The sequence below is a fragment of the Lepeophtheirus salmonis genome, chromosome 5, assembly GCF_016086655.4.
Source record: "Lepeophtheirus salmonis chromosome 5, UVic_Lsal_1.4, whole genome shotgun sequence".
NCBI classification, from domain to species: Eukaryota; Metazoa; Arthropoda; class Copepoda; order Siphonostomatoida; family Caligidae; genus Lepeophtheirus; species Lepeophtheirus salmonis.
Window position 1 is genome coordinate 30,282,749 of NC_052135.2, and position 72,089 is coordinate 30,354,837.

General features: G+C 31.7%; 1 protein-coding gene across 1 annotated transcript; it reads right to left on the minus strand.

The window, feature by feature from the left end:
* Window positions 1-1,604: 1,604 nt before the first annotated feature.
* Window positions 1,605-34,164, minus strand: LOC121118796 (ionotropic receptor 21a). The gene is made up of 11 exons (XM_040713380.2): window positions 33,999-34,164; window positions 17,449-17,614; window positions 17,227-17,327; window positions 17,001-17,167; window positions 16,754-16,943; window positions 16,510-16,701; window positions 15,476-15,631; window positions 15,119-15,423; window positions 14,902-15,067; window positions 14,559-14,840; window positions 1,605-2,150 (listed from the first exon to the last, which is right to left on the minus strand). Exons 1-11 carry the CDS (start codon window positions 34,065-34,067, stop codon window positions 1,914-1,916), a joined length of 2,031 nt encoding a protein of 676 aa, XP_040569314.2. The 5' UTR covers window positions 34,068-34,164; the 3' UTR covers window positions 1,605-1,913.
* Between the last annotated feature and the right edge of the window lie 37,925 nt (window positions 34,165-72,089).

The following is a 72,089-nucleotide window of genomic DNA, read 5'->3' on the forward strand; positions in this document are numbered from 1 at the left end:
TTAATATGAATGGAAAAAGGGTTTTTATTTTTATAAAAGGTGATTACAAATTGAGTTCAAGAGAACAATTTCTCCATAGCTGTTGTCCATTGAGCTACGTCGTTCCATCGTGCAAACTGAATAGATAATTTTCTTTTCCTAAGCTGTTGTCATTATTATTTAATTCCTGAGGAGTGAACTTCCTTTTCTCCTACGTATAAAATATCACTGATATATTTATATAGATACCGGATTGAACATTTAAGTGTGCTCCTAAACGACAAAGAGTAACCCTGAGGAGTTGTAGCGGAATTAAAATTGTAAGTCCTTGTTGGACTCGGAGTAGAATTGGGGATCAAAAACAAAGTAATTATTTCCAATGTCCAATGACCTTCTCCCTTTTTCAAAACTAATTGAGCTGATCCATTGAAACGTCATGACATCTAAGCTGCTCTCCTCCAAAACATTCTTCAAATTGTCAGGGTGACAAGTTAATTTTCAATTAGCACACTACCAATAATGCTGACATTACAATGAAAATATATATGCACAACATTTTGGAATTTTTATCAAATACATCAATAAAAAGAAAGATATCGTTCTTGGGAGAGGTTTTTAATAAAAAATAAAGATGAGCTTAGAACAAATGAGACTTAGGAAAGAGAAAGAGTTTTAAGAAAATTGTTTTTCAACATTGAAGCCCGACAATACATATACCGGGTGATTAAAAAACAAATTCTTAATCACCCGGTGTAGGTGGGTGAGTTTATGTGTTCAAATTAATAAAAGAACAATTCAGTTAGACTTGAATCGTTTTATTGTCGACAAAATCAAAAACAAAAATGTTATTATCTTTTACACATTCTTCCTGCAACCCTAAATTATGTAACCAACATATATCAAGGCTTATCAAGAGGCAAATGCTCACGAGCCTCATTTTGTTTCGCAAATTCGTTGCTCATCTTTTCTATCTTATTAGCCTGAATAAAATTAGTAGTTTCACGTTCATTGTTCTAAATTACAAGTCCTGTGAGACGATTTTCACTGAATCGGTTGTTACTCAGTAAGGTTTTTTTTAGAACGAATGGCTGAGAATGATTGTTCTTTCTTCTCCCCCACTACCCCTTTTGAAAATGAGCCATACACCCGGAACGGCATGCAAGGTATGTCTATGGTTGACTTTATTAATAACCTAAGGTTAGTCATTTGGTAACGACTCTGTACTTTAAACAAAATAATAAATAGCTATTACTTTTACATCGCTCAAGTCAAGAGGAAATAAATTATTTATAGATTTAGAGACACAAGTACTCCATGGCCTAAGGATCTTATTGTAATATTGTAAAATATTGTATCTAGAATTGCCCAAGAATTAAAATTAATGTAAAATTAAGATAATAAGTTGAAATATAATGTACCCAGGTACAAAAATAAACAAAAAACAATGCTCACATCACATGAAAACACTCTACAATATCCTACTTACAAATACCATAAATTGTGACAGGAGTTTCTCAATTTATTGCAGTTCATACACTATTTTTCTCTATCAAATCTTAACTTCTTAATGATCAAACATATTTTAAAGAATACAATAAAATGATTGACCTTTAATCCAAGAAGAATGAATAGTAGGTTAAGATCTATATTTTCGATAAGTGTTTGATTCGTGTGTTACAATATATTTTTTCATATAATGAAGCAAAAATTTTAAATGCATTTTCAGAGAGAAAAATTGAGATATCTTGTGATGTGACAGTTATGAGACATAATTATTTTTTAATCGAAAAATATTTATATGTATTTTTGTAACTATAATACATGATAATTAGACACAAGAATTAACATTCAAGAAAACACAATATTTATATATAAATTGCAAAACTGATAATAAGTTAGTGGTGTATAGTGAATGGCTCCAAAATTCCCTTGAGTCAATTGTATCTCCTAATGAACTCCGCCCCAAACGCAAGGAAAGGAAAGGAAAGGACAAAAATAAAGAGGAAAAATATTCCTTGTGTATCGTTGAATGTGAGGGGTGACACAGGAGGTCGTTCATCCAGTTCCTTTTTCTTAGGCTTTCCTGTTTGTAGAAATTCGTCATTCATTCGAGAAAAGGTTAATTCTATCCATTTTTTGATGAGTCCCATTTCTTTACATTGGAGAATAAACTGCAATAATTATAATGAATGAAATGCAGTTTTTATTTTATTTCATTCTTAGTTATGACACACAAATAACTAATGGCTGAAAAGTCCCGGGCTTAACATATATAAAATACGGGTTTTGTTTTTTTGTTCAAAAGGTATTTTTATTATTCTCTTTATAGAAGAGAGTCCCCAGAATTTTTTTTAAATTTAAGCCATAACTCAGCTTGAACGGTATTTTTGACTATCAAAAGTATATAAAATTAAAAGACAAAGTTTTTTTTGATCCATTGTTTTTTGGAAATAAGAAAAGGTAGGTATCACTTAGCACAATAACTCACAAACTAACGAACAAATTGTTTTAAAATTTTGACAGCTGTCTTTTGAAGGCCTCTGAATAAAAAACAAACATTTCAACTTTAACCAAAGATAACTTAGATTATATACATGTGAATAAAGGTGTTAAAATAGTTTTAGAGTTTTTTAGGCACTGTAATATAGCACTATAAACCCCGAATTTATTATTATTATAAAACCAATAGAATATGAAAATTAACTTTAATATTTTCAATTGCAGAAGGTTTGGCATTTAAAGTCTTTTTTAATCGCGCTTTTATAGTAAAATTTTAATTCAGAATCATATTTTAATATGATTTACATACTATATAGATAAAAATCAAAAAAAAAAAAAAATTTAAATCACTCCAGCATTTGAAGGAAAAGGTTTTATTCAAATATTAAGTTATCCTAAAAAGTATTATAATACAAAAGTAAAAGGTTTTATTTGGAAAATTATATTATCTCTGCTCCCATCTATTCTCCACCTGTATATTTTCTTCTGTCTTCAATCTTTGTTTCTATTTCCCTTTATTCAGCTCTGCAAATTATATAACTAAGTAAAAATATTATAGTATGTTTGTATTATTTTTCATTACAATGTAAACATGATTATTTTGTGCAAGAACTGTGCAATGCTCTGAATATATATCTCATTATGTGTTATTTGACTTATTAAAACATCGACATTTAATAAATATTCCAAGGATCGACAGATTACGGACCCATCCCAAGGAATGACAGTCCTATTAACCGATTCTAAGATTGGACTGCAACAAGTACATACGGACCTACAATATACTCCTTATAAGGAAATGTATCTTATCCGGATTTGATTTGTACTCAATGTTAAAACATGAGTGAATCCCACGTATTATATATGAAGTTGAATGATTTTTGAATGATGTACAAATTACATCTACATACATAGATAATGAATATTAAATATTACTCAAATACAGTGTGACTTTAAAATTTATAATAATACCTATTCGGGGGTTTAATGATCTGATAAATGATTCATCTTAGAGGAACTTGCGCCAATATTCTTATTATTTGACTCATATATATGTATCTTGAGAGATGTGGGTGGAAGGACAAGTTCTTGGTAGTGTGTGTGTGTATGATGTACAACAATTATAAAAATAACCAGAGCAGCTGTTGAGAGCCAAGGGGTTTGTTGGTAAGGAAAGTACTCCCCAACACGCCTACCAATAAACATACATTAAATTAATGGAAGATATTATGTATGTTAGGTACTAGTGTTGGGCTTAGGTTTGAAAATCCCACAGACTTCATTGAGGGGTGTTTTGCTTTTTTGTTAAATTATTTTCTTATATAATATAACAAATGATATAATTAAGTAAAAATATAATGTTAACATAATTATTTTTTGCTAAGTATGTGCAAATATCTCATACATCTTATTTAGCTTAATAGACCATCAAATTTGTAGGGAAAACTCAAATGACCAACAGTTCAGGACTGGTCCCAAGGAATGATTGTCCTCAGGGCCAACAGGACCGGTCTTAAAAACTAGACTGAATAAATAAAGGCCAGTAAAATACTAGTAACGACGTAAGTTTTGTTTCAACATGGTGAACATCTCTCCATATGAAGTTAAATGACTTGCTTAAGTCATATTCGTACAGCTCATATATCTATAGCGGGATAAAAATCGGACCATTGATTGAGACAGAAAAAAAATTGTTTACAATTTGAAAACGATTAAATTTCAGTTTATTGTTAGGACCAAAATATAAGTCCAAATCGGACTAGGAATAGATAGATAAATAGAGGTCCATAGGCTTTATCAATTTGTTTTATTAGCAAGTGAATTCAAATGAATGTATTACCCATAGGGATGCTGAAAATCATTTATCTTGTTATACTTGTTTTTCATTTATGAATATTAAAATCTTTTTAATAACAAAGGTATAATTGTAGGAATAATATCAGGTTACTTGCTATTTTTTCATTCAGATGTTCATTGCTCTAATTGATGGTTCTTACCCAGGGCTCCTCGGTGCATATTCAAGGGCTCCGCGAAAGATTATATATACATTACTATAGCAAAGTTTCTCTTTATGTATGTTTAATTTTTATACAGTCAGTTTTTATTTAAGAAAATGCATCGAGCGTGCATAAAGGTCCACTGTATAAAGTGCTCCCTTATGGATATAATAAACATATTTTTGATAAAAGAAATAACAATATAGTTGTATTCATGAAATAGCGTAGGTGTTTTGTATATAGCATAGAGCGTGTAAACAGGGAGCACTATTTGTGTTTGTTTTGTTATATAAGATAAAAATGTGAAAGGTAATAAATTTTAGCAGTGGGTGTGGGTAGTTAAAGCACAGCGAGTGAGCTCTCTAGAGACTAAAGTACTCCCTGGGTGATCCCATCATATCATTTTTTCTTCTCAAACTCTTATTATTATTCTATCATTCTTGAGGAGAGAACATATATGTATTTTTTTAAGTATTGAGTAGCTACGTGTGATTCTGCTCATGAAAAACCAAGAGTAACAATGATGATTTGTTGAGGAATTACCTTCCATATTATTAAAGCAAAATTTGTCTTTAAGCTGATGCCCTATTACTCCCGGCAATGCTGAGTACTTACGCTATTATATAATAAATATAACATCTCGATCAAGTTTAATAATAATACAAGGCTACACTATTATATTATCGGGCTTGCTAGAATTTTCAATTTGATATACCATATTGACTGCTAGGCAAGATAGACGGATTATGACGTCATAGAGTATAACAGTAGTACTCTAATAGTAGCAGTCAAGGAAGGTAATATATGGCTACTCCTGGTAAGAGTTATACTTTATCACGTCATTATTAAAAAGCGAGGTGGAAGTTAAACATCAGTCGGAAAAGCGTTATGCTATAACCTTGTATTTCTATTAATCTTGAATTGGAGGACCCTATTTTATGTGTCACAAGATGTTAAGAAATACTATATGCCTGATTTGATTTAACTTTGCATAATTATCAACATGTTTTGGAAAAGTAAAACTAAAAACAAAACGACAGGTTATCAGATAAAGAAGAGAGGATCTCGAGATAAAAGGCCCAATATTAGTTGTTGTTAGCCTATTCTTCCGAAACATAGATTTTGAGGACGTCGGCAGTGAGAGGGCTGGGGCGACTGTAACCCCCCCTCCCTCCAATTAAAGGATTTCTGCTTTTTACAAGAAACTTTTTTCAAAAAAAAAAAACCGTAAAAAATTTAAATCCTGTGGACGCCCTTGGATGAAGTTGCACGGATTAAACACTATAATATTACAATTACTCCATCTAGGGTTTGTCTTTAAAGCGTATAACATATTTTCTTCTCGAGAAACGACCGAGACATGAATCTACTGTAATTGAGTTCAAGAGATTAATTTCTTCCGAGCCCATTGTCTATTGAGCTACGTTGTTTCATATATGAAATTATTGTTCAATGACTGCTGGGAATTGTTCACAATGAAGAAATCCTAATTCAACCAATCAAAGTTCAGAATACTGATTCGATGAAAAGAAGCAGAAAGCTCGACAGCTGACAGCAAACATTCGGGATAACACCGAAGGAAGTAATAAAAAAACCCAAAATATATTTAGTTACGACGAGGGATCAACAAGAAATTACAATCCTGTTTTTTTTTAAACAGAGCATAAGTATCGTTTAAAATCAAACAGAATAAATCTTGAAATGACGTATATAGTGAGACAGCTGACATCAAAATACATTGGATATTTTGATGTTAGCGAGGTAACGCCGTGAAGAATGTGAAACTGTTCGATCAAAACCATCAGTAAAAATCTTTTAAAAAGTCCCTCAATAAGTCTAAATAACTAAACTCCAAAGTTAACTTATTTAAGAAAGAATCATTCATTCATTCATTGTACATATCAAATAATTAATATCAAAGATCGTAGGAGTTTTTATGAATTCGTTGCTCCAATTCAATATATTTTTTTAGCTTATGTGAAGGAACTATATAGTGTATATTTAAGATAAATATATGTATAAGGTATATATATATATATGCACCAGGTGCTTAGTTGAAATTTGGACACTTATAAAAGAGAGAAATAAAAATAACACACTGCTTTATCATAACCATTAAAAAAACTTTCTTGTTATGTTTAAATAACTTAAGTTCAAAGTTAACACATTTTTGAAGGAATCATTCATTAATACATTTTATAATTTATTTTCATACACTCATAATTCCTCTGTCGTATGTATGTATGTATTGACACCCCCTCCAAAAAGTTAACAAAATCATTCGAAAAATTGCCTCTTAAAGAGACAAAAAAAAAAAACACTGTTAGCTCTACTTCGCGCGGAACACAGCAACAGAGATTCGAAACCTGACTTAGGCAAGCAGGCAGACTATTTATAACGTCAATAAGGCCATAAATGACGATATTGATATAGAGAGGAAGTCCATCAGCTTGATGACTACAAGCATTGGTAATGAACTTGGGATTTATTGCATCCAACGCCACTCAACGGTTTCAAATAAGGGTAAAGCCTCAACGCTACTGACTACGTCTCATATTGAGGACGAAGTTGATTCCCTGTATACAGACCGGATCCTGACGATCATGTGGTCCTTTAACAAGATGGTGCTTATATCAAAGGTCCTTTTTGGAGACCAACATTCCATTTTGGCGGGAAGCGATGTTACTTGTCCTTCTCGACACATGTCGAGGACAGAGCCACTGTACAAGGGTACCATAGATCTCGAGGCTTCCGTTGATGAGCATTGGAACTCCATGAGAACCTATTACATTTTTACCGCCTGCCAGTGCTTCCAGAGGTGTATCAAGGCAAATATCAAAGTTGATGGAGGCTACATTTAAGATTAGAAATGAGTTCAACATTTGTACAAAGTTTAGTTCATTGAGCAGAGTTAGCTCCCGAAATTATACTTCTTAAAATTACAGATTCAAAGTGTTTAGTTTTCAATTACACCCTCAGTACCAACAAATATTTGAAATAAAAAATAAATTTGAAAAAAATAACGTTCTTTTGAATAGTACTATATAAATTTAGAACACACAATTTTTGGCAAATAGTTCATGATCGAAAATTTCCTCCTTGTTCTACTAATTTTTGTGTTCATAATAATTTAAAACTATAGCTAATCCATTCTAGAAGGTGCTACATGAAGCGCATAATAAATAATTGAAAACAGGTTAATCCGTTTTCTAACATCAATTTTTTACCCAAATCTTGCATTTTTTATATAAAAAATTCAAAAATATACTAGTCTGGGTTATAAAATATAATAGAACAAGAATAGACATTTGGTAGAGAGCGCATCTTGACCTCTCAAAGTTTAATTTGTGTTATGTATCTTAATTTGTTCAGAAGTTATGGTCTATTTTACGTTATTAACATTCCTTGTGACCTAAACTTCTCAAAATCTAATGGATTCTTACTGTTAAATATACAATTAATCTTCCTACAAAGTTTTAGCAAAATTGAACTGTTACTTTTTCCGTAATCCTGCGTAAAAACAAACCCAGAAGAAGACGTAACTTCGTGGCAGAGATAACAAAGCAAATATAAGTAAAGATATCCTGCCATTTTCCGACAAACTCTAAAAGAAAGGCAAGGGGGCTTGGGATTCAATCGCACCTAAATTTTGAATATTATGTATTAATGTAGATTTTAGATATTTCCCTTGATTCATTATAAATCCTCATCCTAAAATTATAACTATTCCAAATTGAGTTTTTTGTTTATCTCACTAATTGAAAGAAAAATGCCACCCACAGTTCAAACCATTTTCCGTGCACACCCTTGAATCTTTCTCTTTCTTTCTGTAAAGGGAGAATAGAAGGTGTAACAAAAACCTAGTTTTTAATGGTTGTACCTTGGATAAAAATAATAATCTTATTAAAAGGAGTTGTTTAATAAGGAAAGTAATATATATTACGTATTCCGTAAATAGGGAAAAAACCTTTTCCGATGCAAAGAACTATTCAAGTCTTGTGTCTTTATGCTTCTTCCAGTGGCAACAGAACCATAGGGGCTCTTGTCCCCCACTTTTTTAGATAAAGTGTAATATTTATATGATGAAATATTGTGGGGGTGTATGACTATGACATTGAGAGAAAAATCCCAACGAAGTATATACTACAATGTGCGAGGTAAAATTTTGGACTTTTTGATCACGAACAAATACATTAAACTTTTAAAGGAATGAAAAGGAGATCAACATTGAGGCTTTATCACATACTTCTGAATTGATATATATATTTCCATTTTTCAAAATGATTTCTTTGACTACCACCATGACCTCCAACCTAGGATTAAAAGCTCTGCAGCGCTTCTTGATGAAGGCATCACACATAGCCTCCCACTGTTGCTCAACGGAGGCCTTGAGCTCATCAAAATTTCGGTAAGGGGTACCACAGGTTCTCTTCACAACTACACCCGAAATGATAAAGTCGAGGGGAGAACAGTCTGGGAGAAGGGTGGCCAAGTAAAGAATTTCGGGCCTCTCTTGACCCAGTTAGCCTTGCCTACTATTAAAAGTAGTTACCAATGTCGTCGTACAAAAGAGGTCTTCCCTAAATCCTTCACATTTCGTTTCATAGTCCACTCACTGACGTGAAAAGCCTTGGTATGGTACTTCATCGACTTACCCTGACTTCTGTTGATTGCAGTAACTACATTCAACATGATCCCGATTTTACGTCGTTTTTAAAGTTTGACAACTTTTATATGAAAGACATAACGTAAATGGTTAATAGGGACTGTTTAACGCCAGAAACAACTTGTCTGTAGATGCATGGTGCTAGTATTGCTGCAAAACTCAAGTGGGTTTTAAAGGATAATTAATTAAGTATGAAAATATTAGGAAATGGGAAAAATCCAAGCTCTAAGCCAAGTTTTATAAAACAAGAAAATGATGCCGCAATGTAATTTGAATTTGTCGACAAAATTTGACTTCCTCTTAGTATTTAAAATTTGAGGTCTTGTTAGGTTTCGAATGTATGGAGGGGTCTTGGAGGCTATTTTCTTCATTAAACAGTTTTTATTAACGTTACCTAACAAATCTGATCGTAATACTATCAACTAAAAATGTTTATAGATAAAAGATACTTAAGTGGAAGTGATATAGGGTTGAGTCTATAGAAATTATAAGGGATTCTTATTACAACGACAAATCTGTGTAGACTATATGTAGGAATTATATAAAAATACTTTATGCTTTTGGTTGTACCTTAAGAGACTTTAAGGAAAGAGGAGATAAGACAATTGAAATAATAATGAAACAAAAACATGAATCTTAAAAATCTTCACTTTTGATTAAAAAAATGACAAGAGGTGTGACTTTTTATTTACTAAAATTCCAATTATATTAATAACGTGAGTCAAATGATGAAGATAGCGCAAGTAGAAAGTTTTAAACGGATTTCAAAAGTCACAACCCTGAACATTTTTAAGATTCATCTCTTTTGTTTCATTATTATTTCAATTGTCTTGTCTCCTTAAAAACCCACTTGAGTTTTGCAGCAATACTAGCGTCATGCATCTGCAGACAAGTTGTTTCTGGAGTTAAACAGTCCCTATTAACCATTTACACGTTATGTCTTTCATATAAAAGTTGTCAAACTTTAAAAATTTTAAATAATATTTGTGATACTTGGAGATGTTGATTATTTCTCATGTAATATGTAACCAAAAAAAAAATTGTGAAACACTGTACTGGAGCGCCTGATTTAACAGTAGGATGTCCTTCATCGACATCCAGGGAAAATAATTTTTAAATATTGTGAAATTTAAACCTATGACAATGCAAAGGGATATTTTTTTGCTCCATTGGTATGTTTGTCCCCTCTTTAGGGCTTTTGGTATATTATGGTGATTGAGTATTTACCCTATTTGTTGAGCATTCATATCCTCCGCCTCCCTCCACTTTTCAAGATAAAAGGTGGCTTTAAAAGGAACAAAGGAGTCATTTTTACATAAAATCTTAATGATCGGGAGTTCCTCTGAAATCTGAACACTTACTAATTTAAAAATTAATTAAAACTGAGCGATTGAAATTAATTCATATTTCGACATATTAAAGCAATTAGTTACAAAACAATACAAACGAGGTCTCTAGCTTACGTACAAGTCAAGAAAATAACACAGAAACGAAATCGAATGGAAGAAATCCATCTTCTGGTTTGCAACACACTTTTGAATGAGTTTGAGTGAATAATTTGAGTTCTTTTTAACTCCTTTTTTTTAAAATTTTGGTCCCCTTCAGCTCTGATGTCCACACACTCGACTTTATCTTTTGGGTGCATTTCGGGGATAGGCCGGCAGTGTCCTTCATCCAAACACCAAGGCCAACACTGGGACTCTATGACAAAGGACTACATTTGTAGTGGTTGCCAGGTCTTCCCCGCCGTCTGGAAACCATCATTGCCGCTAATGGCAACTACATTTAAGGATAATATGATATCCTGCTACAGTACATACACTGAATAAACCTAACTTCGGTACTTTAATAGCCCGTGAGTTTTTTACTTTTTTTTAAATAAGTTTTCAGTAAGAGACTTTAATCGGATAGTTATTTTACAAATAGAAATGCCTAATTTATTTGGCAAAATGTCTTATTTGCTTGTTATGGATGATTTAAATAACTTTTCATTAAGATGTTTTAAAGGGAGAATTATGTAATACAAAAAAAATACAAACATAAATATATATATATTATTTTATAGCTGTGGATAATTATTTGATTAAGTAATTAGTAATTGGCAATTCTGAAAATTATCAAAATGAATTGAAAAAATCGTTTTTTTCTATATTAGATTATTAAGAAAATAATTTTTTTAGTTGTTTTTTTAATATAGTGTCAACCCAATTTTGGCAATACCTATTTCGACGGCAAACGCACGTTTATCACTACTCCTACGCATAATAACTATTTCCACCAAAAAAATCATAATCTTGTCTCTAGAATGAAACATCATCTACTCAAGCTACAACTTCTACAGCCTGATTGCCAATCATTATAATCTGGAGGAAGTTCTATTACTACACCTTGTATTATTATACTATTCCATTTCGTGTTAATATCCTTTGAGAAAAATGTGAAACACAAATTAATGTCAATGATCTGTGTAAGTCATAAAAAAAAATGTAGGTAAATTTTTATGAAGCAGATATGAAATGGTTTTCGTGACTCTTATGGAATTAACATGAATTTCTATCTAGATTAAAGATACAAAATTCATGAAATGTGAATAAGATTTTTATTAAACAAATAGAGAGATCTATATAATTATTTGAATATACGATTCTTTGGCATGTTTGTTATAAAACTCTGATAAGTGATAACTAAAACATACACCTTCAACGAAAAAAAAACACATTTAAAAAAATGCTTTAACAGGATGAAGTCACTCAAGAATTTTTTTTATATATAACACTAGGTTAATAGTTAATTGAGAAGTCCTAGTGAGTATTTCAGAGACAGATTAAATAAAGTTAGACAAGTTGAACATTTCATTACAACACTGTGTAGAAATTTAATTTGTTTATCTTTATATAAGTTATCAAGAAAATAGTGCCTGAACCCGGGAAGAAAGATGGGGGTAATTTACCAGATCATAGTGGGGTTCTTCAAAAGGAAAATGCGCCTGCTCACACCCCAAAGCTGATCAAAGTGTTGTGTCAGTCCTTAATAAGGACTGATACAACACTAGGCTCGGCAGTATAGTGTTAGTTTACAAAACAATAATACATCATTGCAGTCCTTTTATCAAAACTGATTCTAAGGGGGGCATTCCAAATTCTAGGGGGCGTTAGGCCCGTCACTAACATTTTTCTTTGTGGGTAGACTAGCTTGAGTTGACATTTTTTGCTTACCTTTTTTTTTAATAATAGCCCTAAATTTGATATGAACAAATTGTTTACAACATTCAGTAATATGGAGGGTACATTTAAAAGTAAGCTATTCTTGAGCACAATAGTTACAATAATTTAGAATGTGGTCAAAACTCTGTAATTTTAATGGAATAAAGAATTATATTTATATTTCAGATGGAGGTACACAAGCATCCGTTTTGGGGGCACGGCTTTTTTAGTGCACCCCTCCCTCCTTAGTTACGGCATTGAAAGTATACAATATTTCATTCCATTTTATGTTGACACTGATATTTGGAATTATTACGTCTATCAATATAAAATTAAAGGTTGCTTGAATTAATTTTATATTCAAAACTTATTTGCTTCTTCAGAGACCAAATTATTGATAGTTATATATAATCAGCATCAATTTTTAAACTGATATAAAATATAATAAATGAGCATTCAAAAGTTTGAATGATATTATTATATTATGCTGTAAATTAAAATATGAATTTGACTGGTTCATTCGAATTAAAAACGTCGAAACGTGATTGGTTACATTCATATTTTGTAAACAAGCCCTATAAATAATAAATTGTACTTATCACGTCGTTACATTTATTATACCGTGCAACTTTTCTTCAAAAGAAACAGAAAAAGGCCCAAAATCAGTTGTTAGTTAGCCAATCCTTCCCGACAACGGAATTATTATTTAACAATTCCTTAGAACTCTTCACAGCTTAAAAAAAGCTAATTATAATTTGACTAATCAATGCTTTGAATACTGATAGAAGGTTATAAAAACAGAAAAATACAGAACTGACAACAAAATACAGTTTAAATTATATCTATTAAATTATTTCTATAAAAATGAAACGAATGAAATATTTATATCTGTACATAATGATAACAATCACGGATCTCTAGAATTTTTGGGATATTAGTAATAATTCAACAAATATGAATGTATAACTCTTTGTATAAAATTGTGACCGAATTAACTGCAAACTTCCTTTTTAAAGCACTTTAACATATATATATGCATTGCTATATATAAATTAACTTTGTAACTTTAATAACAAATCAAGTATGCTGTTAAACTTATCCTAAATTTCACAACAAATGATTTCCGGCACTGATTCTTGCCGTAAGACACTTGTCAGCAAAAGAAATAAAAGCTTCTTCAGACTGTCTATATGTTCATATTTAATAGTATACTAACTTTTGTGCAAGAATTTTTTTCTATAATAAACGAGTGCTTCTTAGATTTAATAAGAAACAGCATGTTATGCAAACATTAAAAAAAGAACAAAATTTTAATTCATAAAGTGAGAGGTAACGTTGCTGATAAACACTATAAATGTTGCGTTACATTCATTTTTCTATATTATAAAAGAATTAAATTTTGAATATTGAAAATCGACAATTAACTCGTTCCTAAACATTTATTCAATTAAAGAGGGTCCGACCTCATGGAACTTTCTAGGACCAAAAAAAAATGTTATTTAAAATCTGTGCTGTACAGTGATATTTGAAGTAATAAAATTTGTAAATGAGATAAATTATTTTTCAAAGTCTACTTTTACTTTTTCCCCTTTTTTTTTATATTACCATAAGGACAAAAAAAATATTTTATTAATCAAACATTATTTGAAATAATGTATCACATAAAAAATAATTGTAACATTTAATTTTAATAGAGTATTTACATAATTTTAAATACGATCATTCTAATACAGAAAAATTTAAATACTCGGAACTTTACAAATATTTATTCAGCAACCTTTTTAATTGCAAGTTTGTATAATAAGTTATAACTAAAAGTTTTGAGTCTGGCATAAAACCAAATACTTATCCCCTCCCCCTATGCAAAATTATACAGTTATATTATATGAATATATCTAGGGAGAGTATGGACTAACTCATTATCCAACTACAAAAATAATTGTGGACCTAAATTATATAAAAAATCTGCCATATGGAGGGAATATTCTGCACTATACGGAGAGTCAGACTAATTCCTAACACAGTGTTGTGCGAAATCTGTCTTATTAAAAACTGCATAATGCAGGAACCTTTGGTTTTTGAATATGGTCAGTAGTATTTTCTTTTTTTTAAATTTTATTAGCATATTTAAATCATGAAACTCTATTTAATTAATTCAATGCAAGTAACAAACTATAGTTGGACCAAATGTACACAAATTAATATTGATATTACCTTATCAAATATTTTTTTCCAAGGATTAAAAGGTTTGAAGGCCCATCCACTATAATTATTCATAAAAATAGGATGAGGTGACATATATAACAGGGGATCTCCTCCACTTGTTGAAAATTCCACTTTCAAACCTGGAGTCAATCCATTTTTCCAATCGATTAGAATCATCTCACCTTTGTACACGGGCTCAATTTGAGGAAGAACTTGATATTCGAGTACAATTTTATCTGCCCAAATTTTCTGTACAATTTTGTCTTTACTTTGGGCCATGATGCTCTCTTCCTGAAATAAATAGGGGAAAGGTTGCGTAATAATTTGTTATATATAAACATCCAACTTGTACCAATTCTCCATATAAAATCATTCCCCATGGAAGATCATTTTCTACGACATCTTCTAAGGTATTAATGGGGTTCGAAAAAGTTGGTGTTGTTAAATATGCCTTAAGCTCTCCTCCATAAGCCGCTGACATTACAAAGCAATAGATAAACCAAACTGCTATTGCCCATCTATATAAATTTTAAAGTATTAAAATGAATGAACTTCCGAAATTATATAACCTTAAAGCCCTAGCGTCATGTGACTTTGTATCCCTTGTAACACTTTCACCAACAAAGGTTCCATACGAAAACCAAAGAGAGCTTTTCATAGTCGACCAAGACTCTAGTTTACCATGAATTATTTTTTCTTCTTGTTTGGATATTAAAGTAAAAATAAGAGCCATTATAATAAACGTAATGTAGACTATAAGCCATACATAGGGTTGAAATGGCATTATAAACGCAAAGTATTGTGGAACAAGAGTAGGTTTTCTAGAAAGTGTGACAAGGTAATCATTTTCAAAATGAATGGTTGGATCAGCAACCTTAAAAAGAAAATATATATCTTTTATTACTTAGTTTTCCAACAATACTTACTAAACGTCGAGGATAATTTTGTAAAATAGCCGACATGGCGAAATCCACTTTGCCACTTTTTGCATACTCCATGGATCCTGACCATTTCCCATCATCTTCAATACTACCCCAGAGCCCATCAGGTGGATTCCATATTTTATATTTAAAATTGAAATTCTGCAATATCAGATAAATCGCTCTTAATAAATAAGTATGACCTAGTATTCCATTAATATATGAACACCTTGAATTTTAAAATTCAACAAGATATAATTTATTAATTAAAAATAGAATTTCTACAAAATTAATGCTGTACATAGATGTGTGTCAGAGTTCTCTAAATCATTAATTTAGCCGCCCTTAGCGGCAATGATGGCTTCAAGGCGGCATCGGAAGGTCTGGCACCAGTCCTCTGTCATGGCGTCCCAGTGCTGGCTTAAAGTGGCTACTCAAAAGGTTTAATCGAGGGTGTTTGCATGAGGGTTGTAGGGGGCCAAAAGGGGTGTCAAAAAAGAGTTCTAAAGAATTCAAAAGACTCATTTTAAAGAATCTTGCTAGAGAGGAGATGGGTATCTTTCATTTTTGATATCCAAAGTAGCCTCTCTACCTTCACACCCCTCTTTCCACACACTTTTTTAATTGCTCTCTTGAGAATCTGTTGTGAAACCCCAAGATATGTTGCATTGACCCTCATTGACTTGAGGAATTGGCCTGGGAGGCTTTCTTTAACTCACTCGGACCCAGTTTAGCTTTTTTGAGGTAGTCCTTCTACCTCTACAACGTTTCAAACTTGTTGACGTCGTAAAAAGTGGTCCGAAAGACGCCCAACTGCTTGGAGTGCGCGAATTGAAATTCGTTTTACGATCAAGTTTCATTTTCTTGATTTGTACGTAAGCTAGATTGCTCAAATTTGTTATGTTTTGTATCTAATTGTTTACGCTTTAATATTGAAATATGAATTGATTTAAATCACTCAACCTTAATTAATTATTGAATTAGTAAGTGTTCAGATTTCAATGGACCACCCGGTATTAAAAAATTAAATATTTAAAAACCTTTGCTGCATTATAAAGTATGTCTATTTCAAACCCCCAGTAGTCTTTATATGTGTTATTTTTGGATTTCAGTGGATCACTATTGTCCCGTTCAACACCAGTTACATGGAATGAGTACGGAAGACCAATTATTTGTAGCTCATAGTTGTTGAAGTCGTTATAATTTGGATAAATTTGATCGAAGCTTTTTGCCTGTTAATAAAAAAATGGAAAAATAGAAGAATTAGATATTTATATAATTTACTTGAGTGGATGGAGTCCATAGGAATTTATTTATTATTTTATTGCCTTGGAAATGATCCACGTTCAATACAGTATAGGATGATTGAGTACCAATATTTTTTTGAAAAACAGCAACGCTGGGGTGCTCTAATACTCTTTGATTAGAGAAAATGATGAAAGCCTGATCAGAAGATTCTCGTAAAAATATGATTCTATGATTTTTAATCAATATATCAGGATTTATTAACTTTTAATTAATTGAAATATACTTTGTATCTGAATGATAGATTCCTCTATCCGTTTTTTCATCACAATAGTCCATGACTGTCATTTCCATAGCCTTTAAAATGGACTGAATATTTTTTACCATTATAATAATCAGATGACTATTCTTGTAATAGGGAATGAGCATTCGTCGTTTGAATATTTTATTTTCCTGGAATAATTTATTAAATAAAATTACTTTAATTGGAAGAATATTCAATTTTTTTCTACTGGAATTATTGCGAAGGGATATGTAATATTTGGACTCTTTTCACTCCTGTAAATTGGGCAGTCATCTTTTCCCCAATCCATTTGTATTTGTAAAATGGTAGCTGTAAATTTAAAGAATGATTAGTAAATAATAAAAAACTTATATAACATACTTAATGATGATCAAAACTCTTCAATTAAATTGTCCTAAAAATACCCACTAAATAAAAGAAGACATTTTACCTGGATCAAAATTGCTGATTGGAACATCTGCCTCTGACATGGAACGAATAAATTTGGATTGATCTGCTGAATCACGATCAGAAATAAATACAAGTTCCCTATACTCAATGCCTAATATGTTTTTTGCAATAAGTATGACATCTTCAATAGATGCTGTTTGTAGCTCCTGAAATCAATATATATTATTATTTGAAATAAAGAAGTCTCAACTCTTATTTATGTCTTAATCTTTTAACTTCCAGACCCCGAGTCCATCCATTTAAATACAAAAATAGATTTATAAATTCAGTGCCGGTTTAGAGGGGCAAAAGGCAGAGTTGGAAATTTGTACTGGGGGGGAGGTTTGAAATTTGTTCTAGGGTACCAAATTGTATTTATTTCCATATTACCTCACAAACTCCACCTATACGGGAGCATTGCAGGTACTTTTTTTTTAAGAAACTAAGTTTTGAATCTTATTTTAAATTTAGAAACAAAATCTTGATCCTATTTTTGATTGTGATTGTTTTATTGATATTAAGTGTCGATTTTTTCAATAATGTTTCTAATACTGTGACCATCTAAAAGTAATTATAAATTTAAGGCTGATGGCCATGTGAACTAAAAAATATAAGCTGGAAAATCCCTTGGTTCTATTTGATGATCTGCAAAAATCTAAGTACCGGAACCTAGTTCGTATTTTTTATCTTTTATAGTCAACATTCTCTCAGATACCATTTTTTTTTTTACTACATAAAATACATGGCGTTGTAAGAACATGAAGTAAAAATTCCGTATAAAGTCAACATTCTCTTCCTCTTTTTACTACTGTTCTTCTAATCAGTGTTCTGAACGTTGATTGGTTGAATTAGCTAGTTTTAAACTGTGAATAATCATCAACAATCATTGAACGATTTTATGCATTTTTTTCTGTTTCTTTTTGGATTAAAGAACGCGTGATATAATTAAGTTAACGACGGGAGGAATTCAGGAGAATGAAGAATTACCATTAAGATTTTTCCTTTTTATATGTTCAAATGGTAAGCGGGCGATAAAAATAATTATAACTAGGATTGCAATACTATCAGCTTTTTATCCAAATCTATTGCAAAACTTCATTAGAAGGTACAATTTTGAAGAAATTACACTCCATAGAAATATAACATATCTATATAAATTTCGTTTTTTAACATGCGCTTTATGATTTTTTTTTTTATTATTATTATCATTAAATCCAAACATCAATTTATTTGTCGGATCCTATTTTTGATTGGGATTGTTTTATTGATATTTAGTGTGGATTTTTTTAACATTTCTAATACTGTGACCATCTAGCAGTAATAATAAATTTAAGCATGTGAAAAAAATATATATAAGGTGGAAAATCCCTTGGTTCATGATCTGTAAAAATCTAAATACCGGAAGCTAGTTCGTATTTATCATCTTTTGGATAATAAAAGTTTACTTATACCGCACTCCAGTATCTCAGATCCGGATCCGAGATCCGTCCTATCTCTACTTATGTGCATTGTGTACAACTTTTAGTAGAAAAGATAATAAACAAATATGACTCATCAAAATCCAAAGTCAGTATTTAGTGAACAAATGCGTTTCTTTTGAACAATGGTGATTGTGCTTACTGCCTATGTAAAAAAGTACTACTACTCCCTAAGTCATAATATTATGTACCAAATACCTGTAATATAAGAAAGAGGTAAAAATCATGTAATATCATTTCATAAGTAATTAAAATCATTCAATTGCTCCATATTATGTATTTAGATTGAAGATAAAGATAATTAGTTTTATTTTTATTTTTGTCAAATAATGAGAATATCTATGACGAAATTATTTGAAAGTAAAATGTACAGATATATGTGGTATATAAAAACAATCTTAAACAAAAATCAAGAAAAGGGGAAAATCCCAACCTATTTCTTACTTCATATATATAAGGGTGGTCCGAAAAGTTTCCAACCTCAACATGAAGATGACAGCACTCGTAAATTTGGAAAATTCCGTTTTCCTGTCGGTCCTTCCTATTTTAGGTGCACATAACCCCAAAATGTATAAAGAAGGATTATACAAATATGATCACTCACCTCATAGGGACAACTACAGGATAGGAAGCCTCCTTGACTTCTCACAACTTCTTGGTGATAGGTCGAATAATTAAGCAATGACAGGAAACACATCAAGACTACCCGAAATTTGAACCCTACACTCCGAGTATTATTACTCTTTCCACTTTGAGCAACAACCAAGTTAGGAGAGCCGTTTCTTGAATAGTCCTTGAGAATACCCCGAGATATTTGATAAAAAGACGTCTGGATTAGTTAGGTATCATCCCCGACCACCCTATTTTAAATAATGCAGGGTGTGTTCCGCGAAATCCATATACAAACTCAAAATAAAAGTGGTTTTGCTATAAATTATCTACAAGCTCTTTATTTACAAATAATAAGACCTCGAAACCGCCGGAGAAATAGTTTACCTTTCGAAAAATGAAAATTAAATCATCTTGCTTCTATTCTATTCTATAGTTGCCCCAGTGTGGTCTCCCTCTGTATGGGACCAGAAAGTTTAGTGTTGGGTGCTTTTTTGAATGATGCTCACAGAGAATGATGGACCCGACAGTGAATGAAAATATGATGTTGGATTGCATTATAACATATTTCCTATTATCAATTTATCAACATAAACAGAGTAATAGTCCCACGCCGTCCTTAGTAAAACATTGACAAATACCCTTTGCTTATTCTTCTTTTATTGTCTCATTAATTGTATATTATTTATTTTAAAACTCGTGCTTACTTTGTTAAATCAAAGTTAGACCTATTTTTTTTTCTTATAACTTCTTACTATTTTACCTAGGAGTCATTGAGGTTCAAAATTTTATAATGATGTATTAAATTATTATCGCTCGGTCGAAATTAAATAAAAACACTTACAAGTGTTATTATTATAAATATTTCTGTATCTTCTCGAATCATCATTTAAATAAAAGAACAAATTTGAATGTAAAACATGAAATAAGCAATGAACTAAATGATTTGATTATTTATACGGGATACAATTTGCATAGATCTGATTTATTACCTTCATTAATTATAAGTATGAAAGAAGAACAATAAGGAAGGAATTCAATTACAAAGGAAAAAATTTAAATTATATCATTGTAATCGATTATAACTTTTGAAACAGATAATTATACATCTGATCCCGGTATCGAACACATATTTAGTCCATGAGCTCACTATTAGGCAAAAAAAAAAAAAAAAAATTGCCGAAGGACAATTTTCCAAACGGATATTTCACCGAAGGACTTTATGGGAAATTTGGACAAAAATTATACGATTGTGTATTGTAATTCAATTTAAAATTATTGTATGATAAATAGGTATATTATATACCGAGGGGTCCATTAAAAATCTGAACACTTTGAATTTTAAACTTCTACAGGATATAATTTATTAAATAAGGGAATTTCAACAAAATTAATAATGTAAATAAATGTGTTTCTCAGCTCTCTTAATCATTAATATAGCCGCCCTTAGCGGCAATGATGGCTTCCAGGCGGCTGTGGAAGGCCTGTCACAAGCTGTGAATGTAGTCATCTGTCATGGCGTCCCGTTGCTGTCTGAAAGTACCTTTATGACCTAGTTGTTTAGATGACGAACACTGCAGGCCTTCCCCTCGATATGCACCCAAAAATGTAATCGAGAGGGTTGGTATGAGGGCTATAGGGGGCCAAAAGTGTCAAAAAAAGAGTTCAAAAGGGTCTTGTAACGGAAGAGATGGGTTTCTTTCATTACTCGTGTCAAAAGTGGCCTTTCCACCCGCACAAAGCTATTTTCACCCACTTTCTGATAGCTCTCTTGATAATCTGTTGTGAAACTCTGAGATCTCTTCCATGGACCATCATGCACTTGACAGGATTGGCCAGGGCTGTTTGTTTTTACTCATCTTTGTCCAATTTAGCCTTTTTGATAGAGCCCTTCTTCCAATTCAACGTTTAAGACTTGCTGACGTCGTAAAAAGTGATCCTGGAGACACCCAACTGCTTGGAGTGCGCGAATTGAAAGTTGTCTATCCCGCTCAAGTGTCATTTTCTCGACTTCTACGTAAGCTAGAGAGCTGAGGTTTTTTTGTTTTGTAATTAATTGCTTATGCCTTAATATATCGAAATATGAATTAATTTCAATAAATCAATATTAATTAATTTTATTGGATTAGTAAGTGTTCAGATTTCAATGGACTACCCGGTATATCATATAGGTCAATTAATTAGTGTTCTATTACAGAAAATTATATGTTTTTAAATTATATTCATGAATGGTCATTATATAAACATAACACAGTCGTATGTAGTTCGAATTAAGCTCGAATCTTTACCTTTAAAGTACTTCATGAAAATATATTCGACACTTCATATAATCATCTAATTATGGTTAATTGCAGTACTTATGGTAGGGGCCAAATCTATGGGAAAGTCACAACTCTTAAGAAATATTAAGGGTGTCCGTCAATCCAATATGAATAATCCATCATGTTGAATGATTATAATTAATTGATAATAGACAAGTGATAAGCAATTATTCCATTCGAGCTGCTATCTTAAGATGTATATATATATATCTTTTTTTAAGTACTACAATTGTAAAGATTCGAACAAAATATCACTGTTTTGTGTTTATTTAACGATCGTTGATTAATATAATTATTTTTAAAGATATTTTTCTGCAATAGAAAACTAATTGATTCAATGTTAAGTCGCTTTTTGGTGGAGCAACGAGCAAAGTAGAACTATACCTAATTGCCTAAGGACCCTTCCCAATTGTCAACATCGTTTGTGCTTAGGTCAATTTTTAATGGAGTATTGAGGAAAAAGGTAACGTACAACTATGAAATCATACTCCAAAAAATGCACGAAAGATTATACGGTTAATGTTTTTTTACAAAAGTTTGTAAACAATACCTAATTATCATACAATCATTTTAAATTGAATTAAAATATACCGATATATTAAAAATCATTATTCGTCCAAATTTCCGAAATGGTCCTTCGGCCAATTGTAAAAGAACCATTTAATCATGTTCATGAATAATTACTCATCATTAGAGCCACAGAAAATATGACTTAAAATGGTTGCAAGACTTTTTGTAGTTGGCAATATGAACTGTGTTGTTTATTTCTCAAAGCTGGTATTCATGCTTGAATAGAGAAAATTTAAGTATATAGTAGTGTTCTCACGATTAGGGCTCAGACTTGTGGCCTCACAGATTTGCTATGTTTTCTTAGGACTTGCCTAAGTTTAGTGCGATTGCCGAGTTCAACCTTCTGTTTTGTATTATTCAGAAATGTTTATTAAGGCCCTCGTCAGTCTTGCACAATAGAACTCTTCAAAAATTTCACCTTAGCCCAAGAAAACTAGCATTGAAGGATGCAATCATCCATATCAAGTATGGACTTCGACTCTAATGAAAAACAGCCTTTGACACTTTGAACAAAGATTTTTCCATGTAATCAACGGACACTCGTGCCCTTGTATACATATTAGTGTCAAATGTCAACGTCTCAAGTGAGTGTCCAATGACTTTTCTCTGCCATAAATTCCCTTTTAAATGACCAGAGGACATCAATGAAGGAGGACATTCCAAATTCAATCCTTTTCTTAAGAACAAACTGTGATACGTAAATACGTGTTGGTTGCTTTTTCTTATATAGCATTTTTAAATACACATAATTGAAACGAAAGTGTTTAGTTTTGAAAACAATGTTTACCCTGTGGTTTTAGGAAAATCAAAACTATATTATTTAAGTTCCTTCAAAACTATTATTTAAGTTCCTTCAAAACTATATTATTTAAGTTCCTTTGACTCACCTACTTTGGGATGTTGACCACTTTGCTAAGTAAGAGTGTGTAGTTGTTTTTTTCTTCTTTTTTTATTTTCATCGTTTTGCCGTAGTGTTCATAAAGATTGACAGACACTAGACATATTGCAATATACGTATACATACCTATATCTATGCAAATGTGTGAGACTTGCCAGAATCGGGACTTGGACTTGAAATTCCTGTTAGATTCGAACTTGGTCTTGAATTTCAAGTTGCCTTGGTCTTGAAGTTCAAGTCAGACTCGGGACTCGGACTCGCCCTGAAATTTCACTAAGTCTACAGCCGTGGTCACTAATACAAACTTTGCTAAATTTTACAACTGGTTTGAGTAAAAACATAAAACAAAAATCGATATTTTGCATTTTCGATGCATTCACAGGAGCGTCTGCAGGGTTTTTGTCTGGGCGGCTAGCTAAGAAATTTGTGGTCTTTTTAATAAATAAAAAAATCTTATTTTTTATAGAAAATACTTTTGTTTGGTGTGCTTGGTTTTGTGTCAGAAATATCATGGGCATTATTTTATAATTTGGTGAAGCACTGATTACAATCCCAGTTAAGTATTATAACGTTTTAAAAGCGTCAGAATCCCAGGACCACTATAGTACTGGTATACCAAACAATACAAGTATAAAGTCTAACTAAGAGTGTGGTTTCTCATGAATTACGGTGAGTAACAGTGATAAAAGGTTGGATAGTTATGATAGTCATTGTTGAACTCAGAGTAGAATATTAGATTTATGAATAGTTCTTCCTTATGTCATATATACCTATGAAGTTGTGTTTATTTCATTCCCCTCATAGCGGATTGTAACTGACCTAATGAAATGTCATGACATCTTAGGTGCTCTCTCCCAAAAATTAGTCAAACTGTGAGAGTTACCCTGTTATTTTTCCGTTTTGTTTTTTTTTAAATCATAAAAAAAAATTCTTAACAAGGCAGACTTTTTTTTTTTTTTTTTTTTTTTTTTTTTTGGTAACATCAATTTTAAAAGTTATTTTCAAATAGTTCCCTCTCCCTTGAGTTTTGTCGGTTCTTTATTTATTCAGTCTAGTCCAGTGTTAGGACCACTCCTTCAATTTTTTTTCTTAATGATGTCGATTCTTTATTCAAGCAAAAATGAGATATATATTATGAGTATTGCACATATCTAACAAAAATAATGAAATATTCTTGTTTTCATTATTAGGCAATATCAATTGTTATCCCATATCCATACCTCAACTGTTTGTCTTAGTACGGAACTGATTAAAAAAAGAACAATTGAAGTTTGAGTGACACCATCAAAGACCGAACTTTATAAGTTTAGAACTGATATGACCAAGACCGAACTGAGACTGAATTGAATGGGACTGTAGTCCTCAGTCCTAAATAAGGACCGACACTACACTAAGTTTGAGTAAATATCTGTGAGGATCACTACTATTAAATAAAGTATATAATCCAGTAGATGGTAGTAAGGATGTTATTATTATGTAACTATCATTTAATTTTAACTTATATTCGTATTCCTCCTTTTAAAGGAAGGTTGACATTTTTCTCGAAGATGACATATTGATCATTAGAATAATTAATATATATGGTGAAACTATTCTTGATTTATGGCAAATTTTGTAGGGCTACAATACATTTCTTTATTTTTATAGATATATGTCAAAAATATATCTACCTTAGATTAGGGTAATCCATAATTCTTTTAAATGAGTTTTCGTTTGTGAGCCACGGGACTTTGCTAGACATTTGAAAAAAATATTGCTCAAATAATTATTGTTTCGAAAAATCATTTGCAGAAACTCCAAAATACATAGGGGAACAATTAGAGGGTCATAAATACCACCAATGAAATTAAGACAAAAATATAATTTATCTTTGAGTGCAAAATCCAAAACTGATCTCAGTTTTTCTCTGGGTCGTCAGGTTTTAGAAATATTTGAGATTATAGTAATTCGAGACTATTATCGTTCAGAAACATTTTTCATCATCAAAACAATTACCAAATTGAAGTAAGATGTATAAAACTGATATAAAAAGGTCTTTTGATGATAAAAATGTATTTATTGATTCTGTGTCCTCTTCTGAACTCGATATATTTACATTTTTAGGCTGAAAAATGATGAAAAACAAAACTCTTCTTGAGATCATTATAACTTATTCATCATTCATAGTGATCAAGAGTAACAAAGCTCATATTACAGATAAATATTTCATCTTTTATTGAAAAAAATAAGGATCTCCAAGGACTTTAGTTCGATTTGGTATTCATTGAGTGATCTCATTTATTAAGTGGGTAAACAGGCAAATCGACAAAATTATTTTAATATTGTTTACGGTTTCAATGTCATCATAATGACGTCAAAGCCCGTAATAATAATATAAATATCATAACATATTACCGCGCTTCCCACAAATTCAAATAAAATAATTATTAATTAGATATATTTTGAATATTAAAATTCTCTACTCAACATGAATAGATCTCTTCACTCATAAGTCATAGCTGACTCTATGCGACTCAAACCTTTTTTCTACGAGCATATTGAGCCATTTTCAGCCGTTATAGATCATTTTCAACTTACTAAGTAGATCCCCTTTTAAACTCCAGGCATCTCAGTCGTCATTATCAGCCTCCCACTTCTAACAGGGAAGCTGTCCTCTAAAAACCAAACCAACCAATCTACTTGTATAGGCCACCTGAATAGTAACACTATTGCTGCACTAATTCAAATAAAATAATTTATAATATTAATTAGGTATATTTTGAACGCTCGACATATTATAAATGAGTTTGAGAAAAAGAAAAGATCAATGATGGACAGTTTTGATGAGAATAAGATGCTGGTTAATATATATAAAGAAGTTGAGTGTAGAAAATTGTTTGTTGAACTTTTATTTATTTTGCTATAATCTTGAAATAGTGATCCTATAAACATTTTTTTTAGTCGAAGAACTGTTGGATGATTTATGTATTGCTTTTAATTTATGATATGTATTTTACATACATAGATGTAGGTTTAGAGAAAAGGAAAAAAAAAACATTAATTATTCGACCAAACGACTTTAAATTTGGGAATCCATGGCATGTGTTCATGAAAAACTTTCGTTGGCCAAGAGGAATCCACTTATTCGTCTCCTTACCTCAGTTCTTCTATTTCTTCGGAAATAGTTCCTACATGAGTTTTGACAAGCTCTTATTCTCATTTAGAGGGTTATGTCAAATCAGTTCAACTCTTGTAATATGTTTCTTTATTGACCAAGATCTGACTCATACAATTATGGAAGAGATCATATCGTTTTGTATCGTATCTTTCAAGAGAATATATATATATTAAATAGCGTTTTTTGTATGACAGTCATTTCGAGGGTCTTGAAATAAAGTTAACAACATTTAAATGTAGGAAAAAATAAAAAATATGACTGTTTCTAACATGTAAACAAAATAAAAATATAATTATTTACTTTTAAAAAATAAAATTAATTTGAATTGCTAAATAGTGATAAGTACCAATATATCATAGGCAGAAATATATTATCATTTTCAGGTTTTAATGTAAAGGGTAGTTCTTTTAAACGTTCTCAATTTTCTCTGGCCTCCTACCGTCTCCCTACAAACTAGTTATAATACACACACATTCATGGAGAGTAAGTACAATACAAAGCTACTCTACCATATCCTTTGCTCATTTATTTGCTTCCTCCTTACAACAACATACCCCGTCTTTTTTAATAAGAACAAAAAGAGTGTGCTCTTTTGTGTATTTTATACAATTTTAATAATAAAATAGACAATACATTTTTGGTTAGAGATGTCCCTTCCAATTCTTGATTGAATCGACAAAAGTTCTGCTTTTTTTAAGGAAAAAATAAAAGATTGAGAGGTATCCCGGCTAAGCATTGCATGCCATCGCTGACAGCATTGACGAAGTGTCCAGTTCAACTGTCAATCGTGTTATCTATGAAGACTTACGGTACCACAGACATGCACGACGAAAGAGACAGCTTTTAACCCCGTCGAATAAGAAGAAAAGTTTCATCCAAACTAAGGTTTTAATGAAGATAAAACAACCGCCTCCTATGAAAAAAAAAATATGGTTCTTCTCAGGAGGCTATATTTCTGTCAAATACAGAAATATAACTTGAGAAACAACAGATGAACGGCAAAACGTCCTTACAACATTACTAGGATCATGAAGTCCAAGTTGTTATTAGCAAAGGCCACGTTATGCCACTCTTTATTTTCAAGCAAGGCATGAAGGTAACCTCCAAGGACTACATCAATGTTGTCCACCAAAGTCTTTCCCTGGTTCTGAGGCATCATGTAAGATCACCCCATACTTCATACTGCTTTGTGTGGGGAAAATTTGCATGGTTTTCGAATGAAGGTATCACGAGCACCATAAGAACCCTTAGATCCGGGATAAGGAGGGCAATATAGACTTTACTCATAGGGACGGTCAAGGAGGCAACAACGGGACATTTCCGGGGACATTGTGGACATGTAGTTTTAGCAAACTGCATTTTTTTTATTGAATGTCAAAATCATTGATTTTTGGTGAAATATTAATTAAATGGGTTAAGAAAGCCACAACAGGTTTTTACTTTATTAATCGGTTGCAAAAGCTTATTATAAACCACCCTTTATATAGATTAAAATTAAAGGAATTGACAATGGGTCAAAGCTAATACACAACTTCTACTATTACATTGATTTAATTCAAATATACTTGTTTAGCATTGACGTAGATTCTTCAAGACTTTTTTTTCGAATTTTGTCTATTTTATTTATATCAAGTATGACTCCCATAAGACCGTCCTCCATTATGATGTAATTTATTATTACAGTCAAAACAATCTATTGATCAAATCTTTGTAAATATATTGTCAAGATTTATTGGGTATACATAATTTAGCATAAGTAATTTATTACTTGTACTTATTAATGTATTCGCCGATACTCTTTTTTTAAATACAGCATATGAATTATTGAATATAATATACACACATATTATGTCCCAGATATTATATTATCCATAACTAAATACATTCTGCTCATTTTTCTACGAAAAATAGGCGAAAAACATATATTTGGTCGATATATATTCATTAATAGCGATAGTAACTTTGCTTAAAAATATAAAAAATAACTACACAGTGTTACTCATCGTTTTTCATGAGTATACCATATAACACGTCATTAATTTTATTGTATCAAAACTTTTCTTTCAAAAAGGAGTTTTTAAAAAAAAAGGACGAAATTATTTGACAGTTAGACAAAATAGTCAACCATACCAACTGTCACATTATTGCTACACAATTCTTTAAAAAAATTACACATACCTTAATATTTATTTGATAATAATTCATAGAAATGATAAAATGGCCCATATTTAAATTAATGAAGCTAAATTTCTATCTCCTAATAAGTGACAACAAGTTACTGTGTGAACTATATATAGTGCGCCCTGATCAAATAAATATTTTTAATATAAGAAATAATAATTTTGTCGTATTAATTAAATATTAAAGGCGTGTGTATGTACAACAAGAGAAGCCATTATAAAATAGGCGATTTGAATTAAATCGCCTATCTAATATGATTTTTAAAACTACGTAAAAAATATCAAATGTGTACTATCATTATAAACCAAATATAAAACTTTTGGATTTATATGAGAGTGGTCTCCTACCTAATAAAGATACAAGAGATATTTTCCTCCATATAGTAGTATCCTTATACCTCTATATATTTCCCTGAGTGATGCTTCCATTTATGTGACCCGTCAAAATAGTACTAGGTGTTTTTCTCTGCAACATAATCATTTCAGAGACACCTTGTTTTGGCTCAATTACACCATGTTGGATTGACTTAGGACGCGTCAAGTATTAATACAAGAAGCCTTTATTTGTTTGCTATTGTTTGAATGTATTTAAAGGTTACACTATTTATAAAAATATATATATTAAATGGCAGCTGGATACTCGATTTTGTCCATTTTTACAAAAACACTTACATCAACTTACTCAAACGACTGTTACATAAGAACTGTGCGTCCAAAATGACAGAAACTGTCAACAGATGCAAGATAGATGTGCCTTGTTTTTATTTACGAGTTCTGCATCTTCACGTTGTGGTTGGAAACTTTTAAAGCACTCGTGAAACTGCATTTTTAGAATAAGGAAGTCATGTTTTGGCACTCGCCATCTTTTAATGTTTCTATATTATCGGTTCGAACTCTACTGTTGTATAGCTGGGAGGAGAAGAAAAAAAATTATATAAATAAAATTTACAAATCATTTGTCAACTATTGACTTTATAGTCAACACTGTTTATCTTTGATTTTAAGATTGTATACATACATTCAGATGATCCATCATTTTTTGGGATTTCAAATATTATAACTCAATAATTGTACAAAGTTTCAAAAGGAATTTCTCATCAAAAATTATTTTTTTCACCACAACAGGTTGACTAATTGGAGCTTCTGCTCCTCCAAATAGTATTAAAACTCATTTACTATTTCTTTTTTATTATTATTTACTATTATTTTCCTTGTCTCTCCTTCTTCTTGCTATATAATTAATTTGATAAGAGATATGCACAACAGTAAAGTTCGAACCGATAATATAAATCCATAAGAAGGTGGCAAAATCTTCTAGATGCAAAATTACGAGAGGCAAAAATGTAGGCGGCAAAATTATCGGTAGCGAAAATGTTAACGTCAAAATTACTGGTTAGGGTATTCGGTGTATTAATCTACAATTAGTTTTTTCGTATCAAATTTGATTTTTAAAATTTTTTTTTACTTCATATATATGATACAGGCAATGTGAAATGCCTGTTGGAGCAAGTAATGTGAAAGTTCCCAGGCCATCCATAAAATTCCCAATAATTTCAAAAAAAAACATTCTTCAGTATTAATGATGTTGCCAGAGGGAAGGAATTTACATTGCTACAAACCGCATCAATTTAGTCGGATGGAGCCAACTAAGTATAACAAAAAGTTTGATCCCGAGAGTTGTGTGAATAACGAAGGTTCTTGATGCTCAATTAAGTGAAGGCCACCTGTTGGTCGAGGTAAAATAGAATAAAGTCTCTCGTGAGAATTTCTTACAATACAATAGATTGATTGTGTGAATAAATTTATTTGAAAATAAACTAGATTATCTAATTGCTTGCAATAAAATTGTATCATAATCCAATTCTTAATGATTTAATTTATTGTAATTAATTGTTCAATAATCAAATGACCCACTTTCAATTCACCTGACAATATAAATTAAGTTAAAATTCCCATTAACCGCTCTATTGGAAATTTTATAGATTTTCCGGGCATTTTGCACATTGTCCGCTCTCATAGACATTTTGTAAAATGCCCAATTGTTCACATTGTCCGTAACATATACATACATCCCAATATTTCATAGGCATATTGGAGTCAATAGTAGGTTTTGTTTTCAAATTCGTAGGATGTGTTAAGATACCCAAGAATTTTAGCTATAGTTTAGAACCTTTTATTAAAAAAGAATCTCAAGTAAATTGGCCATTATATTTATCAATCGAATTTATCAATTTTTAATTATGAAATTTAAAGAATAACCCTTCTAGCATACATTTAGCTTGATTTTTGAACTTTATCTACCTTGAAAATAAATTAAATTAATACTGCTAGTGAACTAGACTTTTTATATATAAGATACTATTTTGTAAAGGAAATACCAATTAATCACGCTTGCATAAAGGGTAGCCCAAATAAATTGGGAAAATCTGAAAAGGCTTATAACGAACAAACTAGATAAGGAAGCACAATATTTCTATTATTATTTGAATGCTAGATTTAATGAACTTCATTCGCCGATTCAAGAGAGATATGCCTAAGATATCGCCTCGCTACGTCAACAGTCTTCTCGAACTAGTGGAAAAAAGAGGAAACGTCGGAGCTCTGCTCTTTCTGCTTTCTTTCTTTCCATCTTTTCTGTGAATGCAATAGAGTGATACCTGTAAGGGAAATCGGGATACAGAAAATTAGGGATGCACTCGGAATAGAACTAAAAAAGAAGATTGGCTGGTGGCCATGCCACCGACGACTCGGGCTCACCTAAAGACTGGCGCATAATACGAAAGTTATCTGCATATAATGAAGATGTCAGGACTCCATGATTTCATTGACGGACAATTGAGGGGGCTTCAACCGTTTTGAACACTGGTGTTTATAGATAATTATTTATAAAAACTGGGTCGAGATCATCTCTTATCTCCAGTCGCATGGTAGCTTGCCAATCAGATCTACCGTTTTATATTTCCCTCCTTTGTATAGCTGTTATGTTTCCAATATTATGTTTAGAAGAATAAATGGTTAGATAATATAAAAAAAATATTTAAGCCCCAACCATAGAAAAATAAGGTGGATCATATTATAAATAATTTTATGCCATTAAATGTAGCTTTCAAATAATAATAAAAATAGGGTTCTATCCCATCTATTTCGTTAGTTATAATCTCTTAAAAATTCAACAAAAAATCAGGCAAAATTTTGCTCTTTTCTGATGAAAAATGTTCACTGTTGATGCCACAAAAAATCCATCTTCCAACACAGGCTAAGTCTGACCTCCGATTTTTGTCGAGAGGAAAGAGCTGCTCCATCCAGATGCTTTTTTCGAACTTCTAGATAAGAAAGCGCTATCTTGGACCAGAACAAAGGTAGAAGACAATTTTGTTTTAACTCAAAACGGAACTCCGTGTCATCGTTCAGCTTAGACCCAGGCCCTTCTGAGAGACAACTTTCCAGACTTTTGGTAACTCAACATGTGGCCGCTCTCCTCTGGCACGTCTAGAAGTTAGGTTGGGTGCTACTCATTACATGAGTGTCCAGTTTGTAAAGGCTTCTATCAAGAAGGAGTGGACCAAGCTCGAGTACTTTACATAGTAAATGTCTGCCAGGGATTTAGGCTTCGTATTGAGGCAATTGTTAAAGCTGAGGGCTAATATATTGAATAAAAGCTATGGGAAACACTATTTTCAGCTGATTTTGTTACATATATTTCCTCACTAAAATTTATGTTTGAAAAATAATAAAATGTGTCTCTTTAGATAAGATCAGTCCTGTACAATGTACATGTATCGTTTTGTGGGGAAAAAAATTGGAAATGACAAATCGGATAACCAAAAATTTCGAAAAAAATGTTTATTTTGTTCAAATTTAGGCCCAGCACGAAAATGTTAACTTTAATATTTTAGCAAAATAAATAATCTCAACAAGAAAAATTACTTCATTCATTTGGAGGAGGGCTGCAGCCCCTCCAACTTACTCCCTAGGGACGCCCCAGATTTTGGTGATATTAAAAGAAAGAAACCAAAAATTAACATGGTAACCCTGAGAATTTGAAGAACATTAAAATGAGAGCAGCTTAGCTGTCATGCCGTTTCATTAGATCATCCAGAATCAACCGTAACAAGGGATGAGGGGAGAAGGAAATACAGAATGACTTTGTTAAGAATTAATTTGATGCCTATCCCTAATTATACTCTGATTCCAACAAGGACCTACAATTATAACAGGGCAACAAACGTTGAATTTACTTTAATGAGCACAAACGAATATTCATTCAGGTTCTGAATATAATTTAATTTAGTATAAAAGGAAGTTCACTACTCAGGATATTTGTATATAATAATAGGAACAGCTGAGAAAAAGAAAATTCATTCTTCAGAGGCTCTACACTGTCTTTTCATCACTAAACCTCAACCCTTTGAAGAAAGTGGAATCCTTACTAATATTTTATGTTCATTAGCCTTGTTTTAGAAAAAAATTCAAAAAAAAAAATCATAACTGAAAAAAAAATCCACCCGAGGATTTTTTGGTCGTAAAGCACTGCAGGAACCTTAAAAATGGAAGAAGCAGAAGCCATCAATCCAAGATAGCTTCACTTACATTTACTACATGGTCAAAGAAGTGGTTTCGATACAGGTTGGCCACATCCACGATATATACAAGCAAGTCGAATAAAGCGGACCGTGGATGTTTTTTCTGCAAATCTTCGTTCCACTTATTTTATTTTTGTGATAGAGTATTACCTTGGTGGAGAGTATCATAACTAATAGGTATCAAAGCGTCCGATTGGCTCATTCATCTTACAATGAGAGGAGAAAAGGACTTGAAAGTGGAGGCGATAATAGCAGATACCCTCATGATAATTTATGCTTACAGATGAATAAGGACTCTTCTTTTTCCAGGTCTGAACACAACAATCGTAAGATATAGGACTCAATGGACTTTTAGACTATAACACATTTTATATTTATATTGTATAAAGGGGACTTCTCTTCACCTTTAACAACTTTTAAATCTTTCATTCCTTTTTAAATAACTGGTGAAAACTCCATTTTTATTAATTTATTTTTTTGTAATTTTAAGCAACAGTACAATTTTATGGATTTGGCCTATTATATAATTTTGAAAAAGAATTGAAATTGCGTAATATTTCAAGTTTATTGCTTTGTTTTACGTGTTTTAGCTTATTTTAGTATTGTTTTTTTTTTTAAAATGTTTATTATTTGAATACAAATCGAAGAATAAAGGGAATATTATATCCCCCCCATCCATAAAATCCATCGATATATATATATGTTATACATGTTCATATAAATGAATTGGAAGATAAACACAATTTTGTACGTACCGGGTTGGATGTTAAAGAAGCCCTTGCAACAAGAGCAACAGTTGATATAATCCCTATTAGACACTTCATCCTTTAATCATCCTTAGAGATAAATAATTCTTCATTTATGTCTTTCTAAAAGATGTCCTCTTCCTACTACGAGCTCTCCTATAGTTGGACTGATTTTTATCAAGTAAGTGGACCTTTATAATATAGTGACATCAACAGAATGTTTCATTATTTATTCATTATGCAATATTAAATATATATGAGAGAAAATGCTAGGACCAAAAGAGAAGTATATTTTTCATATTGGGGAATATAATCGATGTTGTCAAATATATTCAAATCTGGATTAGTGAAAAAAAAAAATAATAGCAACTCTTTCTTATAAACCCATTTTTAACTTCTTTTTTTAAAATCTATATAGTTTATAATTTAAAATATAACCAAAGTAAAGAACAAGAGCAGGAATTGATCTTATCCAATGCTATACATTTTATTTTATTCATTTTTTCAAGAGTAAAATTTGAGTGAGAGGTACTGTGAGGACATTTATGTAACAAAATCATCTGACAATAGTGTTTGGCACAATTTTATTTAATAAGTGAGCCCTCAGGTCTAATAATTGCGTCAATACAAGGCCTAAATCCCTTGCAGACCTGTACTATATAGTCAGACTCGAGCTTGGTCCACTCCTTCTTAATGAAGGCCTCTATAAAACTAGACACCCCCATGATGAGTAGCATACCCCCTCTCCTTCAAACGTACCTAGATAGATTAGTTCAAGGAGTTTGTGTCTGGAAAGGAGGGCAGACACATGTGGCAGTACCAAAAGTCTGGAAGGTCTGGGTTTTAGAGGAGCGATGAGATGGAACTCTGTCTTGAGTTATAAATAAAGTTTTCTCCGCACTTATTTATGTCCCAAGGTAGCACTTTCTTATCCAAATAGTTCGATGTAAGCATCTGGATTGAGCCACTCCTTCTACTCCTCAAAAATGGGAGGGCAGACTTCGCCTATGCTGCTCACAATGTTCAAGACCATGGTTCCGGTGGGATTTTTTTGTTCTGAAAACATATCTCACTGAAGCTGAGACAGTGACATCAGTGGTGAAACGTTTGTTTGTCTTGAGAAAACAATTGCTCTTTGTCAATTTTCTTTGTTCTGTCCAACCGTCTCACCTTGCTTAGTTCAGAGATCAGATGTCTTGTTGTCCTCCTCTGAGACTTTGCACTGGATTGAAAATAATAAAATGTGTACCACTATATGAGATCAGCCCGGTATATAATATATATAAAGGAGGTACCCGTATAACGCCGTATTTAGTATTATTATGAATCCCTCTATAGTGATGTAAATTCTCTGAATTTTTTGGCTGCCTCCTTTTTTGTAATAAGTAATCCGAAGAATGAATTTTCTTTTCCTTAGTTGCTCCCATTGTTATTTTTCTATTGAGTAGCGAACTTCCAGTTCTACTACATTCAATTATATTCAGAACCTGAATAAATATTCGTTTGTGTTCATAAAAGTAACCTTGACGTTTGTTGCCCTGTTATAATTGTTAGCCCTTGTTGGAATCAGAGTATAATTAGGGTTCGACATCGAATTAATTCTTAACAAAGTCATTCTGTATTTCCTTCTCCCCTCATCCCTTGTTACGGTTGATTGTAGCTGATCATCTCCAAATTGTTCTTCAAATTATCAAAGAGGTTTCTTTTTTTTTTAACATGCGCATTATATATACGATTTTCATCACACGAGCGGTTTTCCCCTTATATTGTGTTTTTTTAATAATATATTATGAAAAACTATATATTATTGAGGTAAACAAGAATTGTTATAGTTGTTGATGAGTTTTTTCATTAAAGTTTAATAGTGTAGAGTTTTTCATTAGGGGGAGTGGCCTCTAAGTATTTGGTTTGATACAGCTAGACTTAAAAGTTTTGGTAATTATACAAACTTGCAATGAAAAAGATTGTTGAAGGTTAGTTTCCCCTTATAATTATAGTTTTACAGTTATAAAAATGACCGGATTACAAAACAAGTGAATTCCAGATTAAGATTAAATTTTACAATCATTTTACATGTATCTTGCATGACATTCAATAATTGTAATAATTTATAATGAATAAAATGTTTTGATTTTTCTAACTATACTAAGAATAACAAAGGACAAAGTAAAGTAGACTCTAAATAATAATTTCTCTAATTTACGGGTTTTAGTACAAAAAAAGTCAACGTACAACGCGGATTTTTCTTGTTCCCAAAATCTGCAATAAATAAAGACTTTCCATGTATATCAATTAAGGATTAAATTATTTTACATTTCATCCGGATGATAATAAAAAAATAATTAATAATGATAATGATGTCAATAAAATATTACCCACATAAAAATATAAAATATAAACAATATCTATTTTAATAAAATTAAGTTTGTGCTTTTGTCTGTCTGAATAAATGAGTATATAACAACAAGTCATCGGGTGCACTGTAAATTATATTCCATAAACAAATTTTGTGATCTATGAAATAACGATGTAGTCGTATTAATGAAATATTGTAAATGTTTGAACGTATAACAAGAGTACTGTTTCTGAGTACAGACTTCCATCTGTAATATTTAAGTAATATGGACCAATTTTGAAATAAATTGGAGATGTACTGTGAAAAATGTCCCTTTTTTTATTATTGATTCCACCCATAGGTATCAAATAGTGACGTGTGAGTGTGCTCATGAAAAAACAGAGAGTAACATTGAGTATTTCTTGGGGGCTTATCTTCTATATTATTAAAGCAAAATTTGTCTTTAAGGCGACGTCGAATTACTCTGGACAATCCCGGGTACTACCGATAGTTATTAAAAACGTAAGAAAAAGATAAAGAGACTGACGGTATTCGAGTTAATCTAAATTCGTTGAGAGCTTCTTGGCGAAGGGTAAACATTGTTGAAGTGCACTGCAGAGATAATTGCTTAGAGTTTAAATATATATAAGCTTCGATGCCAAACAGATTTTTCACTCGTTCCTTCAAACCACTCTCAATTTTGTTTTTGATGGCTTCCAAGGTTCTACAGTCCCAGAATATGTGAAAAATTGTCTTGATTGCAATCCATACAATATGACCGAACATTCATTATTTGATTATGGGTTTCGTTATAGGCCGTACATCTAAGAGTATGGTTTACTCTTAATTAAATGTTCTAACATTTAATTCGCTCCAAAGTTGTAAGTCTATCTTTTATAATTTCTTGAATTGAGCTATCTATATTTTCATTCAATATCTCTCTATTTTTAGTGTTAGTATCTCTTGATGAGATTGAATTTCCCGGAATATGGCTGCCCCTTCTATTTTAAACGATTTTAAGCTACATGAGATTTTGTGGTCATATTTTTAATCAATTGGCACTTAGAAATATTTATTTTCAGGCCTGACGTCTTCCGAAAGTTGTTCAGTATTCTGTGAAGATTTGAAGCATTGCCCGTGATATTTTTCTATCTAGAATGACTGTGCAATCCTTTAAAAAAGTATATTGGGAATTTTTTATTATCCAACGACTATTTCTTTATGATTGACATCTATAATTTTTTAGATGCTTACTGTGGAATGGGGAAATGGTAGAGGATATCCTTGTCTCACAACTCTTTCCAATATTATTGTAGGTACACCTTTGGTTCTAGGACAATTTGGCAGAAAACATTCTTGCCGAATGAAATGTCGCCGAAGGTAAATTTCCCGAACGGACATTTCGCTGAAAGACAATTTGCGTAATGTATATTTTTCATAAGGACAGTTCGCCGAACGGAAATTTCGCCAAAGGGCTATTGCACTTTGTACAAAAAGAATATTAATTTATTGATATACTCGAATGCTATTGTATATTTTAATTCAATTTAAAATTTATAAATGATGATTAGGTAGTGTTCATATACTATGTATGGCAGATAGACAAATTAATGGTTGTTCTTTTACATAATTTTTTTTTTATAAATCATATTCACTAATGATCATTGATATACACAAAAACGTTGTATGTGGTTCAAACTTAGTTCGAATCTTTACCGTTGATACTTGTTCTCCTACAACTCGACCTTTAATTGCCTCCCGGAATCTTTCCGCGGATTTCCCTCACTACATCTAACAGCCTGTTCTTCTGACACATTTAGATCATAACGAAGTCAAAATAAATGTTCATGCTGTTATTAAAATTGTTTGTCAATCTATAACTATTTTTTCCCCATATGAATAACCCATGACGTCGAATGATAATTAATTGTTAATTGAGAAATGATTAGACTTGCTGTCGCATATTGTTTATTATTTAATTTATTTAAATTAATATAACGGTAAAAATTTGAACTACATTTGAATCAAATACTACTAAATTGTTTTTAAATATTGATCATTAATTAATAGGATAAATAAAAACTATTTTTCGGCAAAAGAAGACTCTTTTTTTTTTCTCAATAACAATGTATTTATTTATAAATATTGAGATGTACAAAAAAAAATTCAAAAATAGTAGGATTTCCATCCTTCCATTTCCGGCCTCTCACATTTCCTTTTAATCCTTTTATGTTTGCTTCAGCTCTGCTTATAACAAACTCATCTTTTATACGAGTTAACACCGATCCAATACTGGTGGCATCCTTTAGCTCTGCAATGATCATATTATGATATTTCCCTAATATTTCTTTGATTAAACTTAAGGATTTCAAATATAGTTATTTATACCTCCTTATCAGTAGGCCTATTAGGATTTCAGATCTATAATAAGCCTATTTCTATTAGCTTTCGCCTCTAAATTCTTTTTTGAAGCATGTAAATAATTCGAGTTAGACGTTATATTTCCAATGAAAAAAAACACCTTATGGACTATAGGCAAAGAGTGGCCACTCAAGGCAAGGAAGGTAGCTTTTAGTAGTTCTCAATTCTGATTAGCTTAAAATTAGAAAACCAATTAAAAATCATATACAAACACAACACACATATTCTCTCTTGAGAAAAAAGAAAAAAACTAACTAGTTTATCGATATGACATTAATAGTACCTTGTGGTTTATTGAAATCTGAACACTTGCTATTTCAATAATTAATTAAGGTTGAGTGATGGAAATTAATTCATATTTCAATATATTAAAGCATACATAATTAGTTACCAAACAAACCTGAACTATCTAGCGTACGTATCCAGTCGAGAACGTGATCAACAAATTTCCATTCGCGCAATCCAAGTAGTTGGGCATCTCCAGCACTACCGTCTACGTCGAGCGCAAGTCTGAAACTTTAGAGAAAAAGAAAAGCTCTTTGAAAAAGGCTAAACTGGACCCAGATGAGTTGAAAAGGACGAGGGCACACACAACCCTCGTCCTCACTCAGTGCGGCCTTCAAATAGATCAATAATATATATTTCTTTAAATGCTGAAAAAAATTGGCTCTCTATATCATGGAAGTTGCCCATCCCTGATCCACGCCGTCAGCAAATATGAAACAATGGAGAGGAAGAAGGGCTCGGTTAAAAGACCAAACTGGACCCGAAGGAGTTAAAGACCAACAGCCCAGGCCAATTTCAATCAATCAACCTTATCTAATTATTGAATTAGTAAGATTAGATTTTAATGGACCATTCAGAATATGTGTAGAAGCAGTATAAAAAGATCCTGGAAATACATGTGTGAGAAATTATTCTGGAACATTAACTTTTTATAGAAGATACTTTTCTTTCAATTATATTTTTGATATTTTCCATTAATTAATTGCGAGCCCCGTTATTTAGGATTAAATTTGAACACTAATAATAAATTATTAAGCCATCTTCTTTTAGTCACCCATGATTTCTTATGCGAGAAAAATAAATAAAACTGAAATTGACAGTAGACCCAGGTATTTAAATTGTGAATTGACAACATCAAAATAGAAAATGATATATTAAATTTACAATAAATATTTTGAAATTATCCATTTCCGATTTGAAGTTGATTATACAATGTTCCGCTATATTAATAAACATGGAGGTAAGGGAAATTAATATTAAATCATGAATATTAATCTCGTAATATGTTAAAATTTTATTCAAGATTTCCACTTATTGTCCTAATAACAGTCTAAACATCTTGAAGCTTATAGTGAAGCCGGTGGGCACCGTTTCTTCTGGGGTTTCCTTCCATGATGTTTTACCAGATTTTTATTGGTCCTAGGAATGGCATTAACTTCCTTAAACACCATACTCCACACGGCAAAATTCAAGAGATTGCAATCTGGTGAGAAAGGAGGCCAAAAGTGATAAAAGGGCTAAACACCACTGCTGAACAATGTTTATTCTTTGTGAGGAAGTATCATTCTGCTGCTGAAAGCAGATAATGACCCCTTTAAATTATTGCTGGATTTGCCCTAAACTCTTTTTCTCACGAGTTTAGCGATATCCTATACCGTAAATGTCTTTTACTTATTTTTATTTTTGAAATTAAAACTGTAGAAACATTGAAAAAAAACATAAATTAACTAATGTAATCACTAAAGGGATAATATGAAGTCAAATCATCATTTATTTAATCAAGCTTTCTCGACTATTTTTGATAATAAACATCTCTAAGCACTTATTCCTACGAAAAGATGCATGTCCATAATTGAGCCACTATATGCATGAAGATCGGTTCACATTACTATTCAATGGACCAAGGGAACAATTATTAATCCCAGATAATCTGAAATCGAGAGAAGGTACTCAATACTTATTCAATAGCCCCTATATGAAAGGACTACGAACTTTGTAAGAAATCAGAAAATTATACATAATGTGATTAAATATAGGTTTGTATTTTAGTTTACAATTTACATTTTATAATACATTTCTTCTTCTTTACATTCACAACATAATTTATTTAACGAAAATATTTAGTGCCAAATTCCGGCTAATTTAAATAAATTCAAATCAACTTTTGGCAAAAAGATAAGTTTATTTTTATATTTATCTCTCATGAGGTCGATCACTTTCAAGTAGCGCTCTATAGACTAAAGTACTCCCAGGCTCATCAGTCAAAAAGTCATATTATTATTCTTTTCAAGCTGTTATTATTATTCTTTCATTCTTGGGGAGGGAATATATATGTATTGAGTAGCTACATGTGAGAGTGCTCATGAAAAACGGTGAGTAACACTTAGTATTTCTTGGAAAGTTCAGGGCTTGAGCTTAATTTTTTCCCCTCAACTGTACGGTATGACAGGTTATAAACGTTTTTACCTATCCTACAGATTTAAAAGTTATGCTTTACGCATGCAGGATAGTTAAAGCAGGAAGTAATGGCTGTCAATTTATATTTTTTAAATAAAGCAGAAACCAAGGATTATACGATAGTAAAACTGTGTCCCATGCATTAAAAAAATCTTAGTTTAAATGAATTGGAACAACCTGTCCATTTGGACAGCATATACACTGTATTAACATTCCAACAGAACAAAGTTTCAGAGTTATCTTCTATATTTTATCAATTTTTTAGGGGGGATTGAGTGTTTATAGAGGATGCTCTGAATATATATCTCTTTAATGTACATATATCATATTCATATTTATGATCTAAAAATAACAATGTAGTCATACTAATAAAATCTCGCAGACATTTTGCTTTTTTTTTTAATGTTCCTTTAATTGGTGAGATGGAGCTGCAAGGATTAAGTATAAGTAAACACTATAGTATTACAATTACTCCATCTAATCTAGGAATCTTGTGTGAAATCCATGTGTGTAATGTATATTTCTTTCTATAGGAATGAACGGGGCTCGAACTTACGCTCATTGAATTCTCCCAGGCTCGTTGTCCATGAGCTACGACAATTCATGTTTTGTCAGTGAGCACTGCATATGGTTATCACTGATGTATAACAGTTACCTATTTTTGATCTACGAATAATAGTTTAGTCATATTAATGAAATTTTGCAGGCGTTTTGTAACGATATATACGAAGATTATATATGGTCACATCAAGATGCCATTACATTTTCAGAGGTCAAGGTAAATAAAACGTAAGGAATGCATAATCGAGCATAACTTTGGAACGAGATACATAACTCAATTAGATTTTTAGAGGTTTTGCGCTTTTCTGCTGAGTACCCCTTTTAGTTTTTTATATTTTTTTAGAGCAAAGTTTATCTATTCGACGACGCTTGTTATCTCCAGGCAATGCCCTGTATTACCCCTAGTACCTAATACAGGTGTGTGCGTCTAAGCCTGAACACTACTTTAAATTTTACAGCATGCACATATTCGTGATTTTATTGAGTTGAAACCGGTTTATACTTCGAGGCAAAGGTATTGACTAGTTATAAACAAAACTCTAGAAAAATCTAAATAGCAACAGTGAAACAACAGCCGATAATATGGAGAGACGTCGAGTCGCAATTTTGAAACTTTCCGCACGGGGGTTTTTTCCCCACTGAAATTACCAAGGTTCTGGACTGCAGCCGCACCACCGTTTACAGCCTGGTAGCCAAAGGGACTCCTGAGGCCACCACAAGATCTAAGTTAAGGCCTCAAAGGTCGGACGAAATGTTTGCTGCCGTCACAAAGTCTGTCGAGGACAAGAGAGGTAAGGTCACCATCAGCGGCCTCTACAGGGAGTTCAACACCAGCAGAAGGACCATGGACCGGCTAGTTAAGAAAGATCTTGGCCTTAAGGTCTACAAGAGAACCCCTCGTCAAGCCCTCAAGCCTGTAGACAAGGAAAAACGCCTCGCAAGGTCGAAGATTCTTCTCAACAAGCTTAAGAAAAAGGCCTCACTCGCCTGATTGTTCGCCACTTGACTTAGCAGTGTTTGGACGTTTAAAGGGGATGCTGTCGGGAGTCCAATACAAGTTCAAGTACCAACTGAAGTCTGCCCTCAAGAATGCCTGAGCCAACCTCGACTAGAGCTTCATCGCCAAGTCATGCAGCAAGTTCTGGTCCAGGGTGGAGTTCGTTGTGGAGAACATGGGTGGCCATATTGAATAGACATGTGTCTAAGACTCTCATCTTTCATGTTAAATAAATTAATTCGTCGACCACTTTAAAAATTACAGAATTATTTAACTATTTAAAAAAAAAAAATCTGAGTGTTCAGTTTTAGACGCGCACACATGTATACTTTAAACCTTATAAATGGAAACAAGAATTGAGCATATATAGTTTCATGGCTTTGTTATAACTCCTCTTCACATATTAAGTAGGTATATCTAATTATCTAATAAAATATTCCTTTGGAAGGAAGTGAAATCGTACATTTCATGTCAAATAAGTAATGTTTGATATCATAATTTGTGAGTGTCACGAGTGAATGACGACAATATTACGGATATTATGAATTTACATATTTTATAATTGACAAGGGCTTCATCAGAAGCATTATAAATTAGAAACTTTGTATGTACATTGTACAGACATATATATTGCATGATCACTTATAGTCATTTATGATTCAAGCTCACTTGACAAATCAAAGTCGTAGATCAAATTAATGTATGTATTTTACTAGTTAAAATAAATCCATTATTTTTCCATTAATATTTATTTCCTTGGCATACAAATTTCATGGGTGTGTGCTTTTATTTATTTATTATTATTAGACAAAGTTTATTTTATAAATTATTTGCTAAGAGTAACTACAAAGACTTAATCATAGCTTTAAAAAAGCGTCCACTGAATAATAAATATATATATATTTTGTTACTATTTTATTTTTTTTATTTTTTTTTTGGGGGGGAGGGCATCAAAAAATTCATTTTTTTTTTTTGCATAATTCCACCTGATATAATATAGATAAAAATATATGGGTGGGTAGAGCTAATTTCTGAATATATTGTGTACTAAATATTATTCTCGAGTTTTTGCAATATATATGCTTAGTTCTTTGCATGTAGCAATTAAGTGGAATCGAATGCCTCTCTATAAACTTGTTGTATAACTTTATGATATATTACAAATTAAGATATACAAATTTGTTTGAACATGTTCGAAAATGGATCGGTTGCATTTTTTTTTTTTTTTTTTTTTTGTGCAAAATATGGACCTCGTGCCCTTATAGGTAAAAATCATTTTGTTGTTTATACAATAAAATCAACAAGAGGATAAAACAATTATTTATTGAATGATTTTTAAAGTAGATCGATATCTTAAAAAAAAAATTCTAAATACCGCAATTTAAAAATTGATTTTGGTGGTATTGAGGACGAAAATTTAGAAGCCTCTAAATCCTAAGACAAAAAACAAAAAAGGTTTAAATTTTGGATTTTTGAGTTTATTACTAATATTAAAATATGTGACAAATTTGAAAAAAAAAATGAAGTTAGTGCTGTGAAAAATATATTTTTTTTTACTATTGATTTTACTTGGATTGACAATATACTATTTTTTAAATTTTAAAAACGGAGATTTTTTTCAAGTATATGTAATCCATTTGTAATATTGTGGAGAAATGATATTATGACAATCATAGTCTGGGAATACTGAAGAGATAAATAGAAGTTGGCGAGGTTGTGCCTTTATCGGTTTTTGTCAGTCCATTACAAAATGAACAAACGAAGTTGAACCAAGGCTGCAATATATTGCTTATTGGTCTCGGTTCTTGTACTCGTGTTCCTATATAGAATATATAAAGAAAATAAAATATATATTATAAAAAATAAATTAGCTCAATTCAACTTTCTGAGATTTTTTCTCCAATTTCTGCCTGTGCGAATGATTTTTTTACGTCGTCAGGCTGATACAGATGCATCTTAGTTCCAAATAGTTAAGGGCTTCTTAGGGATCTGTAAAAGTGGTTTTAAGCAGCAGACTGTGTAAATAAAAGAGCGATGGGGTGTGTTAGATAATGATCCAGATCCACTACTAAGCCTGTAGGGACCCTATAATATGGTAACTATAATATTTCTTAAGCCAGGGTGTCCCAACCTTTGCTATGCCAAAAACCCCTACACTAACACATTTTTAGCTGAGGCATGTGTAGACAAAAAGCAATAATTGATTCTCCATCTTCCTGTCCCCCCTCCATATCCTTCCCTCAAGGTATCTACTTTAAAACCCGTTTGTCTTAAGAAACATTAGTTTTCGGAGTCCCTCTGGATCTTGGGGCGCTACAACCTCTGGGTATAGGGTTGCTGCAGCCCTTTTTGTATTTTATATGATTTCTTGGACCCGAATTTTCTAGTGACACCTTCTGTTTTAAGTGTCTTTTACCAAACTGACCTGTATAAAAAATAACCAAGACCAAAACCGTTGAAATGAAAGAAATGAGATCAGGATCGATAGATCCGCTGAACCTGAACCGGGCACAACCTTGGAAGTTGGTATGATTGACTTATTTGATAATTTGGCCTTTTTATGTTTCTTTTTATTTGCGTAATACAATAAATGTAAAGGCGCGTTACAACATAACCTTAATTTTGAATAACATACTTGTACATGTTAATTGATTTTCATTTGATAATTTAGATTATATCCTTCAGGTGATTAGATCCTTTGATTAACTATCGCCACTATTGTATATTTCCCATTTCTCAGTTACATGTCTTCACTTTGAACGTTTTAGTTGGCATAATATATCAATGATATATAGTTATAAATTAATATTTAATAGTATTCAACATTCAATTCAAGCACATATTAAAAAAATTAATATTTGATTTTCCTTATCATCAAAACATAATTAAAATACTATTATTTTACAAAAAGGAAATTTGAAACCAAATAATATTATTATTATTATTTTTTTTTAAATCAAATTAATATTTAAAAATCAATTATATCCTTCTAAATATTAAATACATGAACCTTAATGCCATTAAACCACATATTGAATAAAATGTCAAAATAATCCAAACAAATGATCAATTATGATTATTTCAATGATAATATTTTTCATTTTATATTTAGTTAAAATTGTTAAAGTAGATTAATTATTTTGCATGTATCAGTATTAAGCAAAAAAATATTTAGTAAGTAAGATACTCGTTCATAATATGAATAGCTTCTATCTAAGGAAAGATGCCTCCAAACTAATGATGGGATAATTAATCGAGATCGGAGAATGGGGTGTTTTTTCTGGAAAAGGCATTTGGAAATTAATATTTAATTTGTAGTTCCGATTCTTATAAATTAGAACTTAATATATCCGTTAAGATATAAAAAACGACCATGTGAATTTGTTTCATGAGTCTTATGATTTTATAAATATTTTAATAAAATAATTTATGATAAAATTACTTGAAAACTGCCACTATTTGGCATTATTGAACAGGTTGAATTCTCATCGATGTTGATTGGAATCTGTTCGAACACCCTTAATTAGATTTGCAGCAATTCCAGACAAATCAACTGGTTAATGCAATCTTCCCTTCAATTCTAATTTTTAATAATGAAGTATTAAAAAAATGTTACTACCTGAAAAAACAACACAACAGCTGGAAAGGAGTAGGAGGAAGATCCAAAAGTTTATTTTTGTACATAAAAGACTAGTCTGAGCCTGACCGTTCCACGGACACATGGGGGGTAGGGGCACAATTGGAAACAAAATACCTTCAAAAAATAATTTAAAGATTCAAATAAATAATGTTATACATAACTTATGTTTGTCTACTTGAATTAAATGTAAAAGTACCTAATTTATTCCAAAGTAATAGTTAAAAAAAACCAAGAACGCAAAAAATATTTTTTAGTAGCCCCTGGCTTTGTGATTAATAATTTTTTGTTGATATTTTTTTTTATCACAACTTTTTTATTTATTATTACAATATCCTTTGTAAATTAAACCCTGTTCTACCCCATGTAAATAAACTAACCGAATCCTCACTTGTCTTAAGTAAATATCACTTAATACGTGCCCTAACTACATAACAACTTTAAAATGACTTTACTTCCAAATAAATTAGTACCCTGCTGCGTAAAATTCAATCCTTCAATAGAATGATTATGGGCCATAGGTACTTCAAAATATTACTTAATTAATATGTCAAATTAATTATACAGTGTCAATATTTGGCTTTATTGAACAGATTAAATTATCATAAGCGATCATATGAATTGGAGCAATAAGTGTTTATTTTAATTGCAGCAATCCAAGACGAATTAACTGGTGAGTGCAATCTCCCCTTCCTTTGTAATTTTTAATAGTGGCATGAAGAATAAAAACTGTGGCTAGGCAGAAAAAAAGCAGGGGAGGAGGAGGAAAATTCAAAATTTTATTTTCGTACCGTATAAACACTTATTGCGCATAACGATTTTTTCACGAAGTTTTTCCATTTCTGTATTTTCGAACTCCTAATAGACCTATGGCTGATTTTATTTCTTGAATAAACACCTTTATGAAATTTTCGAGAAATTTAAACGTTATTATCTATATAAAAAATGTACAAGGACTTATGACGCAATAAGGAGTGTGAAGGCAAAGATAGACGCAAACCTCTTGACAACATCTGTCAAATGGTCAGGGACCTCAGAGTTCACGAAATGGTTCTCCAGTGCATCGTTAAGAAGTAATTGGGCCTTAAATCTAGGTCCGTCACAAAAATTCAGGGTTTGACGGCCAAGAAAGTGTTTCCCACCCTCAAGGTAACCCTACGGCAATGAAAATTGGGTAGGGACACAGGACAGAATACCGTGGCAAACATCCAAGGTTACCTAAAACTATTTGAAAAACAAAAATTGCCTTGGAAAAAGCTCGCCGGGCAGAGGAATCGCCTTCCTTTATTTGATGTTAATATTATAATATTATTTATATTAAATAAAGGAAAAGGCGATTTATTTTATCAATTGAAATACTTAGAAATTTAGACCAAAATAGTATTTTTTTAACTATTATTTGAAATATTAATGAATCAGAATCAGCCTTGTGAACTTACTAGAACTACATTGTAATCGACAATAAGTTTCTTTTTTTATCGTTGTTTTCATTTTAGTTATTAAGAAATACATGGTTACTAATCTCGAAATATTGCTTTAATGGCTTAAGAGAGCCAAGATAAAGAAATTGCATCACTTCAAAATTTATGGGTACTTCTACAAATAAGAATGTTAATGAAGAGCAGCTGGCTGTAGTGATTGATAATGTGAACGAAGCTGCTAGTAATTCCATGTTACAAACCAGGCACTGACCGATACCCAGTAAAAGTTATAACTGAGAAAAGCATGGAAATGCTGAAACTATGAAAATCTGCAAAGTCAGTTATATCGACGGGATTTGACACAAATACTTGTAACACAGGCCATGTTACTTATGCTTGTATTTGTTTTTAACAGGTCATGGGGCAGCCATTACTCTGGGCATCATGTCGTCATCATATTGGTGAGGTGAAGCTGACACATATATACAAAGGCCGGAAAATAGAAACGTCGAAATCTCTAGAAGTATCCGTCTTCAAAATATTATAAACATTTTTAAAAGTGTAAGCTGCATAAGCAAAGAAAAGCTGACACTCAGCTGATCATTAAGAGAAATGATAGTTTGTCAAAAGTACCTATTCAAAATCAGCGTGATTATTGCAAGGAATTCTCTTAAGAAGGCCCGCTGGATGTGTATAATTGCTGTTTTCAATCAAAATTGTTACTTTAGAACATTGCATGTCTTATCTTTGTGACCTGGAACCATTTACATCAAATATCCGAGTGAGAACATGTCTTAGTCAATTTTGCATTTTTTATCTACAATTCATGGAGGAATACTTTTACCACAGCTGTGGATACTTCTTTGGATGATTTGTATCCCAGCAATAAAATATAATCGATCCAACTGTTTCTAAGAGTACCATATCTGCTCCATCTCGTCATCTGTGTTATTCAACTGCAAAAATGGTACCACTTGCGCTCTTCAGTGATTTAACTCCATCAATTGAGGGACAAAATATATATAAGAGGCTCATATAATGAAATAAGAACTCGGGGACAGCCAAGACATACATATAAATTGCTTTGGTTCCACAGATAATTTAAGGTCTTCCTTTACTTCAAGTACTTTGTAATTAATTATGAAATTATGGTATTTTGTAGTAATTTATATAAAATAAAAGTTGTTTCTTATTAAAATGAATTCGAACCCTTTTTTTACCGGTGTACTTATCATTCTCCAAACGCTGGTCTCACACTTTCATTTTACCCAGTTATTTGTTGAAGGTCTCGGACCGACAACCATCGCCTTAGGAGAAATTAAGCAGCAAGATCTCAGATCTTTTACGCAATTATTTCTTGAAGGTCTCAGACCGACAACCTTCTCCTATGGCGGAATTTAGCGGCCAGATCTCGGATCTTTTGCACTTTCTCCTCAGGAAGGATAACAGTTATGGACACGTTATCCCATAACAACCCCAGATAATTAAGTTGTGTCATTGGAATCCAAGAACTCTTATTCAAATTTACTTTGAAACCAAGGATTGTGTATAACATCAATGCTAAACACGAGGAGAGTGAGGCATGCACAGCAGCAGTGGCCTGCAAAATTAAATTATCTAAATAGATACTACAACGTGTTTTAAGTTGCCACCTAAAAATAAATGAGACTATTTTTTTCAAAAGCTTAGTAAATATTATCGGTGCTTTTGTCAGACCGAAAAATACAACATTAAATTGGTAAATATTGTTCTTGCATCGAAACCTGAAAAAACGACGGTGGTCAGGAAAATTCTTAAGGGATCATGCAAATCTAAAGAGCATAAAAAGGAAACTTGGTGTAGCCAGAATCATAGTGAATCAACTCATTCTAGTTTAAATTTAGTTTAAACTTATTAAAGCCCTTAAGATTTATTGATACCCTCCATCGAGAGTTATCCTTCTTAGGAACAGCACATATTCCAGAAATAAAGGAAGGAAACTCATCCCTTTCAGTAACTGTCTCAATAGCTCCGGAATACAACATTTCTGCAAGGCATATTAAGTATAGTTTTACTTTTAATTAAAATTGTCCAACTATGTAAACATAGTCCTAGCCACTGTGGGTAGTTGGAAAAAGTTATCAGATGGGAAGTTATTCCCCAAATCACAAAGTATTTGAATTGCTTTATCTAAAGTCTCAAAAATAGAAAATATTCTTAAATGTGGAATTAATTAAGGAAGTGTACTTCTGTATCCTCCTCTTGGAGGCCTTTCATGACCTATTGGAGGTCCTATAAAATTCTTAGGCAGAGTTTTGACCCTAAGCAAGGGTTAAGCTTCGAAGGTATATTAGCTGTTGTCTACCCAAAAGGAATCTTTTGATACCCTGAACCCTTACATATCACATAAGACAATGCTTGGCCATTCCGAACATGGTCCAACATTATTTTAATTGATGAAGGACCAAATATAAGATGGCTTGGAGCCGAGCCTAATGATTCCTCCTCCAGGTTTGATGTATTAAAGGGCTCTTTTAAGGTAGAGACTAAAAGTATCTTTTTAGCTTCCTTAAAGAGCTTTTCCATTCTTTTCAGGCATTGAGCGGAGTAAAAAACATACCCTTCCCCAAAAGGGTCCATAAAGGAAATGCAGTAATTATCCCGTTCCTTTAATTACATGGCCATGGCTTAGGAAAAATCTTGGTTTCCTTCCTTGCTTGGTTCTTCATTCAAAAGATTGGCAAAAGTAGGGATCACAGTTAATTTTCTTGAAATATCCCTTATCTCCTCATCACCCCCCATAATGGTGCAAGAAGTCAATCTGAAATTCTTGTGTATGTGAGTTAAATTTGATAATTGTGGCACTACCTCCAAGTGCTTAGTTCCGGATTTGCCATCGGAATAGCCAGCTGTAAATCGACAGACTCCGCAAATTTATAAAATTAATCCATAAAGGGTTTGAGTTTTGCGTCAAGTTTTGATGGGGTCGCCCCATGTGTGGCAATCATCTCCACTGATGATGATAGGGAGTCGCAAATGCAGCCTAAATGGAAGGACAGTAGCTTATTCTTCATTGTTATTTCCAAGAATTTTTCACTCATGGTTTTTAATTTTAATTTAAATATTTATATTTTATAGGTTTTAACCATTAAAGGGTAGAAACAGAAAGAGGATGAGATATGAGAAGTAACACATGTCGTAGAGGTAGTGAGATTCAGGGTGACCAGATTCTTATTGTAAAGTTTTGCTGTCTGTTTTTAAAATAGCTAGGGTAGAGCGGAGTTACGAAGGTATAGCTACGCTACGAAATAAAATTAAAAATAGATTAGGATTGTTGGCTTAATATGAAAAAAAAATGAAATAATTCGGTTAATCCAATGAAATATTTTTTCTATCGTGTCTAGTTTTGGATGATCTTTTCGACTATTCATTACATCTACGTTATATATATTATACGTATATAACGTTAATTTGCATAGTCATTTCAAAAATTAAAAATTAAAACTCTTTATTTAAAGAGCTTTAATTGCGTTGTATCTTTTCCCTGAACTCTATATTAGTATCCAGTAAATTGTCACTTGCTTCAAGAATGTGCTAATCATTCTATGTTTGAATAATGTGCGTGTTTTATTTATGTATATTAGGAACAGTTAGTCGTTGTATGATACTTACTTCCTCTAATAAGCTACTTATATAATTAATACATGCAAGACTTAAAAAGTAAGGTTAGTGCATAATAAACTCCGATAATAAGCTTAACTAAGTAAGTAGAATTAGTAGAAACTCATCAACAGACATTTATGCATGATTAATTTTACTAAAATTACTAATGACAGTTCTTTCATGAGTCTCGATTGAACAAGAATGTTGATATTTTTTTCCTCATATACTCAGATACCTATGGAGAAAATAAAACGACATGACAACTTTTAATAGGGATATATTAAAAATTAGTAGTAGCGTTGTTAATTTCAAATTTTTTATCATATACGCAGTTGGGATTTTAAAACTGCATCATTTAAGGATAATGTATCACCGTGTTAACTCACTAATTCAAAAATATATAGTGTTTGTTGTTTTTTTTGCCAACTGAGGGGGTTTCGGGTTAATTAGCTAACTACAGACTAATTTTGGGCCTTATTTTTTTTTGTATGAAAAGATATGAAACAATAATGGTAACGACATCGTATATTACAATATATTTCCTAAAATTAATGAAGGCATTCACAAATCTTTTGCTGTTACATGTAAGGGTCCATAGTGAAGTCAATCACTCAAACTAAGCCTCCAGCTTCAAATACAGCCTGGCCCTCAACCTGACATAGGGATTGATGAGGAATTCCTTGCCCATGTTGGTCACTGCCCCGAGAATTGAAGCCCGTAAAGATTGAACTGTTTTATGTGTACGTTACATGAACTCTCTCTACAAAGTACCCACGCATAGTAGATCAAGGGGTTCAGTGTCCGGGTAGCTAGAAGACCACATTTCCTTTTCCCAAAACATAGAGGATGTCTGGAGTATGTTTTGTTTTTTTTAGAACGAGAATGAATTTTCCTTACAAGTGCTCTTGGCCAATCAGACTCATGGAAAACCTTGGCAACATAGTGAACAGTTAATTTGGGCAGCTTCATCAGTTCAGTATGTCCTTGGGTGTACGCTTGGCGAGGAGGCACGCAATACTCGCCGTTAGTATTCGAAGGAAATATCAAGAATTTTTATTTTTTCGTATACTGTTTTCTCACCTAAATCTGATGAGCTCACTTTCATAAACATACATATCTCAAGATTGCCAAGATCTTGAGATAATTAATAATGAAGGGAAAAAGAAGAAAGAAAAAAAGGAAAATCTACCAACAGTTTTCCTTTTCCAATCTCAAAACATTAATTTATTTGACCAAACAGTCCGCCCATCTTTAGGCATGCCTCAATAAAAATGATAAAAAATGTATGAGGATGTCTCGGGGAATGAAATGATAAGAGGAAAAGAACGGGGAGTTTGTGCTCAGGGATTAAAGGGGACAGGATAGTTGTCCAGGAGATAGGTGTAATGCCCCACATAGACACACACACACAAAAAAATTAATTTTGTTCCACCTAATTATATTTGTAGACACATATCATTACTAATTTGTAAATATGTATTTATTTTTTATTTTCTAGGTCATTTGACAATTTCCGTATTTATTTAATGATATATTATATACCTACGACACGTTGAATAATTTTCTACTTATTCGTTCAGCAATCTAAAGAATTTTCTAGATTAATAAAATATATTGAATGATTTATTTCTGCTATTATAATAATTACTTTGATAAAACTACTTGTGTTGCTAGGACGGTTTTATAGTCTATACGTGTTTTGTATCGATAGACAGTACCTATAGATTGGATAAGAAAAAGTGAACATAATTACGACCTGCTTTATTGATATCGTAAATCAAGGAATCTCATAACAAGTAAAAAGGAAAGAAAAATATCGCACTCTCACTTGAAGTCTAGCTCTTTCTCCTTCTTTAACTACAAAAATGAATAATGACTATTATGATTTACGAACAATGATAGTTAAATTTATGTGACTCGTAACAATGTCTTACGATCTTAAATTAATCAATTTCTTAACTTATCCAAAATTATATTTATCCTTTTATTAAATAATTTCACGTTATACCCAGACAAATTAAAGCTTAATTTAAAATACTTTCGATATTCATTTAGCATATCTTTTTACATTAACAAAAAATATTTTTTGTTCCGTATGTGATGATAAAAATATAATATTTGAGGTACATAGAATCATCTGTTAGGTAGAAGGAAGTTTAGCAATGTTTTTGTTGTTGAACTGATGATGCAAATATTTTATTTTATTTTATTTCCTGCCAGAAGATAAAGTGTGGCTCCAAAACCTGAACCATCAATTGCTCCTCGACTTGTTAATATAGGATATAGGCTATATTTCTTATAAAATAAAAATGCTTCTTGATGTGCCAATAACAATCGTAATTAAAAGTCAATGGTAGCATGTATCAAATGCAAGGAACCCTATGTTAGAAGAGAGGAAGAAACTGCTTTGTATAGTAGTATAAATAGGTCAAACATTTCATTTTGAGTTACGATGTCCAATATATTGGACATCCATTTATGAACAAATTACTGAAATTGTGAAATTATTTTTGGGTAACATATATTCAATAGTCTTATTAGGGGAAATAAAGTTTTGAGAGAAAATCCATAGTATATTTATCACGTGAATGAAAGGGTTATTCTAGAAACGAGATTTTAAAGCTATCTTGGAAATACAGACGTCTCTTGACGTGGACTTTATGTCGTTTTTGAACCATGTATTTCAAAGTTTGCTGCTCCTTTTTTTTACAGGTCATTTCATTTTAAGACGCATTGAAATTGTTATGGTGTGCATACATAAATAAGACTGTTTTAAAACTCTTGATCAACGTTTATTAATTCAATTGTTCTTAGATTCATTGTTAGCCTTTCTCCATGAAGTCTCTTTGATTATATATTACAATTCTATGTATACAGTGCTTAAACAATTTTCCCAAGCTCCATTTCATCAAGATTCACGAAAAGTCCTATTTGTATGACTATCTTTAAGTGTTTTGCTACAAAATAAAGACTTTTTAAAAAAATCATCAAAATAATAAAGATGAGGCTATATATTTCTAATAGAAGTGGTACTTTATTAGTACTTTAATCACAATAAACGTTAATAATAAAAAAGCACCATGAAAAAGTACAAAGTTGGTCCAAGTCTACAAGTCAGAAGATTTTGATTGGAATCTAGCTTTTTTTTTCTATTAGCTTCTGAATTCTTAGCTGCCATACACTTTTTTTGTTAAAAATCGGATGTCATCATTCAGTTTAGCACTTAAATTTTTACCCATGACATTATACAAAGCGAATTAAACTATTTGAAGAAAAGCTGACCAGGAGTGACCTTCCTTGCAAAGCGATAATGTCAGGGGTTAAACTGTCCTGCATCCTGTCAATGAATGTGGCAACAAGTAAAGCTCTAGGATTTGGGTGACAAGTAAACGATCTTTCTCTTCAAGAGTGGCTGTGATGTAAGAGAACATGGAGTGATCATAAAGACAGGAGATGTAGAGAATGTCGGATGGAGTCGGCAACCCCCCTCTGTTCATTATATCGATGAATTATTTCAGGTCTACATGCTGATTGGTTGGCCTATCGAAGGTTATTGAGTCCAGTGGTGTGTATCTGATGACAATTCACTCTTGGCATGTTGTACAACTGATCTTCTTGAAAAAAAAACAACTAATATACCCAGCAACAGAGTAGAGAGCATTACTCTCTCCCTTGGAAGCTAGCTCCTGGAGGTCATCTGATTGCCAGTTAGTCAAAATGAGCTCAGCTTTTACCAGGTCTTCATCCAGCATAGCTTTAATTTCTGAAGTAGTCCTTCCTGAAAATTTAAAAAAGTAAAATATTGTAATGATATTATTATATTGTAAAAATAAGTAATAGCTGAATAAAGAAGCTTACTATTAACAAATATCCCATTTACCTGAGAATTTGACAAGACGAAGAATACGAATCTTTTTCTCTACTTCCAGGATCTGTCTCACGCTGATGTAGTAGATACCTCCACTTAGTTGTCTGTACCAGGCGAACCTTATTTCGATGGGATAAGAGTGGAACATGCCGAGGAGTACATAGGAGAAGTCTTCATCTAGGAGAAGATACTCTGCCAGATCTACTGCGGGAAGGAACGTCTGCTTTGTTGCTAGGAAGGTTTCTGCTGTGAGGCCAGGTGCTTTACTGTTCTGCCACTCGATGAGAAAGTCGACTTAATCTCTCAAGAAAGAGTTTGTTCTTCTCAGAGATTGGTTACCTAAGCTCATCTCTCTTTTCGTAGACAACTCCAGTTGTCTTTACGTTTAGGATATTCCACATAGTTCTGACAAACTCGGAAAATTCGGTCTTTAATCTCCGGTCTGTTGTCTTCTGTGGAGTAGTACTTAAGTGCTCCAATTGAGTATTCGTGAAACACAGCATCAGCCAATTTCACTATGATCTTCTCCAGGATTGTAGGGTTCAATCCAATCCGTATATAACCCATCAAAAGTGAGCAGCTGTCTTACCTCTTCTTTAGAGCCTTGCCCAGGGTCTGACTTCTTTTAGACTCACAGATGAAATCAGAGTCGTTGAAATGCAGGGAACACAGCTTTGTACTTTTGGATGGTGCCTTATCTGTCTTCTGCAGATCTGTTTCTCTTGGAATGGCTGAGGCAAGGTGTATCAAGTCCGGGGGTTCTGTCTTTCGTTCTGTTCTTCTGTTTCGCCACAGATGGATCGTAACACCGGACTGTTGTAACTCGTTGTCAGAGCCTGTTCTATACCCTGGAGCACAACACTTAGTGGGGATGCATGGAATTACAAAACACAATAAAGATGGCGTCCACAAGGTAACTAATAGTTATTACTTATTATCTTACCTTACACTCATTTTTTGTTTTATTTTCAATAGGCCCATGTTGCACCCTTATTTGAATTCATGTTTGCGCGTGCCCGGTCCTGCTTACAAGAGTCATTGGTTATTGACATACCTTCTATTTCTAGTTACCTTGTTAATATACGAGCAAGCAATTCATTTTAAAAATAATATGGCAATGATAGTCTGAGAGTATTTCAAAAATAATTTGCAGGTGGTATGATTGACCTATTTTGCTTATTACCAGATGATTTCGGACATTTTTTCTGTTTCTTTTAGGATCAAAGGTTGCGTGATTCAATAAAAGTAACATTGTGTGTACAATAAGACACAATATTATATTAATTAAACAAAGGATTCAAAAAGAAGTGACTGATAAAAAATAAAAACATTAGTTTCATGACTTTAAATGTGGTAGATGAGGGGTAACAAGTTCCATGTCCCTCGAGCAATGAATATTTTCAGGAGCACCAAATTATCTAAATAATTAACACAAAGTTTGTATGGTGATTTTCCTAAGGAGAACTCATTTTTATCAACGAGCGTGTATAGCTAAAGCTCAATGTATCATATTAAAAAAGAAAGAAAGCGGGAGTGCATATTTAAAATAATGAATATGACTATATATGTGGTTTAAATACACTGTTCGTTCCTACACTTTTGAAATAAAGTTGGGAAACGTGCATTTTCAGTCAAGTAGATTCCTGGTCGTACTGATATATATGTTTTCTAGACAAGATATTGCTTTTTAGGATACCCTAGATGATGTCACGGTCTTTTTTTTTTTAATCCGTTTATGCATCTTTTTCTTCCCTTTGTAGAATCCATAGAGTCTGTGATTTTAGTTTGAGTAATATTGAAACCTCCTAGCGAGGGGGAAAAGTGCCGTTCCAACCCTTATCTTATTAAAGTATTGATCTCGTGGTATTCCTTCGCCAATTGGTGTATAGCTTTGTTACTCACGGCATTACCCAAAATCCGACGAGATTGCCCGAAACTCGATAGCTTGGGCCGACTTAGCCCAAATTCCAGTATTTCTATCCTGATCCAACTCTAGTTAATAAGAGTTGGCTCAGTATTTGCTAACTAGCAACTGATTTTGGGCCTTTTTTATATGTTTGTTTTCTTACGGAAGGTTGTGTGATGCAATAAAGATAAGGAAATGTCCTCTTTATTTTTGAAAATGCAAACGTATTAACGAACAAAGAGTACCATAGTTGTTATAGTGGTCTTTGTCGGTAGATAAGTTATCTTAAAGTTAAAAAAATACATTTTTTTTACGATTCCTAGGATATCGATAAGTTTCACATCTCTACAATGTATGCTACGAATTAAATGCCAAACATAAAATAAAATAAAATAGCACAAATAAAAATCGACTCATGGATACGAATTAGTTCTTATTAAGTTGTGAGAAATTATCAACTATTATTGAATAATAATTTTAAGCGGTTATTTTTATATTATAACAGGATATGTTAATAGATACAATAAAGGTCAAGGCGTGTTCAATGCTATTATAATAATAACTAAAAACTATGTTCTAATAGTATTAAAATTAAGTTAATCATTGTTTCAGCATCAATAGTCACTTAAGAATTGAATAATTAAAAATGATTCATCATTATATCACATCATATTTATTATGGAGTTGTGTCGACTTGAGTCAAACCGGGCTGTTATAGATTTTTTTTAAAAGTAACTATAAATTCCAATTTATAAATTTATAATTGGCTGTTTGGTGAGATAGTTCAATTCGTTAACAACACATGTATATACCTAGTCTGTCCTCTCAGATATTAGTAGAACCTCATTAGAAATTGTGATTGATTAGAATATCATTTAGAGACAGCACAACAAAAATTAAAACATTTGATGAGGTTTAGTAATAAGAATTGAGTCTACTCGGGTTTTTTTCTTAATTTGAAAGTCGAAGTTGATAATTATCCGAGTCGACACAGCATTAATTTATTTTAATACCACTGGGCAATTTAATCAGCACTTCATTAATTGGTCGTTATAACTTTTTTTTATAAACTTTTTTTATTGCATCATACTTTGAAAAAATAATATTAAATGTGACGGATTACGTCATATTTTTTAAACAAAAACGTATTAATTATCTTATTTTCATCGATCATGTGTTTTTGATGAGAGCTTATTTAAAACTGGATTCAATTATGAAAATAGAAAAATTTATAGCATCTTGCATTGAACAAACAGCACATTTGTTGTCATGGAAAAGAGTGTAGAAGTCAAAATGGGACCAACAAATGCAATGCCTTACTTCCCATATAAAATTTATAACTCTCATGTAAGGTGATATTACATCCCCAATCGAACGTGTAGAATATTTAAACACTTAAGTACTTCTCACTGTTTTTTATTTCATAACGATAATATTTAATGATTTTTTACTGCCGCATTCAAAATCTACCAGATTATCATTATAGAAATATGATCACCTTACCCTAATGGCTATTTTGATTATATGTATGGTCATAATATCTATTAAAAATATGTTATGGAGCATTTCCCTTGACGTCATTAATTTGCATCATAATTGAAGGAGACGCCATTTTGGGATTCAAAATGAAAAATCTTTACTACATAAAATGTACAAATTTACATTGACATTACCTTGATAAAACTCCATAAAATGGTTTTATGAATAAAAAAAGACTTACCAATTGCATTGAACACTACTTGATGAAAATGATAAATAGTGATATTTGAATAAAATCAAAATAATAGGTACTGAAAATACATAAAAATGCTAAATTTGTACATTTTTAATGTTTCTTTATCAATTTTGGACAAAAAAAGTAGGATAGTTAAAGAAAAATATCCTATTTTTTCCATTATAATAGTAAATTTGTATCTACAACATAGAAATAAGACTGTAGAACGATCTAATAACATATTTTTAGCACATTTTAAGGTCATATATACAATCAAAGTAGGCAATAAAGTGAGTAAAATTTTGATCGACACTAAGGTTTAAGTTCTTGTATTTGTTGGTCCCATTTGACATCCAATTTTTGACTATTTTCCGTATTATTAATTAAATAAGAGTTTTCATGGTTGTTTAGGCCCGCTAAATGGGACATCAAAGTTGTGATGTCACGAGAAAACGCTCAATTATATCCTAATACAATCTTATTTCCATTTCTTAGATAATAAATTTAATTATTACAATGGAAATAAAAAGATATTTTTATATAATAATCCTACTTTCATCGATCCTCATTCATCAAAAAAAATAATAATTGTACTAATTGTGACATTCCATAGAAATTTTCCATAAATATCAGTTTATCATTGACGTCAAGTAGTATTCAATACACGTGATTTTTTAATATTCTTAAAGCTATTTCATAGAGTTTAATCAATAATTATAGGAAATGTATGGACTTTATGTTGTAAAAATATCAACTGTAAGCTCCCAAGATGGCGTCTCCTTCAGTTATGATGTAGTTTATGACGTTAGTGAAAATAATATGCGTCGCAGTCTAGAGTTAAAACTGCAATTAAAGTAAAATATTTCTTCCAAATTCCTTTTTGCAAAAATTAGGCATATTTCCAAGCAATTTTCCTTTAAATGAGGTTACACACAACAACAAATTACTATATAATATTTACACAGAAATTTTAAAATTCAGGATACGAGCAGATACAGGCTTAGAAAATGTTACTAGGATAAGTTGAAAATAAACTACAGTTAAATAAAAGACCAAATTGGCACTCATTTCGTAATCATTGGATACATTATCTAACTGCATGTGAAATAGGCGAAAGTTGAACTTTATACTCTATCCATTATGAGTTGCGTATCAAATTATTATCCAAAAAAATTATATTGAATACAACTTATACATTTTCTATTAATAATATCGCCAGAGATTCTAAATAAAGTCACTCAACCTCAAGTAAATTATTACGTCATAATGTTATTTATCCTTAATGTGGCGTAATAGAAAATAATTAAAAGAAAACATATAGTAGCCAAATTGAAAAAGGCTTAAATGAGTATTGCTTTAATACTTAATAATAAGTATTAACCACCATTATGAAATTCCATTTATATAAAGACCCATTGGACATGAATCCTTTTTTCAAAGCAGCTCGACAAGTTTAAACTGGATTTTACAATAAGTTATAACTAAGTACTGGTAGAATTAAAACGCTCCCTCACTACACAATGATCTCACTTATTTCAAGAGCTCCTATTGATTCTTAAAGAAAGGAGTTCTTTGTTCCTCATGGCCAATGAAATCCTCATCTTCCCTTTCTTTTGTCTTTCTCTCTTCTTTAACCTGAAGAGACTCAGTGAAACCGCCTGAGACGATAGTTAGTACCTTAGGTCGACTTGAAATTTAATTAAGGACCTTATGAGGTAGTAACACGTATTTCTTAATGCAATGAAACATTTAATTTTTATTCCTTTAGTTTGGATGAAAGCTTCTATTAGAAGCAGAAAACAGTTATGTACAAAAGAAAAACCTTGTTTTTAAAGGCGCCCTACTTAAATCCTTTGTGTCCATTTCGTGCGCGCTCGTTTTTATTTTCTATGGCGTAGAAGGCGTATCTAGAATTATTGCCGCAGAGATATGAAAAACAAAGGCGACATCTCTTGAATTAAGGTAGTAACTGTGTAAAATGCTTCTAACGTTGAGCGTTGTACTAGATGTCTCTGCTTGTCCCCCTCTCCTTTGCATTCAAAATGAAGAAGAGTTAGAAAGTGGCTTTGTCCCGAACAGCTGATCTCCGTCATTCTTTAACTGTCAAACCAAAGTAGTAGCTCCTCATCATTTTTTTTCTTCTTAACGATTTTCATTTTGAATTTTTATAAATCAGTGTCTTATTCCTGTATATATAGAGATAGCTTCATTATTATATCAGTTTCAAGGAAGAAATACTTCTTTATATAATTTAAAAAAGGCTGTGATATTATTATTAGGAAGTAGGAATCCAACCTTGAATTAGTTAAATACTTAGCTTCTTCTCTACCCCTTCAGTGTTCCTGATCCGTTACTTCGATTATACTTAATTAATTCTATTTCGTGTGAAGGCTTTCTTTAGTGAGCAAGATGTTGAGCAATTTGGCAAGCTATATCTTTGGTTCAGGAGAGCAAGAAACTGGTCAGTCGTCTCTGGGCGTTGTTGCAGGAGGCCCATCCTTGGGGCAACATCCAGGAGGATCCCCAGTGTCCTCCGAAGAAGAGGGATGGGTCCTCGTAGGCACTCCTCCTCATGATCTCAACCTGGGCTCCATTCACGAAATCCCTGGCTCTCTCCTCTCCTCAGGCGAAGAAGAAGAAGAGGGAGATGAGTCTAACTACTCCGAAGGAACTCCGATGGAGGAAGGACGTCTCTCATCTGCGTCTCGAGCGGGTCCTTCTTCCACACTTACGGGTAGTGTCCTCACCCGCTCCAAAGCCATGGTGGCTGCACAACAAGCCATGCAGAAAAAGACCAAGAAAGCCCTCTCAGCTAAAATGCTTGAAAGACAAAACAAGGCTGTGAAAATCTCCGCGTCAGGCTCTTGCAAAAAGCAGTCTCTGAAGCATAACTTCTCTATCAAAAGCTCTGGCATTAACAAGCAATTAAAACAGTGCTGAACGTAATATTGTAATTATGGCCCCTCGTCATTCCTCTACCCCCGCAATCAATTAGGAGAAGGAAGTCGAATTTTTTTTATAATTATCATTATAATAATATGTGGTAGGGTTGGTTTGTTTTAGCGAGTGCGACTGATTCAAAATGGCGATAGAAGTAGTTAGGATGTATATATTTCGAAAAGAAACAATATTCAATGGTTTTAAATTCTCTGTTTTTGAGTCAAGTCCTTTTGTTTCAAAAAAATATATATTAATTGTCTGCTCTTTTCTTTTATTAGTCAAACAAAAATTTTCATTGCAATGACCCTAACCCCACCCACCTACTCACTACTCACCCCCATCTCTCTTATTAATTATTATAATCTCCAAACATTATGACTATTATCTAGGCACATTTTAAGTATTGTATAAATTATTATTACGACTATATACCCATTACTTCTCGTTATAATTCAGAAGTATGAAAACCATTAAAAAAACGATTAAAAGTACAAAACGATGACAAAAAATATTTTATTCCTTGATTGATACTTTTTAGAAATTATTTTATTCATTTATCTAGTATACATAGATATTCATGATTATATTGTGTTCTGCATATAATATATTATTATTTAAAACTGTAAAAAAGAAACAATTTACTATCCCTTTATTAATTAATTATACTAGTATACTCCAATGAAGTTCTCCTCTGTCTAAATATACATACAGATAAAAAATTCACACGCGTTAGACCAAATTTTAAAATTCTTTTGGACAAGTGATGAAAATTCAATGGATTCTTACTATCTACAAACCCCCCTTCCCCAAAACATTTCATGTATCTATTCATTTCATTTATTGTTACTCTAACAATCGAAATAGTTTTAAAATATAAAAAATAAATAAAGTTAGTTCGCCATTTTGTTGTGGTTGAATTAATTATCTTAGTATGTACACTTTTTTTTTTTTTTAGATAATATGTTATTTATTTCATCGTTAATTAATTACAATCAAATAATGTTATTAGAATGAAGAAAATAAAATCATTTTTCTCCCAAAAATAATATTTATAAAATATGCGTCTCTACAACTAAGTTGAGAGAACGAGGAAGCTTCTCAAATTCTGAAGGGCTTTAGTGTAATATTCGATTAATTTCCTTTATTCCAATTCTCACTATTCTTATGATGTTTGGAATTCATTGTACTAGGGTTAACAGTCAATGAGTGTTCATCCCCTTCCATTGCATTAGTTTCATGTAATCCTGGGTCTTTAAGGAAGCTTACTGTTGGGTATATCACAATATTGATGTCTTGGTGGGGTTATGGTTCCAGATTGTGGGGTTAGGAAATCGTACTACTTTGATAACACATGGAATAATAATCATATTGTATTGACACGATTTTGTACTTATAGCGAATAGCTAAACTTTTAGCTTTTAGGAGTTTTACTATCATTTTATTGTTAAATATGCATGTTGTGGATTATTTTAGTTCATGTACGTTGACCAAGATATTGCATGTCTGAAATTATTTCATTGAATAGCATGGCAATCACACCGTAATCTAACTCTCACCAGATACAGTATTCCAGAAACCTCCACCATGGAGCATCTCTTATGAAATCACATTCATCTGGTCCAAACACAACTTCAAAATCATTGCAAATGCAAAAGTTTAACGTTATCTATCATTTCAAATCTCTTCACAAAATTTGTAACATAACAATAAAAGCTTCTCATTTCAAATGCATTTTTATTTATCTTCTTAAGAGCAATGAAAATTATGTGAGATGATAAAAAGATATGACATAAGAAAATATCCGGGTGATAATTTTAGAACATTTTTATTAAGCAGGATGATTTTTGACCAGTTTCATTGTAGGGGGATTACATCCCCGTCCTATCCCCTACAACTCGAGGACTGGATACAATATTTGTATTTGACAGTTAGATTTCCTATTAGAATAAGTCTGACATTGTTGTCATAGTCTTATTAGACATCATCATATACGGAAATACACATACTTGGCAAAACTTCCATCTGCATCTTTTTAGTTTTTACTTGCTTTTATGTAATATGAGGAAAGGAATTATTCTACAAAAGAAAGGCTAAGAGTCGTCGTTGTCTTATTAGTTCAACTTTCCTATATTTGTGAAAGATACTCATTTTACGTATAACTTGAGTGGAGAAAGACGTAGTATTATATCAGCATCAAATTGACATTTAAGACTAGGTGCAAAAAAGGGCCCTAACTACAACGACGTAACAACTTTTTCCTAATTATTATATAACTCCCAAGTGATGTTGTTTACTTGCATACATATTTTGCGATCCAATGGATAGTTATGGATCGCTGATTATTGTGAAGGAATATGTACCATAATTAAACATATTACTATTAGATCATTACATGAAATGTCAAAAAAAATAAAAATATATATAGCGTTTTCAGTAGTGTTTAAATATATACTTACATTTATTAAAACAAATAAATTAATTAATGAAATTAACATTGACAAAGAATTATATATTAATATTAGTTTTACACATTAATAAAATGGGAGCCAGATTCTCATTCTTAATTAGAATGAATGAATATACAAAGTTGAATTATACATAATGTTTCATAAATATAACTTAAGTTTACAATTACAAATAAAGTTGGATATTCAAATGTCATTCTATCAAATTATGAAAACGTTCTCAAAAATTGGTTGAAGGAGTATATAAATCATTTGTTAAGGTATCATAACTTTGCTTGAGATCCACTTGGTTATAGATATATATATAACTCTGGTGATTCAAGTACCTAGAGGGACTACGTAGTGCAGCCTGCTTTCTACTCTTCAAATAAGAAAGAAGATTAATGAGGAGACGAAGAACGTCGTTCACATCTCTTGGATTTCAATTGTAGGTTGCTCCAAATTTACTGAGCTGTACATTTTTCTTCCCTTACATTTCCTCGTGCTCTCGAACGATCCGACCTTAGAGTGCCTCTTCAAATCCTCTCAGTGATTTGCCACACCATATCTAACCAATTCTTCTACTGATACATCCTAGCTTATGACGAAGAGGGAATGACTGCTCTTGCCTAATCTGATGTTATCGTGGTTCGTCCCACCATGAGTCTTTTCCGATATGAATAATCCATAATGTCTAAAGTCTAATAATAATTAAGTGAATGGCACTTTTCCCATTCGAATGATGTCGTGTTTGTTTATTTTTCTTTCATAGATTTACTAATATTACTTATTTTGTCTCTGGATGGAACATATTAGTCATTACATAAGTGAGATTATTATTTATATTAAATAAAAGACGGCGAGTCTTCCGCCGAGTCTTCTTTATTCTATATAAATTTTCCCAATGCGAGTAATCCCAGTACAAACTTTCTCTATACAAATTTTCCGTAGGCGAGCTTTCCTAGATCCATTGGTAAATATGACCAATGCTGTCATTAAATGATGGGTTTTAAGAGCAAGGAAGAAAAGTATTATAATGGATGGTGATAATAGTAAGTTTAATAAGTATGGGTAAATTTAAAAAAATACAACCAAAAAAATAATTATATTAATTATAACTAGAAGTGATAATTAGAAAATCAGACAAATTTATAAAGACAAATGATACAATAGAAGTTATTAATATAAAATAAAACTAATTGATTCAACAAATTATTAATGACACTATACATATACAAAATGAAATGAGACATTTTTATACAGAAATGAAAAAAACTTAATAGGAGAATAGAATATGCATTTTCTACGCTTTTAATTACTAATTACTGAGCAATATAATAATACGGTATCGAATAAAACACTATGAGTATGTAGGTGTATAATATTACGAAATATATTTACATATAAACGAGTTTGTAATTCATTTTAGAAATAGTGGAGAAATAATATGACATTGGTAGTCTAGCATTGTGTATGATTGACTTATTTGGCTGTTGATTTTTGGCCTTTTTTTCTCTTTTCTTGGAGGGAAAGTTTCCGTGATAAAATATACGTAACTACGTGTCCAACGGTCCTTCAGTCCTATCTATCTTTGTATTTATTCGCTCATAACTAAGATTGAATAATATAAAAACGTTGAAAATAATGAATAATCCCTAGAACTTATATTAATAAGTTTTATTCAAACCCTTCCTTCTTTAAAGATTAAGTACTTTTGAAAAAGCTGTTGAATAGCTGAAAGAATTTAGTAACTACACAGAGCATACACATATAGAGGTCTAGTAAGGCGATATTGTGACTAATGTTGATAGTGGCTCCTTCGTGCGCCCAGCATGTATAACTAATCCTATGAACAATCACATTGATGATATAAAATATTACCTAAAAGGATATTTATTGCAAATTTCTATGACATGAGGTTAATATGTGACAACAGTTACGGATGCTATATAATTTTTAGTTTCTTTTGGCTATTTTTGATAGTGTTCTTTATTTCTTTATTTATCCATTTGACTTTATATTGCGGCAAAGTACGGACAATATGTAGAGTTAACTTTTCACGACCGTAGTCTTGGCAAAATCTTGGAGGCCATATATATACTTAAGAATAGTGATTTTTAGGAGCTTAAGAATCCCATTGCATGATAAGTGACCCAAGAAGCAGAAGTTGTTCTTCAGTAAAATGTTCTTAACATATTTTGTCATCTCAGGTCCTGAACGGAAAAGTGTTGATGAGTCTGTATCGTATCTTTTGAGCTGCAAGAACATTTCACTGGTTGCAATATCTCAGTTGTAAACACAGTTAGCTTTGTGCCTAGGTAAATGCATGTCTCTCAAGAAGGAACTTATAATTTGTTGAGATTTCTTAAACAATATCCAGCAAAATATTATAATGATTGATTCTCTGCAGCACATAGGGGTCAAAATCTACAAAATTGTGCCATGATATATCATTTACAATTAAGTTTCACAATCGATCCTTTTCATTCAAAGTGTTAAATCTAAATGCTAATAGCTTTAGCAAATTAGGATAGAACCACTCATTCACGTCGAGTTTTGACATTTAGGCCTTTATTGATGAAACTGCAGGTAGTTTGAACTATGCCGAAAGAACTCTGTAGTATGATGAACTTTTGTAATAAGCACTGATAGCAAAAGTCTTGAATTTATTTGTATAGGAGCATCCTATCTTTTCGACTGCATCACGGAGCTGAATATATATAAGGGAAGGTTACAGTTTAGAAAGGAATGGCTGTATTGAAGAGATTAAGTGTTTCACATTTGTCAAAGGTGTGAGTTTAGCCTTTTTTTTCTTACTGTAAAACCTTCTTTCCCCCCTCCCTTTCACAGTTGATTGTAGATTATCTAATGAAGTGTCATGAAAGCTAATTTTTTCTTGTTCAAAACAATCTTAAAATTGTTAGGGTTACCATATTGATTTTCTGTTTTTTTTAACATGCCCACAGTACTCACAATTCTCATGATTAATAACACTTTCCAACAGCAAAAATGGTACAAAACATGATATGCTCTATTTAATAGAATTTGATCTCTTGATTCCAAATATGGCCTTTTTTTTTTTCTCTCATAGCCTCGTGGCCCTCAGAAAAAGCCCATGCATTTTATTTTTATTTTTGACTATCTCTCTTTTTGTTTATATCTCATTTCTTCTTCTCTCTCTTTGTTTCTATCTTATTTCTTCTTCTCTCTCTTTGTTTCGATCTCTTGTATTTGGGCATACGAATACTTATTGACTTTTATTATGAGATCAATTCAAAAATGAGTTTTATACTTGAAATATTGTCGTGGCCTTATCTTAACTTGACAACGATATAGAGTGTTTTTGGAAAGGGTCTTTTTTTTTAATTAAAAATCATACTTTCAGCTATAAAATACTTTTAAACTTCTTAGATCTATTTGTGTTGAAGCTATGAGCCTCTGAATAAAATCTATTTTCCACTTTAAACAAAGATGACTCAAGTTAAAAGTATGATACATACATTTTAAAAATGGTTTTAGAATTTTTTAACATTCAGCTTTTAAATATATTAATATAATTTATCCCTATCTTCAACAATGAGGGCTTAAAACTACTTTGAACCTTAAAAATAACAAAAAAACTATGGCCATTTTCTGAAGGCCACGAGGCTATGAGAGAAAAAATAAGGCCATATTTGGAATTAAGGGATCAAACTGTACTAAGTTCGGCATACGTTGTTCTTGTGCATAAAAAAGTGTGACTTTGTTGGATTGTGTAATTAGTGTTGATTCAGTTTAAAATAGATAAATAGGCTACAGTCCCATCATTCGAGTCCTAATAAAATTATCCAGTCCTAGGATCAGTCCTTATTGGTCTTTCATGATAACTACAAAAGCTGAAATGAAGTAGTTACTAACTATTTCCTTCAATGCTAACTATACTATGCTGTTCAACATAATTCATTTCTAGAGACAAGATACCTGAATTTTAAAGTAGGAGAAATGTGGCTATAACTTATTATTACATGTTCTAACCATCATTTATTATTTTCTTCGTTTTTATATTCTTCAATCATAGCTATGGGCGAAAAAAAGCTATAATACTGAAGGACCGACGTATCAGTCCTTAGGACCGTTGAATGGAAAAAAAATTGGACCGATAAACAAAAAGACTTATATTCATAAATAATACTTTTGCGTCTATCAAGTACAATTGTGTACCGTGTTATGTTATATACTTATATTTCAATATGTACAATGTACATATATGTATAGATTAAAATGTCATATTTTATCGTATTCTGAGTTGTATCATAATAGCTCAAAGTATAATACATTCAGTATAATACATGTATACATTCAGAAACTATATACATTGAAATTATTTTACTAACTATTCAATTAATGATGATACATTAAAAAAATACTTAAGCACATGAATTAATGAAAGTTTTTTGCCCCCTGAGCTTTGAATACACAAGCTGGAACAGACAAACGTATCAATATTGTTTTCATTTATACGTCTGATAGTCATGTAATTCTATACATTTACAAACATTGGTTTGAATAGTTTTACACACTTATATGTATGTAGTTATTTTTTTCTCCTTAGCAGAGTGCGCAGTACATAAAATTATACAGATAGGGGTAAAATTAAGAACAGGGCCTCTCTTTTTTTATAGTCTTGATCATTAATTTTTACGCTACAAGTACATAGTTACTTATAATCTGCGTTGTGGTAAATGGTTTGTCAATGATAATCAATAAACAGGAAAACACAGTTTGATTAATGTTACGAATATGTAAATATTGAATTATAAGTAATATAAAGGGCCGGGATTTTCAATCCAGAATAAGTTTAGACCTCAATATCTTGGCAACCCGGATATATATTTTAATGAAAGTATTATAAGAATAAAAACAAAATCCTTCATATGTTCTCCAAATATGAACGGTGTGGGAACATTATTCTATGCCTTCCTGTCGGGTATACGACCAAAGACGCAAATAACTCTATAGATAATGATGTTTTAAACTTAGGAAAAAGTATTTATAAATAACTATTTTGAGATTAAAAAAGGGAAACACGGTTGTTGCGTGTGCTCTTTTATCTTTTTTGTTCACTTTTTGCCAAATTATTGTAGTGATAACATCTCTCTCTAATATAGAATTTATATTTTTGCCGCTACCCTTGTGCAATATCGTAGATAAATATTATTAGTGAAATATGTGAGAGTCGAAAATTTTATTCCAAAATGTATCGTTTTGTTGCATTTTTCTTATAAAAGTGAAAAATTACTCCGCAAATGACAAGTATTTCAGTCAAACAAAATTTTTAGGTGTCATATTTTTATTCAAACAAATTTCTACAAACTTTATTTTATCTACCAATCTGATATTTTAGTGGAAATCCTTTTTTTTTCTTTTGCAACTGAAAAAAACGGAACTACAATTTTCACCAATTTCTTTTTAATAAATTTAGAAAGAGTCCTTATTAATGTAGTTCTTTTTTTGACGTCTATAACTTTTTCATTTATACTCAACCCCCTATCTAGTTTCCTTCAGCTCCAAAATTAGTTTTTGTATTTTGGTTAAAGAATATGACTCCTTATATTTACCTCCCCCCTCCCAAAAAAAAGTCACCTCTATCTTACCCTAACCAAGTTCAAAAGAGGCACCCATGGAAGATGTCAGCATGCTAGGTTCAATGATTTGGCCACGCATAAATGACAAATATACACAGACGGACACAATCTCTATTCCATATATATGTTACGGGCAATGTGAAAAATGCCCGTTAGAGTGGGCAATGTGCAAAAATGCACTAGCTGTCCACCTTTACAGCCTGTTGGTCGAGGTATATTTTGTAAATTAGAATGGAGTCTCTCGTGACAATTTCTTATCATACAATAGTTTGATTGTCTGAATACAATATAAATTTCAATTAAAATACAATATAAATTTCAATGAAAATACAGTATATTATCTAATTACTTGCATTGAAATTGAATCATAATCAAATTAATTGCAATGAAATAGTATTATAAAAGAATCCTTAATACTATTTAATTACCCACAATCAAATTACCTGACAATGTAAATGAACATAAAATGGGAAATTTTATAGATCGGCGACTCTAATAGACATTTTCCACATTTAAACATAGAGTAAGTTAGGCATTTTTATGTTCATATACTTTATGTAGACATCGTGCGTTATATTTGAGATTTTTTTTAAATTGATAAATATGTTAGTAAGAAGTTTTGTATCAAAATATTTTCATTAAAATATCAAATAAAGAGGTTATTAAAGATTTAAAAACACTATCAAAAATCCCCAAAATCCAAAATATTCAAATCCAAAATTTTAATTTCGGACATTATTCGAATCAAGTATCTTAATTTCCCACACCATTGAATAGCAAAAATATAGAAGATAAATATACATAGGAGTGCAAATGATGTTTGAATATTTATCTCTTGGGTGGATAAAATTCAAAATACACTGTACCTACTCTCTTGTATGCAGGGGAATCCTTGATTATTTGGCAATCCTTTAAATGAAGGATCTCATATTATTTTATGAAAACGAATAGAGGGAGGAACAGACACACGGTACATAAATTAGAAGAATAAATTATAAAAGGAAAAATAATAATCATCAATCCTTCTTTTGTCGTATTAATAATTAATATAATTGATAAAGGATAATGTCTGTGTTTCCAACTCTGTCTCGGTAAAGAATATAATGGCCCCAGTTCTGCGATATAATTCCATGTATTTCATGGATACCAATTCACTGTTAAGCCTCTACTCGGATTCTAACTCTAGCCAAGTATCTATAGAGTCTCTCGGAGTCCAAGTCGCTTCACTTCAACTCATGGAGCCTCGGGAAGTAATCCACTTTGCAAAGATGTGCTATAATTCTCGTATCTTGTTTGCTCCTATCGTCAGCTCCAGAAATTTAAATCCTCATTTCCAATACGACCCTATATTTCATTGAGACTCTTCCATGTCAAAATGTATATTATCCTGATAATATGTTGGATCAATTATGGAGAGAGGAATTGTCTCCAACTCTAAATCCTTCATTTACTTCATCAATCAAGAGTTATCGTTTTATATTCCGATAGATAATGTTGATGTTCTAGGCCTTTACATTCTTTGGTTTCATTTATCAATATTAATTATTAATTACAACATCACTATCTGCTTTAGTCATCTTTGCATTACCGTTCTACAAATCCAAGTTATCCTCTTTGTTGAGAAAGATTTCCTTCACTAACTTGGTGAACCTCGGACCTCGATAACTCTAATGTATTTAAGAATACAAAACAAGGCTGAGCTCCTCCAGGATTAAGGAACTAATAAATTACAATTTACCACTTCGTTATTGATAACTTCAGTTTATCATTGATTCAATAATTAAAGATTGTTTTCTTATTGTCTAATTTATTGTTTATTAATCAATTTATTTAATATTATCATATACAACTCATAAAGTAATTAATTTGAGTTCTTAATTGATTAATGCGAATATGTGGCCTTGATTGGGTAATAAACTATTGGGAAAGGTGGAGCATAATATTGGCTGAAGATTCTTCTGTCGTCTTCTCATATTTTTCCCTAAATAAAAGGTATTCATCCAAATGACTTCAAGATTCAACTCCCCACATTGAAAATGCTTCAAGGGGATTAGTCGCTGTTAAACCTAATATTGATATGAGTACATGTTAAGGTATTCATAACCATTATTTATGCTTGAAAACGAA

Bases quoted from the DNA above. Each gene is read 5' to 3' on its own strand.
- LOC121118796 (XM_040713380.2), bottom strand. From the start codon at position 34,067: ATGAAGTGTCTAATAGGGATTATATCAACTGTTGCTCTTGTTGCAAGG. The intron at 15,424-15,475 runs GTAAGTATTGTT...TTTCTTTTTAAG, and splicing joins AAAATTATCCTCGACGTTTA to GTTGCTGATCCAACCATTCA. The intron at 2,151-14,558 runs GTAATATCAATA...TAATTATTGCAG, and splicing joins GGAAAAAAATATTTGATAAG to TTTATTCTCCAATGTAAAGA.